Source organism: Sorex fumeus, unplaced genomic scaffold (genome assembly GCF_029834395.1).
Source record: "Sorex fumeus unplaced genomic scaffold, SorFum_2.1 ptg000047l, whole genome shotgun sequence".
Lineage (NCBI taxonomy): Eukaryota > Metazoa > Chordata > Mammalia > Eulipotyphla > Soricidae > Sorex > Sorex fumeus.
Window position 1 is genome coordinate 11561025 of NW_026606104.1, and position 72089 is coordinate 11633113.

Below are 72089 nucleotides of genomic sequence, written 5' to 3' on the forward strand. Positions count from 1 at the left end.
AAACTTTTGGAGGCTCATTCAGCCTTTAAGACAGTAGAGAACTCTTCTGAATTTTCTTGATAAAGAGCTTATTCCAACGTAACTAATATTTAAAAAGTAATTTGTGCAAGGGTAATAGCATGTACTTTAGAATATATAGAACTCTACTATTTTATTAAAAATGGATAAAAATTTAAATGCAAAAATAAATAATAAAATATAAAAGTGCAAAAATGTGAAGAGAAAGAATATATTGTATTACTAGTTTTGTGCATCTGCTCAAGGTATTGCATAAATACTCAAGTTTATACATATACTCACACACTTTCAAACATTTAATTAGTGAATATACTTAATGAGAATCTGATACTACTCCAAAGCTCTAAATATTTTTAATGATTAGGGTAAGCTTAACTTATGAGCATTGACTGTTTCTCCAGGGACCCTCTTATAATTCTTTTTTTCTATTGGTTGTCTTAATGATGCTCTTTGGCATTTGCTGATAAATGCCTTAGGAAGGTGGGTAATCTGGGAGAGGTGGGACAGTGGGTAAGAAGAGAAATCAAAAACAGGAAGGTGAAACTGATTAGTTGTCCCTACTGGTGTCAAATGAGACTCTCAAATTTTTAAATTACTATAGTTAAATTCAACAACCACTCTGCCAGAAGTTTGTTGCTTTCTCCCATTTTATAGATAAACAGAAGTCGTAGAAGAATTAAGTAGCTTGCCTAAAGTAACCATAAAATCAAGGAGGCAGAGTTCAAACTCATGTCTGACTAGTATCAAAATCCCAGCCCAATAGAAGACAAAGCAGCTTTTGATGAGGTAGAGACTCAATGGCCAATTGTTTTAGCTGCTCTAAGGAGTTTGAATTGAAATCAGAAAGAACAAATACGACATCAAAAGCAACACCCAGGAGGCAGATACCTCTCTGGGTACATGGACTGCTGTCTAGGTCACAGGTTCACAGAGGTCACATCTAAGACAAATCTAGGTAATGATTTGGATGCAGAAAACAGATGCTTTGAAACTCACTGTGGTCCACCACCAGAAACCCCCTTTTTTGTGGATAAGTGGATATTGGTTCTCACTTGGAGCACATAAGTAGGATTTTTAAAAAACTAAAACTTCTGAATAAAAAGATGAGATATGTTCTTCATTTCTGGTGTTGCAATTGTCTTACTCAATTTGGGCTATTATAAAAATTATCATTGGAATGGGACCTTATTAAAAATAGACGTTTTGGGGTGGTGAGGAATGGTTGTTTGGATCACACCTGGATATACTCAGGCTAACTTCTGACTCTGTGTCCAGGAATCACTCCTGATGATGCTCAGGAGACCATATGTAGTGTCTGAAACTGCATGAAGGGCAAGCATCTTTACCCCTGTAGTAGTGTTGACTGCATGAAGGGAAAGCATCTTTACCCCTGTCCTATCAGTCCTCCTTCCTTTAAGTTTTAGAGTCTAAAAGTTTAAGAGAAATTAAGGTGTTAGTTCATTTTTTGATGAGACCCCCTCTTCCTGGCTTCTTGGCACAAGACAAAGCAAAAGTACAAACTATTATTCCTCCTTGTATAAGGACACCAATCCCTTCAGTGGGAATCCATGGCATATCCTCACTTAAACCTAATTATTTTCCCAGATCCCAAATATTATCAATTAGGGAGAAGGAGTAAGGTTTCAATGTATGACTTTTGAGAAGACACCAACTTTATTTAGTCTCTACCATGAAATAAGAAAATCATGCATGCATAGCGTTTAGCAGTTGGCAAAGGAAGTTCGCATCAGTCACCTCATTTGTGCTTCAGAGTTTTTCTGGGTGAGTTAGCTATTTTTATTTCCCCTGCTTTACAGATGACAAAGCCTTGTCGAGAAGGCACCAGTGATTTCCCCAAGGTCACACAACTAGTGTGAGGCAGGGGTGGAGAACAGTGTCAGAATTTCTCATTCCCAAGCCTGTGCTCTTTCAGCTGTAGCACCAGGCCATTTTGCTGCAGGTGTTAACAGCAGCAAAACCAAAGCAGAAGCTACACTGATGCTGAAGTAATGTTCTACTTTGTGTCAGTCTTGTTGAAAACATTCTGCTTATTTTACAGCCCTGAGAAAATGAAAAACTATTGGGGCCCACTCACATCCTAGGATCAGAGAGTGAGTACTTAGTGCTTGACAGATTGAGTATTTAAACTAGGAATGACAGAGCTAGAGAATACGCTCTTATTAAACCTTCAGCTCCAGTGGCTTTTGAAATGGTTGTCATGTAAGATGAAAATACTGTAAGATATGATTGTTGAGACTTCAGTCAGAAATGGGTTTCTTGCCCTTTAAAAGCATTAGTACCCTACAATGTACCCTATTGAAAGCTCTAATTTTTAGGCACTGCAGATGGAGGACAGATGTTTCTTTATTCTCTGAAAGGTCCACTCTATGTTGCTGACCATAATAAGATTGTATCTTATTCTGAACATTTCAGTAAAATGACATCGGACAGATCATCTCAAATGAAAGCCAAATCAAAGGGGTTATTGCATAGATCTGATGAAAACAAGAACAGGATGTTACTCAGTGGTTTGGTGGGAACTTTTCATTTCAGAGTGCTTTCTGAAGCACACAGACAGTTCCAGAAGACTTCTACCCTGAAATTCAACATAAAGTCAGAAAATTGCATGTACATCTGATCAAGGCCTATGTGATAGGGTAGGGTTGTGGGGTGGGGTGCGGGGGAGTTAAGTTTGAATAACAATACTTAACTCAAATATGACATTCAGATAAATAGACACTTTCTGTGAGGTCAATAATTATTTTAAAACTTGAGAGAACATTAAATGCCCATTGGGGAAGGTGGTCAAATTGTTTAGGTATATTTGTTGTATTTGGGAGTTATAATTATCACCTGTGAAAAAGAGTTTTAGAGTCATACACAAGTGCTCTTATGTTTCAACCAAGCTGAATTTCTGGGTAGGAAGCCCATGTGTATTCCATAGAGACTCATAGCATCTCAGAGTATAAATCAACTATACTGTCACCCAAATCAATGTTCCCAGCTTTTCTGAAAAGTAAATGAGGCCCATAAAGGGTTAACAACTGAACAACTTCAAGGACATTCCCTTAAGACTTAAATGACTCCCTGTCAATTGTTGTTTATAGATCTGGCTGAGTTTTGGCATCATATTTAAGAATGCAAACTCTGAGTTCAGATCTAGATTCTGAACCAGATTACTTGCCTTACCAGTTGAATTTGGGGAAAACGTTGAATTTATTATTTTTCTGAAGAACACACATAAGATTTTTTTTCTTCAGGGACTTGGAAGATGACTCTTAAAGTGATTGCCACATTAGCACACGACCAGGAGTTCTAACCTTAGCTGATGCTGCCACAGAACAACCCCGCTGTTGATGATTTCTGGAGAGGATCTGACAGAAGATTCATAGATTACAACACCTTAGGCAACTGTGACGCATTGATCTAGGACCCCAGAACAGGGGTAAAATTAAAGAGATTTTCTTCCTTTAACATCTTCATTCCCGTTATCCCCTTGAATAATAGACTTGAAATTCTGCCTCCTCTTGCTCTTTCGTTGTCTCAGTGACTGAACAGTTCATCTACAAAGGCATCCATTAGTAGTTTCTGGCATGTACACTTGCCCTTAAGCATTTTGGCTGATCCATTGGTCCCAGGACAAAGACTGACATTCTACTATTCCTTCATTCTGTACTTCAAATGTCCTAGGAACTGTATTCACTGAAGAGAATAAAATGATAATCAATGCTAGGTGTGGTCCTAGTGACCCTGCACAGCTAGGGCCACCTACAGATGACAAAGCTTCATGGTTTCAACAAGTCTTAGCACTGAGCCATATGGCTTGATTGGTGAAGTATCTCTGGGAGTCACCCCTCGGTCCTAATTAGCATTGGAGAGGGTTGTTGTAGCTTCCGCCCCACAAGAAAAATAAAGATGAACAGAATTTGATCAATAATTTTGTGAGAAGGAAATCTGTAAAGAACCTCATCCATTTCTAAACGGATTAGGAATATAAGCACCTAAACCCAAACTGGTGGGGAGGAAGGTGACGAGAATAGGTTTTAGAGAAGAGACAGAACAACTCAGTCTCGAAGAGTGAAGTTATAGCAGACATAGCTAACAGCTAATAAGGAGACTACTAAGAAATAAAAACATGGGCAAGGGAGTGGCACTTTGCATAGGTCTGGTGTGGAGGACAGCATGCAGTTCCGAATGGTGGGCCTGCTGGAATGTCCACAGGAAGGCCAACACTGCCCAGAGGACTTGGATTCCAGCCAAGAGAAAACCTTAGGGGTCGTGTCACTTTGCTGCTTTATTAAATTACACCAAGCACAAAAGGGCAAGTACATTCACCTGCCTAGTGAGTCATGGATAAATAACTGTGTGCCCATATTTCCTTCTTCAATGCTGAGGGGAGCATCTTGCATAAAGGGGGCAGTGTGAAAGGTCAGCATGGTTACGCTCATGATGCTGGCATGTTGTCTGGATTTGGATTTCCTTTTTTTCCAGTTTCGGTGATCTCAGTCACACAACATAGCTCAACCGCACGACATGGCTGTGGGATAGCAGGTAAGAGGTGACAGTGATGAGGTACAGGTCACTTTTTAGCCTGGGTCTTGGACAGGGTCAGGAGTTGTCATGCTTTTTTACAGTGGGGAACCTGAAATGCATTTGTTGCACACAACATGGCCACCTGATTGATTTCTGGAAACCAGGAATGCTTCAAGGGATTGCCCATCCTCTAGTTGCGCAGCCTTTTTGTGTTAGGAGAAGGTATGAGGGAAGGAGAAGATGCGTGCTCCTGCTGGGCTACCTATTTTCCATGTAGTGTACATTTTTCATTGGGAGAAGAACATCCCTGTGAATGTACGAGCAGGTGGATAGATAGTCACTTACAAAACAGTTCAAAATCAGGCACTTAGACCTCAAGTCAACCTCAGGACTCTCCTTGCTAGGTTGTGAGTCTATAAGACTTCAGGGACCCTAAATATGTACCTCTTCTGACTTGGCCATCTTGTTCCCAGAGCAGATGAAGAGCTAGTGCTACAAAGAGGAAAATAGCAAGCATCTTCTTTTAGCACAGAGAAACAAGAGTGCAGACACTAATCTGAAAGGGTATGTTTCTCAAGCAAGATATTCCACTCTCTGGGTAAGAAATACTTAGTAGAGACAATAAGATTTAAGCACCCACCAGCACTGGATAAGGGGAAGCATTTTTGTTTGTCTGGAGGCACATGTAGCAGTGCTCAAAGTTTACTCTTGACTCTGCATTCAGGGATCTATGGGGAACCATATAGAGTGCTAAAGGTCTAGCATGAGCAGCAGTGTGCAAAGCAAGTGCACTACCCACTGTACTATTGCTTAAGTTCCAAGGGGCAGAATTTTGCAACATCATAGAATCTTCCTACACCCTATGATTTTTGCTTCTATGATGGTGGGGCCCTGTTTCTCTCATCCCCTTTAATCCCACTGTATCCTAAAACTTAAAAATTTTAAAATCATTTAAACATATTCTTATTTGAATCACTATGATTTCTAATACCATTCATGGTATAACCCCCATTCTAGTCCCCACATCCTCCACCTGAATGTCTACTTCTCAGCCCAACCCCCAGTAAGTTTTAGCCACTGTGTCATCATCCAAGGCTCTAAGTATCCTCAATATCTTAAGAGAGCCTCTGGAGATTTGCAGTAGCATTATATTTGTATTACCAAATTGACACAGAGGGACATAGGCTCCGAGATAAGATTATTCAAGCAGACTTATTGGTGGTGGGGCTCCAATCCAGGCTGGCACCGAGCACTTTCCCAGGGGCCAAGGACAGCCTGGCTCCAACTAAAACAATGGCATTGCTTTGTCTTATTCAGGCACAGCTGAGCCCAAGCTTTGGCCTTGAGCTACACTGGGCTCAGCAGGACAGTTGGAAGCACCCAGCAGGCAGAAGATGCCCACCATGAGTCAGGAGAGCTGCTGGGCACTAGCTTAAAACAGGCATCTATTTGGAACTGCACGCTTCGTGCAGAAAGGAGCCTGGAGGCCTCTCTCCAAGTAGGGCCCAGCTGGCTGACTGGATATTTAGGACCCAGAAAACAGAAAACTGAGAACTTAAAACAAAGTCATTTATTGGCTCTTCACTCTGAAATGGACATCAATGGTAAGGAATCTGCCTCAGATTTCACACTCTGGTATCACAGCCCAGAAAGAGCCCTGTACCTCACAGATCACTGTTTCACCTGTGTATTCTCAGGCAGTTCCTCCTTACTGGGAACTGAAACCTGAGCAGCAGAAGAGCACTCCAGGGAACATTCCCCTACACGGTATCCTAGCTGGCTGCTCCTCAGGGTCCGCCTACTCTCCTGATAGGAAGGCACCACAGAACCACCTTTGAAAATAATTTAATCCCTCTTTCACTTGTTATGAAGGCTTGGGTTCCTTAGTGAATAAAAGTCCTGATCATGTGTTATAAAAGTGAATCATTTCCAAAGTTAAAATGATAAATGCGTGACATACTCAAGTTCTTAAGAAAATCACTCAGTAGTCAATCTCATCAACATTTCCCACTCACTGAGCATTTCATGGCTTCCAAACAGTAGAATTGGAAAGCGCAATAGGGCCCAGGAAGGCAGCTCGCTGTTGGGTGAGGACCATGAGTTTATTGACTCCACAGACTTTACAGAAAACAGAAGCCTCACGAGGATACCAGTCAGAATCCCAGAAGGCGCAAGCACTCCCCCTCATTCTCTCCTCTGTGAGATGACCTCCAGCATCCACAACTGTAGAATAACACTGTTTTGTCCTTCTTCAGGTAGTTTAGGTTTATCATGTCACACTAATCCTGGTGCTCCCATTCTTTTGTTTATTTGTAACTACTTCTCTATGCTCTCTTCCCCAAACAGTTAATCAGCTTATTCCACTAATCAGATTATGTTAATTTAAGGTCAGGTCTTTCTAGGATACTGAACTTGTATTATAAGTTAATATTGCCTTTCTCCTCTCCTTAGTCTTTTGAACAGTTTACCTTAAAGCAATGTCCTTTCTGTATGGACACAGGAAGACAGTTAATATTATGCTTTGTAACTTGGGAGTTGATTGACTCTGAATAATATTTACTCCTGGGCATCTGCTTTCTTGACTCAGTTGCCTTTAGTTCCTAATGAGGGACTGAATGGACCCAGGGCAAGCTGTGAACTTCCCTGGCATCGAGATAGGCCAGGCCAAAGCGCCACAATACTCAACTATAAGTTGAGGGCATGGTCATAGAGAAATGCTGTCATGATCCAAAGGTAACTATGAGACTAGGACCCTGCTGGGGCTAGTAAGACTAATCTGGCCTGAGGACTGCAGAATATATAGTGAGATGTTCTCAGGAAGAACCACACTGTTTTAAGTTTATATCTCTTACTGTGCTCATACAGAATGACATTGCTAGAAATATTAGAAGTAGATTTACTACAACTATTTAAGTAGATTACTAGCTGAGGAAAGAACATACCCTTGTTGGGATTCCACCCTTGAGCAGGTCTCCTATTAATCTGGATTAATCTCTTTAGATGAGATTTTATCCTTGAGTTAATCTCCTGGAGGAGTGGTCTTACCTCTCTTTGTTGATTTGTCTTTGTGTCACCACCCTGTGTGATTGCTATATTAACTAAGACTGTAAGATTGGAAGGAGCTCAGGCTCCAGAGATCCAGAGTCAGAGTGAGAGGGGCTCAGGCTTGAGAGAGAGAAGCAGAAGGGGAGTGAAGATTGGAATAAACTACAATTGATATCGACCAGCCTGGCCCTCGTTTCTTCCTTTGTTTGCCCTTGGCCAACAGTTGTCCTGATCAAGGTCACACACAGTGGCTCAAGAGCACCAAACATGGCGGTGAGATAGAACCATCCAGAAAGCCCGTAAACACACAACCTTCAGCGTGCTAAGATTTTACACACAACCTTGCCCAGATCCCTGAACCTCAGTTCACTGGAGCGACATGTTAATTTCCTACAGAGCTTTTCAGAAATGGGTTCAGTCAGAGCTGTTGCTGATTATCTGAGGTAGGAACCCTTTTCTCTGGTTCATTAACAGTTTTGTAGGGGAAAAAAAAAATCTCAGTGTCTACTCTAAGATGGCAGAATCAGACTTAGCACCAGAAAGAAAAAAGAGAAAATGGCCCATTTCTTTCATCTTCTAGTTTCTAGAATTTAAAAAACAAGGTATCTGGGACAGATTCACTTGACTCATCATTATCTTCCTTGTTTTCAGAGCTCACAGCTCAGTGAGGTGGTGGGAGTGGGGAGTGGGAGGTCATCTGAGAGCTGTGGTCCCCCATGAAAATGGGGCTTAGAAATTGCACTGGGGCCACTCACAGTGGGTCTGACATGCAACTTTCCTTATATGGCAGGTGATCTGAAGAACCTGAGGGCCGATATCAAAGTAACCATGCTACAAGTAGAGGGGTCTTGAAATCTTGGGTTGAGACTTTCTCTGTTCAACAATACACTTGGTCAGAAAGAAATGCCAGGAAGGATTGGTCCTAGTTGGGGATGAGGAACACATCTTATCTGGAGCACTGAGTGAATTCAAAAAGGACAGCACAACCCGTCCCTCCTCCTCCCTCTCCCTAAACATCTAAATCAGCAGGCCAGATTTAGCCTAAATTGTGATTGGTAGTCATTTTGCAAGTCTGAACCATAAGCCAGCATTTCCCTGTAATAAAACTAGGGGAGTTAGACTGAAGCTGCAATTCCGTTAGTATAAGCTGCAAATGACTACCAGCCTCATCTATGCTTAGAAATCAAGCCCCTCCACCCTTTCTTTTTAACAGGGCTAGGGTCTTTATCCAGCAGCTTTCTTAGGGGCAGTGAATTGCTGAATTCATTCTTCTAAGGAGAACAAAATTCCATCATTCTTAGTGATCATGCTGTCATGATCCAAAGGTAACGACGAGACTAGGACCCTGCTGGGGCTAGGAAGACTAACCTGGCCTGAGGACTGTTTGAAGTTTGAACATTAAAAATAGATAGTAAGGGATAGAGACATAATTCTGGGGTTAAGGACATGCCTTGCATGCAGCCAGCCCTGATTTGATCCCTGGCACCACAAATGGTGTCTGGTATAGCCCTGGTGAACCCTGAGTTCTGCTAGAGTGGTCCAAGTGAAACATGGCTTTGGTTTACTATTTGGGAGTACAATGGAGATGAGAAAGAAGGAAAATCTCTTTATTTAAATTCCCTCTCAGGGGATCCAGCTCAAAGCCTCATGCTCACCAAGATGCCTTAAGCCACTGAGTCATCTTTCAGACCCTCTCAGGGCCTGGATGTGTCTCAAGTGGCAGACCACATATCTTGCATGTGTGATCCCTGGGGTTTGTTCCCTGGCACCACATGACCCTGGAATAGCACAGGTTGTATCCCTGGTGGGAACACCACCCCCACTCTGTATTTTAAAAATCAACTACAGCATTTCAAAATACATGAGTCCGGGGCCTGAAGAGAGCAGAGAGACTAATGCAGGCTGTAGCCCTGACAATGGTTCGAAACCTAGCACTGCATATGATTCCCTGAACACTACTAGGCACTCACCAAATGTGCCCCTCCGCCCCCACCAAATACATTAGTCATTTTAGTGATTATACTAATGGCATTTAGAGTCATATATCTGTGGTGGACCAAAGGTAGTTCAGAATATTTAATATGCCTGTTATAAAGTACAGAAGACTCCATTAGATGTAGACATCCTTGGTGGTGTCATGACCCATCACTTGTCACACGATCTTGGCAGTGTGCACCTTATAAGCAGCAAAGATTTGGTGGTAAAGTCTCTCCTGTTCAGAACCTAACTGTACTAATAGCTTTATAATTTAGTCTATAATCTAGCACATCATTTAACTTGCCTGAACTTTCCCCATAAAATGAACATAATACCAACCTTAAAAAGCTTTCAGTACTTTTATCAAGTCTAGCAGATGATTTAGTAGTTCACAGTAATGTCACTTGTTGAAGATATCTCTCTTAGAGCCTCATTTAAGAGTTAATGAGATAAAGATCTAAAATGATTTTGGTCCAGTTACACTGCACAGAAAGGTGTTATTACCAGGATGCAGCTAAAACAAATATTATTGCAGAGAATATTTAGAGAATGCACAGGACTAGGAATTATGGAGGCTGTTGGCTCTCCCAGTAGACTTCGGTTTAAAAGAGATTCAGCCCAGTCGAGAGATAAGAGTACTCAATGGGATCTAGCAAAACCAAGTCTGCTTTCTTTCCCTCAGTGGATTTATGATCTTGTACAAACCATTTGTTCTTCTTCAGAAAGTTCTCCATGGTTCCTTTCCAAGTGGAAAATTGTACAGTTCTAGAATTACATTAGCTGAAGGAATGAAAGTAAAATACATAGGAAGTGATTAATTGGTCCAGGACAACTAGGATTAAATGGGGCAGGGCAAGGGTTGGCTTATAGCCAATAGGAAGAGACTAATGAACTCTGAAACGTCAGGGAATCTTCAAACTTCAGGGCTGGTGAGAGAGGAAGTGTTTTGACTTTCTTACCTAAACCTCTGTAGAGACAGGTCATGCACAACTGTGGGTTGAATCTCATCGTTCTGAGGGACAGTCAGAAGACCTTGGAAAGTTATTGTCAACTTTCTCATCTGTAACATGGGACTATCACCCCAAATAAGATGGTTGGGTTGATTGGAGATGGAGCACATACATGACCTCATACAGTGCCTGGCAGATAATAGAGATATTAAGTCCATTCTCTGCAGCAGTGGGCTCCAAGCCAAAAGTAGCACACACCAAATGCCAGCATTCATATCTTTTCTCAATATGAATCCACTAATGAGGTTTGTGATGTTCTGACCAGATGATGTAAGTCCAGCAAATTGTCCTCATGTACACCGATATATTCTCATTGACTGGACATATGCAGGCCTTCCTGTTCCTCAGAGAACTTCCTGAGACTGACAATTCTAAACAGTGTGACAGAGAACTGCTCTTTTTCCCCCTTACCAATGTAAGTAGTTTCTTTGTTGCATAGTGAAGACAGTGTGTGAATCCATACTAGAGAAGATACTCTTCCACACAAGTGACATTTGGTGTACCCCACCCCTCAACACACATTCAAACATTAGCCTGAGGGACTAATTTCAAAGAAACAGTAGATCCACTGACATAATTGGAAATAAGGGGCCAGTTTCACACTAGTGGAAACTGTGTAGAACTCCAGTTTCCACACATACTTCCGTGGATAAGCTAAGGAAACTGCCATACTCCCCTTTACTCATTGACTTTGGCTCCTGTTTGAAACTGTAACTAGAAAACACCTTCTAAAAAGGGAAACTCTTGACATGTGAAAGACATTTATATTGGTGATTATAAATTTGAACATCCTCCTTAGCATATGGGTATTTAGTATTCTAAGAGATGTAGTGAAGTGATGGGGAGGGTATGTAGGACAATGAGGCAAATGCCTACAGACCTAGGAAGGCAGAGGGTATGAGCAGGAGTCCGGAAAGGAGGTTAAAAGAAGACTGTGTATTGGGGGTGTTGGAAGTGCTGTGAGAACCCTACAATCCCACATCCATTTGTCTCTCCACTCAACCATTGTTATCCTCATTCTTGTTGAGAGTTTTGTGTTTGTGTTTGAGCATCGCCTCAAAGTGTTGAATTAATTATTCAAAGCAATTTTTAAGTGGTGTCAAATTCTTGTAAGGTGGTAAATTCTTGCATAGAGGCTACCTTGCATGCAGCCTACTGAGGTTTGATCCATGGTAAGGTATATGGCCCCTGGAGCAACACCAGTGTTCATTCCTAAGCACAGAACCAGAAAAAGCCTCTGTGCACTGAGGTAATTACCACACCCTCCCTCTCAATAAAAATGAAATAAAATAAAATGCTTAATTCTTACCTGTCCAGGGCACCCACCTATTGGGTCTGATCCCCGCGCCAGGTACTGCCTGGGGCTCTTTCTATATGCATCTCCCAGAAGGTGAGTTGCTGAGATGGGGAAATCTTCCCCTCCCCCCCTTTTTTTGCTTTTTTGGGTCTCACCTGGTGATGCACAGGGGTTGCTCCTGGCTCTGCACTCAGGAATTACTCCTGGCGGTGCTCAGGGGACCATATGGGATGCCGGGAATCGAATCTAGCTCGGCCGCAAGGCAAACAAACACCCTACCCGCTGTGCTATTGCTTCAGCCCCGAATCTTTATATTCTTAAGAGGATCTTACTTGGTGATCTGCATTTGATGAAAGCAAGAACAAAAGGGGAAGCAAATAGGGACTCAGATTGTCTTGCAAACTTATGGTCACAAGTTTAATCCCCATGTACCGAGTGCCATCCTGTCAGCTCTGATGTCTCGAACTGTGGCCAAAATTGGCTTCCAGTCACATTACTCCTACAGATGTGTAAGTACCAAAAGGGAACGTGATCCTCCTTTGAGTCCTGCAACTAAAGGACTCACTCGGGCACTCTCCGGTGCACAGCACCACCCCTCCCCCCCAGCATGTGTGCCAGCAGTGACAGAGCAACTGAAAGGTGTACAAGCCTGCGAGTACAATGACTGAATACCACTGGTAAATAAGCAACCAGCCAAGCCAGACGTGTGAGTGACCAATGGTCGTCATGAACAAAATTAAAGGTAAAAGAGAGGGTGGGACTGAAAAAAATCAAATGAAATCTATGTAAGATGATTTATTTAAAAAAGAAAAAAAAAGGCAGGGCAAGGTGGAGGAAGGTGGGGAGGTGTGTGGAAAAGCTGGGCAATCCTCTATCTGATTTATTTCCAACTCAGCAGCAGAGGGAGACAAAGAGTGAAAAATGACGAGCCCTAAGGTCTAACAAACAATGGGAATGTGTAAAATGCAGTACAAAATTTAACGCACATGTAAGAAACCATTTGAAAAGATGCCCAATAGCACCACAGGCAGCTCTTCAGAATTATTGGCTTTTAGGGGGCAGGGCTTGTAAGAGCTCTCCGAAGATGAGGAAACAACACAGAGGAAGAGAGACTTGCATTTTTAAAAAGGACCTTATGTGTAGAAAAACGACATATTCCTCATCCTTCCCTTGTGTGTGGATATATAGTCTTTTCTAAATAACACCTTTGGGTCTGGCTTCGTGCCGCCTGAATCAACTGCTTTTCTCTAGCTCTCAGAGATGAGACAGGTAAAGAACGCGTGTGAACAGACCCCAGAGCAGGGGCAGTTACAGTCACAGCCCTGGAGAATGACCCTGTACCTTCCAAGGCACCAGTGCAGCTTCCCGTCTTGTTCATTGCTGGGGTTTGGAAAAGTTCTTTGTGACATGGACTGAGCACGCTGATGGTCCTGCTGGAAGGCTCCCCAAGGTTCTTGCCAGCAGCTGGGATATCTCAGCCTTGGCCCCTGCCACCTTGTCTTTTTACTGTGGTCGCCTGGATCCTTCTGGGTTGGTCCCTAGACTCATGTCAGGGCCACTGGTTGAGAAAAGCTACAAAAAACTATTATCAAAGGACCCAGCATGCCAAAGAAACTGGTAGTCCAGAAACGCTGAAATCAACCCTGGCTTCATTTCCTTAATGTACTTCCTTTTTCTGAGGTACTGAGAGATGGTGCAAGCCTTTCACAAAGAGTTGCATTTCCAGAGAACAATATGACTGTTTTAATCAGTTACTTCCCTTCATAATCAAAGTATATATAAATGTATACTATTCAGTATATGTGTGTATATACATATATACATATATATACATACACATATATGTACATACATACAGGTTCTCTTGTGCAGTTTTCTAATGAAACAGACCTTTCCAAAAAGTCGAACAACTATGTGCTTATTTTACCCAACAATTCCATTTTTAATTTTTCTACTAAACCTCCTTAGAATTTCCTGTCTTGTAGTCTTTGCTTCTTATTTTTTTAACCTACTCGTTTTTTTTTCAACCTACTCTTCAGCATTAGGGCTAAGTTATTCATTTGCTCGAGCAGGCCCAGTAACGTCTCCATTGGAGACTTTGTTGTTACTGTGTTTCGCATACCGAATATGTCACGGGGAGCTTGCCAGGCTCTGCCGTGCGGGCGAGATACTCTTGGTAGCTTGCCGGGCTCTCCGAGAGGGGCGGAGGAATCGAACTTGGGTCGGCCATGTTGGCTGCGTGCAAGGCAAATGCTCTACCGCTGTGCTATTGCTCCAGAGATACAACATCCATCCCCAGAGAAGACCCTTGGGTCTATATTGGGAAGATGATGCTATTAGGAGAAAGTAGGATTCTTGCATCAGTTCCAATCTTTTAAAGGAATTTACTATTTGTGGACTACTGCAGCATATTTTGAAAACTCACTACTATGGCACTCATGTATAAATCTAAAATGTCTCATTTGTTGATTGATACAACAGTACCACTTGCTGTGCAGGAAAGTATAGGGGGAAAAGAGGAGAATATATTTTAAAAAAACTGGAACCAAGAAGTGAATATAGGTAAAAATTAGTAGTCAACTTCTTTCAAAACTTAATTCATTTTTATTTGCCACTGATTATAAAAAAGGAACCCATTTTACACAAATGTACTTTAAAAACAGTAAAGTTTAGCCAGACTTACTAATCTCAAGGCAAGAAATTACTATCAAAAATTCAGATTTACCACTAAATCTAAGGGCCCAGAATATTCAACTCATAAAATTTTACATTTAAAAAAATATTTCATTACCAGAAGCAAAAATAGACTATACATTTCAAAATATGGGGGAAGATAAAAATGAATGCAAGATTTCATTGTGAAAAGAAAATGTCTGTACTCAAGACTGGCCCATTATTTCACTGAGACTAAAACAAAACCTCTGAAGATTTTTAAAAATAGATAAATATTTAGGCTCATATCCAACACACAAATGCACAAGCACATTTAGTCTTGCTCCTTCATATTTTAAAATGGAGCGATAGCACATCAGTAGGGCGTTTGCCTTGAGCGCAGCCAGTCCCACCGAGCTGGGTTTGATTTCTCCGCCCCTCTCGGAGAGCCCGGCAAGCTACGGAGAGTATCTCGCCCAAGTGGCAAAGCGTGGTAAGCTACCCGTGATGTATTCAATATGCCAAACACAGTAACAACAAGTCTCAGTAACGACAAGTCTCAAAATGGAGATGTTACTGGGCCCGCTCGAGCAAATTGATGAACAACAGGAGGACAGTGTTTGTTTGACAGTTTGTTTGACATTTCTGTTAGAGATAATATATAACATGCAAAAGGCATTCATAATTGTTTTTTTCTCAGCAGTAGTGTATTATACAAGTCAAATGAAAAATTTAAGTATGTATCAACTTCAAGTAAAAGTCACCTGAACTCAGTACTTTGGCTCAAATATTTTATGTTCATGCCTTAATGTTGGTGAAATAGTTCATATTTTTTAAAACATTGAATAGAATTTAGTCCATTACCAAAGGTACTTAGTAGATAGTTCCCAGTGGGGACAGAAGCAATGAATCAGAACAGGAAAAACCAATTAAGTAGGACTGCAGTGTTTTCCCTGCTTCAGCTCTCATATCCAGCTGAAGAAATTATTTTATCTGGGATATTTTGCAACAGCTATTAGTTTGTGACATTTTTGTGTATAAAATGTCTTCATAATACAAAGCAGGATGTAGAATCACTCCTCCTCTCTCCTCTCTCCAGCCTTACTCGTTTCCAGAAAGAAATAATCACAGATTCTGATGCAATATTGTTACCAAAAATAAGATAATCATACTGCTATATTCTCATACCTTTGGTAAGGATGAGAAATCAACAAATTAGCTCAAAATTCTAGAGTGATCAGTAAAGTAGAACTATTTAATTAGATAAAAATGCAAAGACTCTCTCCCAACCTACTGTCGCCTCCCACATACACTGTATATGGTCAAGCATCACTGAAAAATTACTACAAGTTCTGTAGCACAAACATATTCTGCTACTCTACAAATGCTGAGCAATTTAAGGATGCAGAAATAAATAGGGAAAACAAAATGCTTAGTGTGGATAGGAAGATGCTGAGAATCTAAAGACGGGGGAATATTTTTTATTAAAAATAAAAGGAAATAAGACTATAAATCCACAGAATATTTGTTTGATTGTTTTAATGGCTTTGAACCCACCAATATTATGCAATGTTTTAATTAAACATACAAAATTTGAACTGTGAAACACCTGAATAACAGAAACCAACATTTTCACTACCAAACAATAATGTTAATGCAAATCACTGCAGCTTCACCACAGCACACATATCAAGCTATGCGACGGCGGTGAGGTCTGAGGATCTTTATTTACCCTGTTTAACACAAATACTTGTTAAGTGACAGCAAAATATGGTAACATTGGGTTGGGGGATAATGAAGAAACCAAATATGTGCATGTCCCTGAGGACAGAGGAAAAATACTACCCCATCAACAGGAATGCTCAAAACAACTCGGGCTTTCAGGCTGAGGCTGAGCATTCAGTTTTCTTTAATTATTATAACTAAGAAAACGTAATACTCTGTGAGTACAAGTATGAATAAAAATAATATTAGCAATAATCTACAACCTCTTGCAACTTTGGAAAAATAGGAAGCTATTAAAAGCTAGTCAGTTATATTTTTTCACACTTAGGAGTTATGATCTCTGTGTAGACGTGTGTGTGTACGAACCGGTAAATAAAATAAAAAATACCATGCTAGCATAACCCATCAACTTTGTTTTGAAAACAGCTATATTTTTAGATAATGTACTACACATTCTTAGAAATCAGATTCCAACTAAAGTCTTGTAGATATAATTGAACAGGTTTCCCACATTCATCGGTTTAGATACACAATGAAGATCTTTTCCAACAATGCCATAAAGGTAGGGTTAACTAACAAACACATTTTCCATGTGAAGCCAAGCTGTCAGTACTGGTTCACTGCACTAGTATTCATAGCACTTCATACACTACCTACATACTAGTATATGTATATTGGTAGAGTAAAGAAATCTAAAACTATGACACTGAGAACAACTGTTTGCACCAGTAAGATTACCCTAGTGTTTGGAAAGCAGCTTAAAATATTAATTGTTGATCCTGATAGTAAATTGCTTTCAGAAATTCAGACTTAATAAAGATATTAAACCAATAACTGTTATAGGGTAAAGGGAAAAAGTGATTCTTAGCTAAGGAGTCACTGTCAGGGAACCGATAGCAAATCTGAAAATTATCTGGAAAATTTTCCTTTATAGAAGAAGGTAGGATTTTTTTTTGGTACAAATTATGGCTAATTATGATCCAAAACATTTAAACACCACTCGATATATTGCATTTATTCTTTTGGAAATAGCACACATGGAAGTTCTATTGTGAAACATTAAAATGACCATTATACTCACATTTAAAAATGAAAAAAACATAAAATAAAATAAAACCTAGATATAATCAGAATCTGTTTTCTGAAGTCCTAGAAGAACATTTCCTCAGATATACCTGGGTCCCTGAGAACTTGAGTGTTACTGACTAAAGGCAGGTTTTGGTAAGAGTTAACATTTTCATACTCTTCCTTTTCATTCAGAACCAACAGTAATGTGTCAGGAGGTTTTTGGTGTTTTGTTTTGTTTACATATTACTCAAATTTCACTTGACTTGAGCACTTTCTTTTCTCTGAGCTTGAATCCAAGGGTGTGACAGAAGTAACATTTGCAATCATTTAAAGATTCATTTTTACCATTCTGGAGCAAGCAAAGCAAGGGAAAAATACTCTATACACCATCGTTTAATGTTTACAGCACTCTTGTCATATTTTTCAGTTTGCTTAGGAACAGTTACTTGACGACGCCATCATATCCCAAATGAGATGGCATCACAATGCCTAGACTCATTAGAGGAAAAACACATTAAAAATGCACATTTCCCCCAAATGAGTCCATTTTTCTCATTTTATAATATGCATAATAAAAGGCCAAACACAAAGTTCTTAATAAAATGAAGGAAAATGTGTTCCAGAAAAGCTAGACAAAGCCATGAGATGAATTTCAGTTAAGTGGAGCAATGTCTTTTGTGAGTTTGGAGGACTCATCTTAAGCGTTGAATAGAGGCTGAGTGTTTAGCATTACAATCATATCTAGAGATCATGCAGATGGAAAAAAAAAATTTTGCTTTAACTCTCACTAAATTTCTACAAACCATTTGACAACAAGTGCTATAAATTCAAATCTATCTCTTTCCCTGCTATCACAGTTTTTGAAGTGATTTGTATTGTATCTGCACAATAGGACAGCAATCAGAAAAGAAGCAAGGGCAATACTGCTACTACCTTCTCACAAGGAAAAGCCCCAAATAGTGTAGAGCAGGAAATGTAAGATTTTTGTCATCCTACAGTAAATAGTTGCAGGGTATAAAAACATTTCGGAACAGAATGTGCACAAAAATGAAAATTATAAGTAAATCAAGAACAAGAATTGTAAATTCTTAAATAAGTTTGCTGTAGCTAATAAAAAAATATTCTCATAGATTTTAGGTCTAATTATGCAATATAAAATACTTGTTATGTTTTTCATTTATTATAAAACTTATTAGCAAATAAAAGACTTTGATGACACACAAGGTGATGTATTAGAGATCTCATTAATTTTCAGGATACCTCCGGGGTGACATGCCTTATTTATTTATTTATTTATTTATATTTTTTTGCTTTTTGGGTCACACCCGGTGATGTACAGGGGTTACTCCTGGCTCTGCACTCAGGAATTACTCCTGGTGGTGCTCAGGGGACCATATGGGATGCTGTGAATCGAACCTGGGTTGGCAGCATGCAAGGCAAATGCCCTACCCGCTGTACTCTCCCTTCAGCCCCAGTGACATGCCTTTAGTAGCCTGTTTCTGTTCTCTGCAAAGGCCAAAGGCAGGCACTTTCTCATGGTTCACCATGTTAAAAGAAACTTGATCAAGGAAGACTTAAGGAAATGGGGGAAGGAAGCAAATATTAAACCAAGAAGGAATTCTGCTAAGCACAGTGACCCTGCCTAAAAATATTTATGAACATAAATCAAATACAGTGCTGCAGATACACAAAGGAAATTACATTGATGAATTTATGGTCATGGTGATAAATATCAAAACAGGAAGTCTTTAAAACAGGCATACAATTAAGGGGGTCTGAGAAAGAAAATATATTCTTTAAAGTAAAAGCCTAAAGAATAGATTTAATAATTTCATGACCCCCCCTTTATCCTTAAAGTGGACTTCTTACATCTCAATAAGTTAAAGAACAATAATTCACAAAACTTCAGTTCAGTGTTAACACTTTTTACCTGCTTAATTTCGGGCTAGACACTGATGCTTTAATAAGACATTCGCTGTAGTTAGTCATGATTATTATCTATTTTTCATCTTCTTCACTTGAGAAATTCTAATTCTCATTTAAAGCCCTGGGGCATACTTATAAGATCATTTTTTTACGTCAGCATTTGTCTAAGCAGGTCTGCAGACGTTCTGTTACAGGGAGGGGAAGAGTAGCGAGCAAACTTTCCTCGACAATCAGACAGTTCCTCTTTAGGGACTGACATCCTTCCAGTTCAGGAGGAAGTGTTTCCAGATAATTACCAATGAGCTCCAGATGAGTAAGATTGGACAGTTCACCCACATGAGGAGACAAACTCATGAGGCTATTTTTCCCCAAAAGTAAACACTGCAGCTTTTTGCACTGAAACAGCCCATCTGGAAGTATCTCAATCTGAAATGGAAAAAAAAATATCAGTAAAACTGATTTGTGATGACCTGTGATGTAATACATTTACTTATTTGCATTTATCTCTTTTTCCAAAGGCATTTCTGGTGGTTTACTAGGATACACAAGCAATGACAAATTCGAAGTAATGGAAAAGACAGAAAAAATAAGAACATCTTGACAGGATTGAGGTTATCAGGAACTTAACCCCTTGCTGTATGTAAATGGCAACAAATTTGGTCTTCAATACTATAACAAGCATTTCTCAAAGCCTAATCAGTTGCATATCTATTAATCCTGAGATAGAGATTAAAACCATTAACTTGGGTTGAAGATAGTCTGGGGAGTTTTGCCTTGCATGTGGATGACTCTGGTTCAACCTCCAGTACCACACAAGGTACTCTGAGAACCACCAGGAATGACCATTGAACAAAAAGTAGTCAGGTAGGGCCCAATTTGACACTCCCTCCCCCACAATCTCTCCCCTGCACAGTAACTCAGGAGAATCATAATTATTTTTGAATGACATGATGTCACCAATAAGCTGCTCTCGAGTCCTCATGAAGAATTCACTGTGTGGTAGTATGCTTGACATTCAAAGCCATCATGAGAACAGATGTGCAGCTTTGTCCAAGTGTTATCACAAAGCAGACTGAAAACAGTTCAGTTAAAAAATACAATAAAATATTTTTAGCAATTGGACTGCAGTTCCCAGAACATCTAAGGAAGGATGGTTATCTTCCCATGCCTATTGTTGACTTTAACTAAATTCTCCATTGCTCCCCAAACTCTGGACTCTTACTTCAGGATTCTTCCTAATGACAGATCCTCTAATTTTCTGGTCAATAATACCATGCTATCTTAGGACATGCTAACTATATCCATAGAACTCAATCAACTCCCAGAAACAAAGCTGAATATTTCCATTTCAAAGTAATGAAGCCACAAACAAAAAACAAGCAGTGCTATATGAGTGATTTCCAAAGTCATTTCCATATTATCTATCTCTTGCTAGAACTCTGAATCAATAAAAGAAATGCATCAAATACACAAATCTAAGATGATGAAGGACCTAGGTATAAATTGAAATGACTTTTACGGTTTGAATGAAGCAATTAAATCCTCTCCTTTTTGTATTCTTATCAGAACATCTTTTTATGATTTCTCATTATCTCATTCCTACTCTGGACAAATTGCAGGCTATCGAATATAGCCTGCCCACAGGGCAGAGTCTGGCAAACTCCCCATGGCGCACCAAATATGCCAAATACCAGAAACAATGATGGGTCTCATTCTCCTAAAGAGCCTTGAATATAATCTCAGGGCTAGGATGAAAGAGACGTTACTGGGGCCTGCTCGAGGCAATCGACGACTTTTACGGTTTGAATGAAGCAATTAAATCCTCTCCTTTTTGTATTCCCCATCACCTTCAAGGCCACCAAAATGCAATTTCAATTTGGCATGAGGTGAGTTACTATGGATGATGCGTCTTTCTCTCCCATTTCGCACATCCAAACACACTCCCCTGCTTCCTGTGTGGCATCGTTTGAACTGATATATCTACATAGGAGCAATGAAGTAAGACTCATCACTTGGGCTCTTCCCAGCCCCATTACCAGAAAGTGCCAGAACTCAGACTTATCACAGAGTTTCAGTTTCATTGTGAGCAAAACAAGGTGGTGAACCAGATCAGAGGTTGAAAAAGCTTTTTTCTAAAGCATCAGACAGGAAATACTTTAGGCTTTGTGGGTCAAGAGACAAAACAGAAAATATTAAGCTGGTTCTAACAAAATCTGTCACAGTTTTAAGTAATGAAATTCAAAATATAATAATTATATAATCAACAGTTACATTTTGTAATACTAATGAGAACAATAAAATTTATCCACGAACACTGAGACATGAATTTTATATAATTTGCATGTGTCATGATATATGGTTCTTTTGATTCTACCCTATTAAAATCATTTTAAAACACTCAACTTAGGGCTGTATAAAAAATTAAAAATAAGTTTGAGCTCAGGATGTGGGCAGATTTGACGCTCATGCTGCAGTTTGCTGATCTTTGGATTAAATGGCTCTTAGAGAATTCCTTTCAAATACATCAGTCTTTGTCTCTTGTTTTATATGAATAAGTCTTTGTGTTGGACCATTCATCAGATTTATTAACTCTTTAAAATAAGAGTTCAATGGGATAAAATTGATTAAAACTTCTTATGTCATTTAATGTTTTGATTGTCCTCTTCAAACTCATAAATGCTACAATCAGAACATCTTGTGAAGGCACTAGTTAAGGTTAACTAGCTCTTATAGTTCAATTCTCACTGCAGTTGCTGTCCTGTAAATAAAATATGACCTTGCCTGGTAGGCTTCAAGAAACTCCCCTGGGCATTCTGACCCACCTTGCTAAATGTGATCATCTCTTATTACAAAAGGACTCATCTGTGCATGAAATTTATCTTTTTACTTTTGTCTAATATAGTGTTCTCAGGGTATTTTCAAAGCTTTTTACAAGAGTTATGCAAAACATATCTTGTTCAAGTACATTTGACAAATGTTGCATATTATATCTCCCTCTTAAAGAAGGACAATACATGCTCACACATTAAAAGATCTGAGAAATCCTGCATTGAAAACATAATAAAAATAAGTCTAAGGTTTTCTGTTCTGTTTTGGTGATGATAACTTTCACCAATGGAGGAAAGAATCCCTGTAGTAATGCTCTTTCTTGTCAACTGGGGGACTAGCCAGCATCTTTAATATATAAATATATATTATATATTAAATTATATGTTATATATTAAATTATATATTATATATATTTATATAATATATAAAGAATGTCCTCTTCTAGCTCAGTGAGACTTCTGGTGGGAATCCAGCTCTACCTAAGCCCACTTCCCAACAGAAGTACTGACAATCCCACACTCATAGTCCTACTTGTAGTTAGATTGTGGGCATTCGTAAACTGTGCTGATCAGATTTGGACTTTGAATTGGGGTCAGTGTTATAAAGGCACAGAAACAATGAAGAACATTTAGGGGGGAGGAATAAAAAGGTCATAGCAGGAGTGGTGGCAACTTTTTAGGGGTAGTGTTGGTCTTCAGTGATTATATGATATCCTCATCATTTGTCTTTTGTGCTCTGATTAAGGCTTTGGTCCATATCATTTATTTGTGCTCAATTGCTTTGTAAGTCTGAGTCTGTCATCTTCGCTATCATTAAACACACAGGCATTTTGCAATAAACATCTTTTCTGCTTAACTCCAAAGTTAGTATTTACTACCTCCATATATTGATTTGATACACTGCCCAAGTCTTTTAAGTATCTTTAAAATTCTGCTGGGACCTTTGTCAACTTCCACTTTATATACACAAAATCAATTCATATTTTCAGTATATGCATGTATATACCTAAATATATTTAAATATTTATGCATCCAAATTGATGCTTCATTTTCTATAAATATTTTTGCTTACCTTAGAGAATAGCTAAAGTTCTGATATTAAAAGGAATCTGAATCTAGTTAAATTCCCACATGAAACATGAATTTGTGTTCCCTTTAGCTAGAGTCTCACTAAGTACATGATAATCTATCAGTTGTATTAGTGAGTAAAATCAAATCTTTTTCTTAAAATGTTCTTTTGACTTTCGTACAGATTTTGGGAAAGATTAGAAATATTCTCTTGCTTGTCCTTAAAACCATGGCTATCCACAAAAAACTTTTAAAATATATAATATTTCAAAATATTTGGAGACCAATATTATAGACTCTTCTCTATCCTTCTAAAACTGCCTCATTAATAGACTAAACTGGTACATCAGAGAGAAACTTTCAATCTCTCTGATCAGTCTTTTGGGTGAGTTTTGCTTGTCTCTCTAAATCCCATTTGATAAACCTCTTCACAGTTATGGGAAGCATTCTCTCCCTCACCCATTCAGAGCTATTAAGTCATCAGTATGGTTCTGAGGAAACTCAGCCGCTGCAGGTTATCACACCTGAGACAACCCAGGCCAAAAAAACATTCTCCTTTTACCATAAAGGACCTTTTGCACAGGACCTCATGTGCCACCACCAAGTTTCCTCTCTTGTTCAACATAAGATGTTTATGATACACCTAGTCTCTCAGACATGATCAAGAAGTCAGTAAACTTGAGGTCTTAAGTACCAGTGATTAGATCTACACAATGGGATATTATGCAGCTATTAGAAAAGATGCAGTCATGAAATCTGCTTATAAGTGGATGGACATGAAAGCATCATGCTAAGTGCAATGAGTCAGAAAGAGAGGGGCAGACATAGAATGACTGAAGTCATTTGTTGAATATAAAATTTCATAATATGAGACTAACACCCAAAGACAGTAGAGACACGGGCCAGGAGGATCACTCCATGGTTTGGAAGCCTGACTCATGTGCTGGAAGAGAAGGCAGTTGGGATAGAGAAGGGACCAGTAAGTTAATGATGGTGGAAGGGATCACTCAGGATAGGAAATGTGTGATGAAAGTAGACAAAGAACCAAACATGATGGCCTCTCAGTATCTGTATTGAAAACCATAATGCTCAAAAGTAGTGAGAGAGAGAGAAGAAAAGTGCCTGCTATCAAAGAGACTGGGGGTGTGGGGGTGGCGGGAGGGATACTGGGGACATTGGTGGTGGAAAATGTACACTGGTGGAGGGATGGGTGTTAGATCATTGTATGACTGAAACTCCATCATGAAAGCTTTGTAACTGTATCTCATGGTGATTCAATAAAAATAAAATAAAATAAAGAACCAATAGACTTATGGGTTTCTGTAAATTACAAAAAAGCTAAGAAGATCTACTATATTAAATTATAGAACCAGACCTTTCAGTCTGAATTGTCTTTCTAAGCATACATGTACATTTCAAGTCTTCCTTTCTGCATCATACACACACACACACACACACACACACACACACACACAATTTATGAGTAACTCCTGACTCCACCATTTTAAATAGTAAGTTCTCTGACAACTTTGGAAAGTTGAAAAGTTTTACAAAACTTACAAAGTATGTAATGTCTTTCCAAAATGAAGAGTTCTTGACTAATTAGCTTAAAATACTTTAGCTGTGAAGTTTATGTTTTAAAAATGGGAAATGGAATAAAGAGAACATTTGTTGAGCAACTACCTACCTACCAGGAACTGTTTCAAATACCTAGATTTTTTCCCCATAAAATCCCCATGACAACTTGTAAATTAAATCAAACACTACAGATCATGTTTTTGATAGTTTTTCCAGAATCACATGTCTAGTTAGTGGGGTAGTCATGTCAGTCTTAGTATGACTTATGGTTCATTTTCTTTACCTACATTTCATACTTGAAATAGCAGATGCTTTTTCAAAAGACTAGCTCAATAAAGAATAGATTTACTTACATTGTTGTTGGTCACAGCAAAGTACTGCAAGTTACTCAGATACTGGATTTCTTCTGGAATGAAGGTCAGGTGGTTATAGCTCAGATCCAAATAATGTAGTTTGGTGCATAGGAAAAGCTGCAGGGGCAGGTTCTCAATATTGTTATGGTCCAAGGAGAGCTGCTCTAGATTAGCTAATGCCCCAATCTGGGCAGGAATATAAGCAATGTTATTGTGCCACAACTTCAAGCAAGAAAGATTCTGGAGATGCTGAAAGCTAATGATCTCTTCCACAGTTTTAAGGTTATTTTCTTTGAGGTCTAACTCATGCAAGTTGTTCAGGCTAAAAATGGAGTGTGGAATGCGTTCCAGGTCACAGCTGATTAGCTCTAGGCTTTTCAGATTAACCATCTTCTTCAAGTTGTTCAACACGACCAGTTTGCTTCCCTCATTATCTAGGGACAGCTTCTGCAGTGAAGGTAGGAGGTCAGTAACGACCTGTGGGATCCGGGATAGGCTGCTCTTCAGGTAGAGGGTCCTCAGATTTTTTAAGTCCTGAAAACCCTCCAACTGCATGGTACCAATCTGCTCAGGTAGCACACAGCCCGAAAGATAGAGTTCCTTGAGATTCCTAAGGTGAAACACCCAGCGTGGGATTTTTCCCATTTCAGTAAATTTCAGACGAAGGATTCTTAAATTCTCCTCCAGAAAGGCCAGCGCAGGATGGTCGATCACCAGAGAGGAATGGGACAGGTGGAGCTCCTTGAGGTTGACCAACTGCGAGACTGAGGAGGGCAGCTTCACCTCGGGGATCAGCTCCAGGCTGAGCACTTCAATTTCTGTTAGCTCGAAGATATTGTCTGGAAGACCATTTAGCATAAAAAGATGCAATTCTACCTTGTCCTGGCCATTCTTCACAAGCTTACTCTTCAGTTTCTCCACTGTCCACTCGTTATTGAGGTTGATCTGCTTCAGTTTGTTTTCACTGACCTCTGACAGGAATATGGAGAAGCGTTTGGAATAAAGAGGATCATATTGATCAGCCAGATGGAGGATGAAGGCAAAGTCATTCTTGACATCTGGGATGTCACTGTAGTTGCTTTTTTCTCTCAGCGCCTCGAAGGAATATTGCTTCAGAGAACTCCTCAACATCCACCACAAGCTGTAGGATGAGGTGAGACCATAAAGTATAACCAAAATAACGTAAAATGAAGCCAGGACCTTAAATATTTCAGCCAAGGAGTAGACACACTGATAGCGCTTATATCCTGTAAAAGCCTGCACGTCCACGGAACAGTCTATTTCAAGAGTGATGTAGGTTAAAAAATATGGAACGTAAGTTATGATGAGGATGAATAAAATGACTTTGACTATGATCTGCTTCAAATATACTCTGTAAATGATGTCCTTCTGCTCCACATGCAGGCGGAACCTTTTCACCTTTTCAAAGATGGCTTTGGCCTGCTCCCCCTCCTTCTTGTCCAGGACACTGGAATTTGAGTTTTCTATGCCACCTGACTCCAAGCCAGGCTGTGGATAGGGTAGCGACTGCTTGCTGGAATCGACTTCCGCAGAACACCCGGAAGCTGAAAGCAACACCTTGGATTTGGAGAGCGTCAAGCACCTTACTGACTGCTCAGCCACTGTTTCCGACAGAGCGCGGGTGGTCCACGGAGAATCGAAGCACTTGTGAAGGATGGTCACAAAATGCTCCAGCCTGGAACTCGTGCTGGGGTAGTGAAGCCAAAAGTTGCTGCAGGCTGCAAAGATGAGCGTGTGCAGGAGCACCAGGTAGGGGAAAAACTTGGCGAACCAGTGGAGCTGTTTCTCATAGCAGACCGCATCAATGTAGGAGTACTGCTGTCGGTGGAGGTCGTTCTGGATTCTGAGAGGCAGTGGAAGCGGCGTCTCAGGCTCAGCGGAGGTGTTCATGCTGGCTTTCAGGATGTCCCAAGGCACGGCACAGTGATTGTCGAATTCCACCTTGCAGGGGAGACAGCAGAGGACCCTGCTCTGGGTGAGCTGGAGCGCGCCTGCCAGCACGGCTACCAGCAGCATGATGAGTGTGATGTAATACCAGAAGACATCCCACCATGGCTTGAGAATGTGATAAGATAACTGGGCATCTGCTAAACATTTTAGCTCTGTTAGTGTAATCATGACTTTCCCTTGGGAGATACAGAAACTGGAAGAGGAAATGAAAAAGAAAAACCATTGAAGCAAGTATCCAATTAAGCATTGAATTCTAGTTCCCAAGTAGAGACCCAACCAGTGTCAAAGGCACACAAAACAAGCACCGCTGTATGAGTTCTCTTGGCCCAGAAAACTTTTCTCTTATGCTGACAGTCACCTTTTGTATCTTCTAAACTCTTTAAATAGTCTCTTTTCCACATTCCGTTGCCCTATCTGAAGCATCTTTTATGGCCTTAGAGTTCTGTTTGTTTATGTTATTTTATTTAATTTTTTTGGTGGTTCTGGGAATTGAACCCACAGCTGCACACATGTAAGGCATTCCTCTGCTCGCTGGGCCACATCCCCAACCCTTGTTATTTGAATCGCTGTAAGAAATCCTATTAGAGTAAGTGTTACTTTGTACAAAATTAATTCCTAGTTAGGATTAGAAGAATCTACCAATTCTATACTGAAAACAAACTGATTTAATGCACTATCTGCATTCCCTCCAAATTCTTGCTTTGTAAATTAATTTCATGTCCAACTTAAGAGAATTTAAAAGTTGACAACAGGAAAAATTTAAAAATGGGAAGAAGGAAAAACCCAGAATATTAAATTATGATGACTTTTGTTTTTAGTATTTTGATGGCAAAGGAGTAGTAGACTAGACTATAATAGCAATAATAAAACAAGTGATTAATGATATGTCCTATTACTAAATTATTTCTGCCTTCAGAAAAACAAGGTAGATTTGGTATTTTCATATTTAAAAGTATTCAGACAACGCTTTTTACCTAATTTTTTATGTAATGCTTAGTCTTTTATAAATCAATTGTCTACAAAATGCTAATTAGTAAAATCCAGACCAGCCACAAAAATGATACAAAATAAGTCAAGGATTAAAAGGAAGTGATAAAGGGAAATATTTAAAGCCAACAGCATATTTGGTGAGTTTTGTTTTTTTTTTTAGAAAAAGAATAACATTTACAGTAGCATGGTCATTTTTTGCCCAGACTTCAATACAGTCTGTGTCTCTTCCACTTTCTTAGGTCGGATGGTTGATCATTAAGGTCTGAATTTCTTTAGTTACTCTAAAAGTGGTAACACACCCGTGAAAGCCTCTTTTGCTCTTACTAGTCCTTCTTGTAACTAATACTTTGCTTTGAACCTGAAAATTCCATTACAGGGGCTATGATATAGTATTACTATCTTTCTTTTTCTCTTCTGCATCAACATATTCCTAATCATCTTACTCAAACCTTACCCTCTGCATGCTCTCCCACATGGAAGGGCACCCCATAATCTTTAATTTTGATGGCAGGACTGGAGCACCACTTTATCTGCATCTTCTCTGGGCCTCATGCCATATTATGTGGATTCAGCTTCCTCTTCGGACCCATGGCTGGTTATATAACTCCACGGTTCCCTCCTTTACTCTGGTTCAGTGGGTCTATTTCTAACTCTGTTCCTCCCATCTGTCTCAACCCACTGCAGTTAACTATAATTGTGTCTCAAAGCAAGATAAAAATAAAAAAAAAACAAGAGGATTATAGGAGATAAACAGAAAGTCTTGGATTTAAATCCTAAATATGATAAACAGAGTGGAGATGGCAGAAAAAAAACAGTGAATGAATGTGACAATACCAGGGTATTAGCTAATCATGTAACAGATATCTATTATGCTATATACAACCATTTGTTATCTTTATGCCAAAAATACATTATGCTAAATATAGCTATGACTCTAATCTGTGACCATATTAATAGGAGAACACAGGTAGCAACAGTCCTTTTATGACTACCTGTCGGTTGAGATCACACCTGGAACTGATGCTCAGTTGTGGGTAAAACACTAAGTGAACAACAAATATAATCAGGAACTTCTTAGCTATAAATTTTTTCTACTGAGAACACAGATAATTGATGATTATCAACTGAGATCAAAGATCACTGGAGAAACTGTTAATTGATCTTTACACAGGTGTGACTGACTACTCAGGGAAAAAGGTTTTGCTCCAAAAGTATAGCAAAGCAGGCAGAGGATCTCCACTTCTGGTCCCGTTGATCCCTGAGTCCAAGGTCACAAAGTTTCTCATTATCTGGGTTCTGTAGGACTTCACTCATGCATGAGGCTTGGCCCGAGTGCATGGGGAGCTGCCTTGAGCATGGTGGTGGTTGGGTTGTGAGTTTTTTGGCTGCCATAGCTGGGTCCCTTGGGGTGGGGCAGGCTCTCACCCACCCCGCTCTGGGGCGCTCTTGTGAAGACAGCCTGGCGCAGGGTCAGGACATTCTGTGGCGCTCTCTTTCAGGAGTTTTAGTTTATAGTCCCTGGCTCTTGGCCGTTGATGAGATTACATGGTGCCAGGGGCAGTTTGTGGATGTGACTGACAAGATACTGGAAAACTGGGGACGTTGGGGGAGGAGGCCCAGTCCCGTTCCAAGCAGGCCTGGAGCTCTCAGTCACGGGTTCCTGCCTACCTCTGCACTATAGGCCCTAACTGCATCTTTTGATCTCTTTTGAGATTTTTGGGTCTCTGAAATAAGGCCAATAGTTAATAATAATAATAAATAAGCTTATATAGCTCAGCCAGAGGTGGTTTGTGGGTTTGTCTCCCACATACTAACTTTTGGCCCTTTAATTTCTTGGTAAACTTGGCCCCAAGTTGTTGGAATCTGGCCAAAGGCATAGCAGCAATTTTGGGGTATCTGAAAGTCTGAAGGCACCATCAGGCTGCTGGTGCACTTGCCCCACAGGTACAGGTTGACAAGAGGGGGGCGGGTGAGAGCCCTCCCCGCCCCAAGGGAGCCAGCTCCGGCAGCCAGAAACTTCTACAACCCAACCACTGCCACGCTCAAGGCTGCTGCTCCCCATGCGCTCGGGCCGAGCCTCATGCATGAGTGAAGTCCTATGGAACCCAGGTAATGCGGGACTTTGTGATCTTGGACTCTGGGTTCAATGGGACCAGGAGTGGAGATCATCTGCCTGCTTTCCCCAGTCTCCATCGACCCATGGGTCATGCCCATAGGCCACCTCTTGCCGGCGCCAGATAATCTTGCCATCAGCCACTGTATAGATTACATGGCTGCTTCTCCTGAAGGGGAGCATAATATGAGGCCCCTATAACTATGGCACCGGACTTTGCACCAGGCTGCTTCACACAGGGTGCCCCAGAGGGGAATGGGTGAAGGCCCTCCCCACCCCAAGGGACCCAGCTCTGGCAGCTCTCCACAACCCAACCACCACCATGCTCAAGGCCACTCCCCAAGCTCAGGCCGAGCCTCACATATGAGTAAACATATTCCTGGACACATCATAAAACACTCCCTATCCATTCTCCATAATTACCACACTACATTTGATGGGGTTCAGTAGTAGGCAACAAATCATAGAGGGATAAATATATATTATAGAATGTCTTAATGGCTCCTGCCAAAATAGAACAATCTTCACACTGTTTTGTATATGAACACTTTTTTGTAAGCATGTTTAGCAGTTCTTCATAACAGACAGTACAAAATATATTATTTCGGTTGTGTTTTGGGACAGGGATTGGGGTTGGGGATGGAAACATCCTGAATTTGGTGGTAGGAAGGTGTAATCGGGTGGGAATGGTGTTTGAATATTGAATAAAATCAAACATTGTTAACTAAATTATAAAATTAAAAAATTAAAAAAAAGTAATGTGGAGTTCATAACCAAATTCAATCATGAATAAATAATAAATGGCTGAATAAATAGCAGTGCTCCTACACTATAAAAAAGTATAGCAAAGTTTGTTTGTTTGTTTTTGGGCTATTCCTGGCTCTGTGCTCAGGGATGACTTCTGGCCATGCTCAGGGGACCATATGGAGTACTAGGGATTGAACCCAGGTAGGCTGCGTGCAAAGCAAATACCTTGCCTGCTGTACTATTGCTCTAGTCCCTAAAAGTAGAACAAAGTGCATAGACATTTTAGAAAGTTATATTTTGATTTAATTTATAGTGGATCATCCATAGAACTTCCAATTCTGTGAAAAAGTTCAGTTCCTTTCCCATGTCTAGGTTTACAAGTAAGATGTCCATCCATTAGGATGTTGCAAAATACTTTTTTGTAAAAGACTAAAAGAGTAAATTAGATCATTTGTAATGGTTTTGCCAGCTAACAGTTAGGGTTTTATTCATACTCATATTCATGATATGACAAAAATGGAACATGTAATGAACAGATAAAAATAATGCACTTTAATATTTATACTTACTATAATAATAAAAGAAAAGAATCAAGTGACTTTGCTGCACTTCAATCAGGAGGCCTACACCTTTTGAAATTTCGCAGACACACCATCTCTGTGTTTGTCTTCATTCTATGAGAAAGCAGAAAGTTCTTGAAATAGCTGCCATGATTCAAACAAACAAAACTAAAGATACCATCTCTAGAGGTTCTCTCCATAATAGACTCGATATAGAAAATAGATTTCCAAAGATCAGTTTACTTTTCACACTAGGAGACATTCTGGCAAAACCACCCACATATCCATATATCTGATCAATGAAAGCCTCCCAAGACTTCTTAAATTATAAGAAAGCATTTAAAGAAATTCAGAAATTCATTTAATGCTCTGTGTAGAATAGCTAGATGAACATGAGCTTTATCCAAGCAGTCTATACATTTTTTCCCATTTAGCCCTCATACAGAGTTTTCCTTATTTGTATTCATGAGATGAATTGTCAAACCCTATGTTTTCACCCTAATTTAAAGTGACATATCTCTCAAAATAAAAAGACTTGGTGCACTTTTTTTTTCTGCATGCTGTGGCATCACTTCCAAGATATGCTTAGGAGGCCCTGAGAGATTCCTTCTGGGGATTCTTAGTCAACCTGGCTGGTGGTTGGTGGTTCAATGCTCAGCCTGAGGATGTGGTACTCTCAGGCCCTGTGGTACGTGTGTGTGTTTGTGTGTTTGTGTGTGTGTGTGTGTGTGTGTGTGTGTGTGTGTGTGGAGGAGGGTAGTGGGGAGGAGAAGGTGTCACTGAAGTCACACTGGTGGCAGGGCTGGGGGGCTTCCTGGTCACACCCTGTAGTGCTCAAGGAGACCATTTGGTACTAGGGATCAGACCAGGGCCAGTAACATTCAAGGTATATGTCCTAGCCACTGTACTCTCTTCTCCAGTCCCAATATTCATGCTCTTAAATTTTAGCCTATTGACTTTGTCTAGAAATAGTGATTAGTTATTAACTTTTTGAGACATCTAATACTAGAGGCCTTTGTACTAGACTGTTTAAAAAATCTCTTAGGTTAATAATAGCATGCTTATGAATGTCAGTTATTTGCAACAGTTTAAATTACAGATAGATAAGTATGAAATGTGTGAATATTCTCAAACAAAAAATTTTGTGGATGTAAAATTACATGTTAGGCTCTTTGTATTATCTGAAACATTGCTAAAAGGTTTATATGTTTTGTACAAAGATAAAACTTTATTGTTGTTTATTAGGTCATTGAAATCCAACACAAAGTACTGACTAAATATTATAATATATATTATATATGTATGGGCTGGAGCGATAGCATAATTATATATGTATATGCATGCATATGTATTATATATGTTAATCTTGTAACTGTCATTTTCAAAGATCAAAGTAAATTAACTCCCAAGTTGGACATGTCTGAAATCTGCTTTGAATTTACTGATCCAAGTATAAAGCCTAATTTATAATTACTCTGCAATATCAAATTATTTTGCAGATAGAATTAGTGGATATAACAATCTAGCTGTGTAACAAATGTTGAGACAGCACCACTGCAGTATGAATTTATCATCCACAATTTATTTCTAAGAAACTTATAATGTGGGATACATAACTGCATTTATATGCAGCAAGTATACAAAGACATTTGATGTGTAAAACATTTTATATATTCTTCTATGGGTTAAAAAACTGTGGGTGTACGATGAGTATGTTTGGTGGCCAAGAACTGCCTCCCCAGGTCAGCCAAAGGTGACAGGAGAAAAAAAGAATGAAGAAATGGGGTAATGGAGGAACAGGAGCCACAGGCTGATTGGTAGTCAGGGACCATTTTATTTTCTTTTATTCTCTTTCCTCTTACACAGCAGTTATATAGAAATTCTGGTGGGTCAGGGTACACATAGGTGGGGTTGAACATGATAATAACAATAAACAGATGTAAAGCCCTTCCTTCAGGGGAAGTTCTTCTAGGAGATTAACTCAAGGACAAAATCTCATCTTACTCTATATTACTAGGAGATCCATTCAAGGGTGGGGGCGTATTGCTTTCTCCTTTCCTTAGTTAGGTAAAGGCAAAGGTAAAGGCCCTCCCGTTGATCGTCGATTTGCTCGAGCGGGCCCAGTAACGTCTCCTTTGGAGACTTTGTTGTTACTGTGTCTGGCATATCGAATAGTAATTCATTTAAACAATTATATTAAATTTACTTACTTATATTTCTAGTCATTTTGTATGAACAAAGTAAAAGGTATACTTAGCTTAAAGGGTGGCTCTTCCTAGGGAGATCTTGCTATATATCCTAGATCACAGTCCTCAGGCCCAGTTAGTCTTTCCTAACCCCAGCAGTTACTTCTTTTGGGGTCATGACAGAGTTAGTTCCAGGAGCAAGCTCTTAACATTATTCTTAACTTGTCCCTTTTCAAAACCAGGGTTGCTTACAGCTTGCCCTAGGTCCATCATTGTCCCTTGCCAGAACCCTCTTTTTGGGGGTGTTAGGAAGTAAGGGCAACTGAGGCTTAAGTCAAGTAAATATGATGGATGCCCAGGAGTAAATATTATTCAGAGTCAATTAACTCCCATGTTACAAAAGCATAGAATCAACTGTTTTTCTGTGTCTATACAAAAATGACACTGCTAAACCATGCAGAGGACATAGAGAAAAGAGAAAAACAATATAGGATTATTAGTGCCTGATGGAACAGGGTGTGCCTTGAGAGTACTGTTGCAGGGAGTAACTGAATAAGCCTAAGCTATATTCGGGGGAGCAAGGACAAATCAATGTTATCCAACATTCTTCCACTATAGTGTATCTATAATGTACCATTATATAACTGTATAGCATTCTATAATTCTAGAATTTGACCCAGTTCTCAGGATACTTCTTGTACAACAGTTTCCTTTAAATATTGAAAATGAATTTATAACTAAAAGGAATATCTTCGATAGCCATGTCCACCTGCTGACATACCAAATTCCACAGGATGGACATGTTGTTCCCAACATTCTCCCTTCCAAAATCCCGCATGCCATTTGATCAGTAAAGAAATGAACAGCACCTGGCCCAGACAAGGTCAGACCTGAACACCTGAAGAACATGCCATCAGTACTCATCAATACACTGGCGTGGCTCTTCATACGCTACCTGTCTGAATGCAAGGTTCTGTCCCAATGGAAAACCAGCAGGACTGTAGTACTGTACAAGAAGGGAGACATCCACGACATTGGCAACTATCACCCAATCTGCCCATTGTCTGTCATCTACAAGCTGTTCACTTGAGTCATCCTGAATAGGATTGGCAGAACACTAGATGAAGGACAACCATGCAAGCAAGCAGGGTTCTGAAAAGGATTCAGCACCATCGACCATTTCCACACAATAACCAAGCTCAATGAGGTTTCTCGGGAGTTCAAGATGCCACTCTGTCTAACGTTCATTAATTTAAAGAAGGCCTTTGATTCTGTTAAGATGGAAGTGGTCATTGAAGCCCTAGCCAATAAGAGCATTCAAACTCAATACATCAGGATCCTCCATGAGCTGTATTACAGATTCACTACCAGGATCTCACCATTCTACAAAGAAGTGATCATCCATGTCAAGAGAGGGGTTCGGCAGGGTGATACCATTTCACCAAAACTCTTCAGTGCCACCCTTGAGAACATCATGTGATGACTGAAATGGGAAGGAATGGGATGAAGATAGATGGTCAGCAACTACATCACCTCCCCTTTGCTGATGATATCGTTCTAACAACACCAAACATTAGCCAAGCAGTACAAATGCTGGCCGACTTCAACCGTGAGTGTGGAAAGGTCTGACTACAGCTGAATCTCATGAAGACAATGCTTATGAGAATCAGCCTTGTTCCTGATGCTCCATTTTCTCTCAAAGGAACGACCATCTCCGAATGCAACAGTTATGTGTACCTAGGTTGAGAAGTCAACATGACAAATGACCTGGCACCTGAGTTGCACAGGAGAAAGAGAGTGGCTTGGAACGCCTTCAAGAGCGCCGAAGAAATAGCTAAGAGGATGAAGAACCTCCGGCTCCAGGCACATCTCTTCAATTCCACTGTACTTCCTGCATTAACATACACCTCAGAGACCTGGGCCCTAAGAAAACAGGATGAGAACACTGCTTGGGTCTTCCAAAGAGGAATCTAAAGAGCTATGCTTGGAGTATCATGTTTCACTCAAATGAGAGGAAAGGATCCGGAATTCCGACCTCCATCGACAGTCAAGAATCAGGGACACTGTCTCGTTTGCCAAGGTGTCAAAAATCAGATGGGCTGGACACGTAATGAGATTTGAAGACAACCGCTGGACTAGAGCCATTACTGACTGGATTCCACGGGACATCAAAAGACTGCATGGCTGCCCACCTACCAGATGGTCAGACTTCTTCGTCAAGACCCTGAACGATCGGTTTGAGGCTCTTAGTGTTTCTAGAACAAACAGACGCCATTGGGCTATACTAGCACGTGACAGGGACAAATGGAGACGTTACTGGTGCCTGCTCAAGAAAATCATTGATTAACGGGAAGTCAAGTGGTCAAGGAAGAACATCATTATCATCCAACTACAATTGTATGTTAAAACAACCACTATGAAAAATTGGAAACTAGTATAATCTGCAAATGAACCACTACTGAATAATATTCATCATATTTATTCTAGTTGAAAATTATTTTTAAGCAACTTTTCCTGTTTACCTTTTAATTGTTTTCTTCTTTTATTCTCCTCTTAAAAAAAGGATTTTAAACTTTTATTTTTGTTTACTAATTTAGATTTCCTTTGATGACTTCCTTCTCAATGAGAGCAAATAAAAATATCTACTATTAACAATCTAATATCACAGAGCTGGAGTGATAATACTGTGGGTAAGGAATTTGCTTTGCATGCAGCTGACTCAGTTTCAATCCCCAGCATTCCATATGGTTCTCCGGCACCTCTAGGAGTAATTCCTGAGTGCCGAGTCAGGAATAACCCCTGAACGTTGCCAGGTGTGCTCCAAAATAACAAAAAAAGATTTAATATCTGACTACCTATTTTCAGAACTTATATTTACATTAATTTGCTTAACATTTACAACACACCATTGAAATAATTTTCTTTTATATTTTACAAGTATAGAAAACAAGGCAAACTCAAAGGAGTTTCCTTGTCTGAGGTAACAATACCAGCAAGAAATGCTTAAAATTGTAGCCTAGGTGTGCAGACTCAAATCTCAGGCTTTGTCAACAACAAAACACACTCTCTCTTTCAATTAATTAACTACATAAGTACCTCAAAATGTAATGCTCAGTATTTAACTTTCTTTCCCAAGTCAACAGGCTGAATGTTTTTGTCCCCTAAAAATATATGCTGAGACTAACTCTCCTCCCCTCTCTACACACACTATCTAATATTTTGGAAGTGAAATCTTTGGAAGGTAATTAGGTAATGAAGATAAAGCTCTCATGATTGGTATTTAGTTCATTAAATAAAGGGACCCTGGAGAACTCTCTTGTTATTTTCCCATGTTAGGACATAGACAACTGTCAATGAACTAGAAATGAAGATAGTATCAGACACTGTATGTGCCTTAATCCTGAATTTCCCAGTCTCCACTGTCACTGTCACTGTCCTCCCATTGTTCATCAATTTGCTCGAGTGGGCCCAGTAACTTCTTGATTGTGAGACTTGGTTGTTACTGTGTTTGGCATATCAAATACGTCACGGGTAGCTTGCCAGGCTTTGCCAGGCTGGCAAGATACTCTTGGTAGCTTGCCAGGCTCTCCGAGAGGGGCAGAGGAATCGAACTCAGGTCAGCCATGTTGGCTGCATGCAAGGCAAACGCCCTACCCGCTGTGCTATTGCTCCAGCCCAGTCTCCAAAACTGTGAAAAAGAAATGATTATTAAGTCATCTCCTCTACTCTATTTGTTATTGCAATCTGAATGGACTACGCAATAACTCACTCACAATGACACAGTAACTAGGTTCTATAATTTTTTGAAAAACAAAGATAAAAATACATACTTTTCTGAAGTATCTCCAGTTATATGTTGTGTCTTTTACTTTCTCATTTAAACATTTTTGGAGTAGACACTTTCCAATGAACTATATAACATCTGGATTTAATAAATGATGTATGAAAGTCTCAAGTGTTCTTATATGCTACTTGATGTTAATTTTTCTAATGGAGGCATTTAACTAAAATTAGTGCATAGCAGTTCTTTGTCATTGCACAATTTAATGTTACTTTGTGTGTCTAGGAAATTTTTCCCAAACTTCTCTCTCTTTTTGACAAACAATAAAAAGTCAATCCAAATTAGATTTCTACTTCAAATAGACAAATGAACTAAATCTGTTCAAAGAGAAAATGTTAAGAATAAAGGATTTTACAGTCCTAATCTCACTCCTTTATAGCTTTTAAACTTCATTAAAAATCATAAAAACTTTTCAAAGCACATGAATTCATTCAACAATTTCACCCCAAAGGTCCCACTAGATTGAAACAACATTCAAGTTAGGTATCTTTTCTTCCTAACTTTACTTTGAAAGTATTTCCAAAATAAGCAAAGAAAAAAATAAACAAATGATGATCAGATGGTATTTAGATCATTATATGCTGAGAACTGGATGCTACTTCAAAGGTTTCTGTCTCTGACCCTAGGCAGGGATACAGCAAAACAATTCAGAAAAGGGTTTCCTGCACTACTCTCACTGAAACTGTGATTAAAAATTACTTTATATTACTTCAAAATGTCTAGTATTACTTCACATCAAGTAGTTTCATTGGGAAAACAGATATCTAAACTTTAAATCCCCCACTCAGAGTTTGCTTTCTGGGAAACAACGCACCCTCAGCTCCTGCTGATTTGCTCTTTATCATTTTTTTCTCTCCCTTTCCCTTCCCTTTTCTTATTGAGATATCCAGGAGTTGTACACATAGTTATTGTGATTCCTACCACTTGTTCTGGTGCTTGCATACCTTCTCTGAGGTTAAATGTTTTAATATCATGATTTTCTAAGATAATGAGACAGGCTTTTTATCCAACATAGTTTGGGCTGTAATACGGACGGTTGGAAGGTTCAAAATGCTTCAATCATAGAACTGGTAGCTGGGCTGGCTGCTGGCCTGAAACTCAGCTTAAACTAATAATCTGGGACCCTGCCATTCTTCTATATGGCTGTTTAAGCTTCCTCACAGCCAGGTGGCTTAGCAACAAGGAGGAGCTTTGTAAGCACACAAAAGCAGAACCTACAAATTTCTCTAAGCACAGGCCCTAAAAATTCAAGTGGGTCTAGATCCAAAGAGAGGGAAAACAGGATAAGGACTCCTCTCTTGAAGGGATGAATTAGCAGCCATCATTAATCCCCATGGGAAATCATCAACATGTAATAGAGTCGGAGAAATGAATAATTCTGAGAAATAACTGAGTGGAGAACAGAAACTCTTCTTTGGATAGTAAGTATCCCAAATGAAAAAGAACTATCAGATAGAGAGAGTAAAGATGGAGAGAAAAGCAGAATTGATGACGAAAAACAGAAGTGAAGTGTTTCTATACCATAGAAATCAGAATTTCAAGGAAGAACTCTAATGCCATAAAAATTAGTGAAAGTACAGAAGAACAGAAAGGTGTGACTCCCATTCTACAAAACTTCAGTGTAGTAGTGGGTCTATGAAACAATCATAAATAGACTTCTATATATTAGGAAAATTACCTAATCATCTTTAAGCCCTAAGAAAAAGTCATCAAATACGAGCATAATGAAAATCAAGAGAACAGCTCTAAAAATTCTAATTAAACTTGAGTTGTTCTTAATATAAAAGAACATTTCTTCATTTATCCTTGGTTTTAATAGTTATGGGATGTATTATGTATTTTAATTTGGAGGGTAACTATCTTCTTAGGAAAACACTTCAATTCTTTGGTGCTTTTAGTAAGCTACCAAATTATTTGGAACACATTTAAGATGAATCAGTTGAAGCCATAAAACCACATGCGGCATCTGATTCTTAGAATATGAAAACAGAAAGCAATATCAAATTGGAAAAAAATGACTAAAAAGCATAGATTCCAGAAATAATAAATAAAATATTTCTTTATTTTTTAAAAAGGCCACCTCAAAGCCTTCTTCACCATCTACATTGTTTATAGTAAATGCTTTCCTGACCCCAACCCCCATCCTACTTTTTAGTGTCACAGTTTAGTAAAACATGAAGCAAAATGCCAAATTTCATGATTTGAGAAGAACTGTGAGGTTGAGAGCATTGATTTTGGACACCTAATGTATTAATAATAAGCTTTTTGGGCCAGAGAGAATACAAAGGGTAGTGAATTAATCTTTCATACAGTTACCTTGAGTTTAAATTCCAAATATTATCCCCCAAACCCTGCCAGGTGTGATCCCTGAGCATGGAGCCAGGAGTGAGCCCTGAGCACTGCTGGGTGTAGGCCCCAAGTAAACAAATCAAAAAAGAACTTTAAGTTAAAATAGGGCTTTGGACCATAAAGTCTGAAACAAAGACCAGAAAATTTATCTCATAAACTATAAATTTATTTTTAATAGTGGGACCACCAGTATACTCTAATTTAAAAAAATATGATTATGCTACTCACCTTAACCCTTCTTCTGAAGTTAACATTTATGTGCAATCATTAAGGGGACTAGCTTCACCAAGGCACATGGACTAAAGACTGCCTTAACTTCTGTTTTGATGAAATCTACAACTCTAAAAACCTGCATATTGGGAAGTTAGCACCACGATATCTTCCTATCACTTCAATACCAAAAGAGTGAATAGACATTTTATTTGTTCGTCTACGATTCCCATATTGAAACAGAATGGGTAAAGTAGAACAGTGCACTTTTCAAAGATTGGTCAAGATTTTAAGCAGTTTATGCAACAAATATTTAGAATGCCTACTATGTTGTCAAACAAATTCAAAGTAGTAGGGAAAGTCAGATATGCAAGATAGACAAGATACCTGCTTTTAGGCACCTTACTGAGTTGCAATGGAAGAGAGACTGCCAAGTACAAACACAGTCAAATCAGAAATGCTATGCACACTACAAAGCTACTTTTGTAAAATCATACAAGGTCCATTTAGAGGACTTAGCTGTCTCCAGAATGGAGATCTAATGGGAGAAGATCATACAAGGCAGAATGAACAAGAGGCAAAAAAATATGTAAGGATCAAAAAGGACACAAGAATTGCTTTAGCTATTCGTGGGGGCTTACTGTTCTATATGAATTTCAGGAGTGTTTGCTCCATTTCTTTGAAGAAAGTCATGGGTATCGTTATAGGGATTGCATTGAATTTGTACAATGCTTTGGGAAGTATTGCCATTTTAACAATGTTAATTCTTCCGATCCATGAGAATTAGGGGATATCTTTCCATTTTCTCGTGTCCTCTTTTATTTCCTGAAGTAGCGTCTTGTAGTTTTCTTTGTACAGGTCTTTTACTTCCTTAGTTAAGTTGATTCCTAGGTACTTGATTTTCTGGGGCCCTGCCACAGAAGCGGGGTGGGATGGGGGGATGGGTGGGTGGGAGGGATACTGGGATCATTGGTGGTGGAAAATGGGCACTGGTGGAGGGATAGGTACTCGGTCATTGTATAACTGAAACCCAAGCACAAAAATCTGTAAGTCTACAACTGTACCTCATGGTATTTCACTAATAAAAATTAAAACAAAAAAAGGACACAAAGTAAGTCACAACAGCCACCCTCAATGTGTCAGGCTGGTCCTCAGGACTGAGGACCTCAGGACTGCCTCAGGCCACAGAAAACCTAATCTCCTGGAAACTCCAGGTACACAGGTTTTTATATCTGTCTTTTGATGGAATCTAGAATTCACTTTGTGGCTGAAAACTTCAGGCTTTTCGGAGTTAAGGTGGGTGACACCCTCGAATCTCCCTGTACTTCTAGAAGACCCAGCAGCCATATACACATAAGTATTTAACTGCACAGTAAAATATTCTGAATATTCTAGTGGAGTGTGCAGCTGCATTCACGGCCATGCAACATGTCCAAATTCTACAACACTGTCATCCCAGTAGTAGCACACCAGATTGGATGAGATGTAACACAGAAACCAAGAAATGTTGATTTAAGAAAACTAACACAAAAGGCTTATCTTGCAACAAAAACTCAGTAAAACCTCTGACAAGGACTGAATGTCCCAATGGTGAGATAAAACAAATTTCACAAATTTTCTTCTATAATAATGTTTTGATCAGTCCATTAGCCATTAAAAGGTAACAAGCAATGTAAAATAAATTATTGTTAGCTTGCTATGTGGGCAAGCTGGAGGGGTGGTTATGAAATGGAAACAATGGTGGAGAGAAGGTAACAGTAGATGGAGGACTGGTGTTAGAATACTGAATGCCTCCAACAAATGATCAAGAACAATGTTGTAAACCACAGTGTTTAAGTGGAGGGTAAAAAGCATATATAACTGGAAGTTCAGTGGCCTGGGGAAAGTTGGAGAGTGAGAGAGGGCCTGTAGCTAAGAGAATTTGTAGAGTAAGTTGTTTGGGGTAGTGAAAAAGTTACTGGAAAGTAGTATGTGAAGGAATAGTTAATTTTCTGTTAGCTTTTTAAAAATTCATATTTAGAGCTGGAGAGATAGTAAATGGGTTTAAATGCTTTGTATGCAGCTGAACCTGGTTCTATCCTTGCACTACATGTGGTTGCCTAGCATTGCCAGGAGAGATCTCTGACCACAGAGATAGGGGTAAGCCCTGAACACTGCTAGATGTAGCACCCACGCTAATAAATGAGTAAATAAACAAAATTAAAATTCATAATCAGCTCAATGAATCAACAGGAAATTATGATGTAAGTTTGAGAATCTTTATTCTCAAATAGCCAGAATATGGTAGGGGATAGACTCACTGTTCTCACCACTGCTTTCTGGTGACTGTATGTTCAGAACTGGTTGATACACTTTAAGACATATGCCACAGTCACAACACTAGAGTTTTGATGTCAAATTAAGCATCAAAATTAATCATCTGTGATGTCAAAGCCGAAAGTTCTGTCTCAGAGTCAATTTAAAATTAATATGCCACAATTATAAATGATGAGCAATGACTGCAGGAAGGAAGAGAGTAAATAGTTTTATTTCTGACTTACCTATTCTATGGGAGCATGTCCATCTTTTACTTATGGAAACATGGCAAACTGACTCTACGCATTAAAAATTCCACCTTAAAAAAATCAGAAAAACAGATCATGGAGCCCAAATTTCATAGATTTTTAGCATATTCCTTCTTGAATGTTAAAAATGACAATTAGCAAACACCTGCAGAGATTTCCTACACACAAAACCAACAAAGAACAGAAAGATGACATTTTATCAAAATGTAAAGAGATTTCCTCTTCTGTTTATTCACAGGTATAAAAATGTAGAAAGAATTCTCAGAAAACTTCTGAAAGAACAGTAATCTCTTTTCACATGCTGAATATTTGGTACTTATTTGCCCCAAGCTATCAACATGACAGCAATTATCTTTACCATATGTTCACAATTCAGAATGTTAATCTTACCCTGTGATGCTGTTTAACTGAAGCTGCAATCCGTTTCTATTTGACAAATTCCTAAAGAGAAATCATAAACATATTGTTAAATTTCATACATCACAGAACTGCCAAAATTTACCCACTAATGTGGTTATAAAATGTCCAACATACAAAAGATAAAATGTTTTATCAAAGAGATGACCTTCTGAATGGTACATAAAAGGTGTCATCTAGTATCCAGGGAGAGAAACAGATCACTGTCATAAGGCACATGGTTAATATCATCATTACAAGTGATTTACAAGGCATAAATTTTGAGGCATGAACAATGCTATCTTTAGGGGATGGGGAGGAATGGTGGTGCAGATGTAGGATATTCTCAGCAATGCTTGGCATCCGGAGGTCCACATCTGAAAAACTTAGCCGAGTTCTGTATGTCTGGTGACTCAGAGCTTCAGGCAGGTACCATCACTAAGGCCACACACAGTGGTGCTAAGGAAGGGCATTATATTCAGAGATCAAACTTGCGTGCATATGGCATACACTACAATCTTTTGAGCTCTCCCCAAGCCAACCATCAATCTGTTTTCTTTTTAGTCACACTCAGCAGTGCTCAAGTGTTTCCCTGCGCTTTTAGGGGAATGTTTCTGGACCCCAAATGTTAAGTTCCTAATGAAAAATGAAACAAGCACTACATCTGAGGAATCACCCATTTTATACATTCAGAAGATAGAAAAAATTCACTGAAAATATGTTTCTAAAAGAAAATAAACATGGGGAAAAGAATTTCTTTGGGATAGTTTCCTCCTTCCATATGTTTCTTTCACTCTTATTTTCTTTGATCTGCTAGCTATTCTTGGCAGGGGAATTGTGGCCACACTGGTGGTGCTCAGGGCTGACTCTTGGGGATGCTTCCTGCTATGCTACCTCTTTAGCCCTGACCTGTTCTGTTTGAAATAATTACACTACTGTAAAAGTAAATGACACTGTGATTGCTTTATTTGGCCTCAATATTTTCATAGGCTATAATAATGTTTCTTTAAATATTTTGATGAAAATATAATAACTCACACATAAATGTTACATTATATAAAATAATTTCCCTATTGAATCTTAGATTTCCTGTTTTTGTTTTGTTTGAGAGCTACTCTGGTGGCAGTTCAGGACTTACTTCTGGCTTTGTGTTTACAGATCACTCCTGATGGTACTTGGGGGACCATATGTGATGCCAGAGATGGAACCTCATGCAAGTGAAACAAGCACCTTACCCCTGTAGTATCTTTCTGACCCAAATTCTAGATTTTCTGTTTTAATTGTAATGCTATATGTACCTCTATACTCTATTTGATATCTTTCCTTCTACAGACTTCCCAAAGTGTGAGTAATGGGTCAAAAACAGCATGTTTTAAACTCTTGCATATGTAGCATCAAATTTTTTTCTAAGAAGGGTAGGCTTTCTTTCCTATAAAAAATATATTAGCAGCCCAGGAGAGCACTGCAGAATGTCCTGACCCCATGTCAGTCTTTTCTCACTGGGACACCTTGGTGTGGGGAGGGTTGAGTTATCCTCTCTACCCGAAGCAGAACCCCACAGCCAAAAACCTTCAGAACCCAACTGCTGCCATGCCCAAGGTTACCCTCCACAGACTCGGATGAGACTCACCCAAAGACGGGATGAACCTCACCAGAGAGCGGACCAACAGGAAAACCCAGGTATGCGGGAACCCGTAACAGATCTCCAAGCCTGCTTGGATCAGGACTGGGCCTTCTCCTCCCAGGTCCCCAGTTTTCCAGTAGTGTGGCAGTCACACCCACAAACTGCCCCCCCGGCACCATGTAATCTCATCAACAGCCAAGACCCAGAGACTATAAACTAAAGCTTCCAGAAGAGAATGACACAGAATTTCCTGGACATTATATTCTATCCATAACAAGCAATACAAAACAAATCATCTAGTATTGCCTTTTTGGCAGGTTTGAGTGGTGGTGGGACTGGTGTTAAAATATCGAATGTAACCAAAGTAGAGATTTCAACTCTGTACTCTCTAGTCTCTAGTCTCCGGTGACCCAGGAGTCACACCCATAAACCACTCCCTGCTGGCACCGGATAATCTCCTCATTGGCCACCCTCCAGAACTGATGGCTACTTCTCCCAGAAGGGAGCATAAAATGAGGCTCCCATAACCATGCCACTGGACTCCATGCCAGGCTGTTTTCATTCAGGGCACCCCAGAGGGGGCCAGTGAGAGCCCTCCCCACCCCAAGGGACCCAGCCCTGGCAGCCGACCTCCACTACCCAACCGCCGCCACACTCCAGGCCGCTTTCTGCACGCTTGGGCTGAGTCTCACATATGGTTAACATATTCCTGGATACATCATAAGACACTTTCTACCCATTTTCTGTAAATACCACACCATGTTTGATGGGGTTCAGACAGTAGGCAACAAATCATAGAGGGAAATATATACATGCCTCTCAGAGAGCCCAGCAAGCTACCGGTAGTATCCTGCCCACACGGGCAGAGACTGCAAGCTTTCTGTGGCGTATTTGATATGCCAAAACCAGTAACTATAACAGGTCACATTCCCCTGACCCTGAAAGAGTCTCCAATCATTGGGCTAAGGAGAGGCTGCTAAAATCTCAGGGCTGGGACAAATGGAGATGTTACTGGCACCTGCTTGAGCAAATTGACGAACAACGAGATGATAGTGATACAGTGAACCAAAGTAGAGAGAGTATGGGGGAAATTGTCTGTCACACAAGGCAGGGGAAGGGTTGGAACAGGGGTGCATGGTGGGGGAGCAGATACTGGGTATTTTGGTGGTGGAAAATGTGCATTGGTGAAGGGATGGGTGTTTGATGATTGTGTGACTGAAGCTCAAACATGAAAGCTTTGTAACTATCTCACAGTGGATCAAAAAAACGGGGAAAATAATAATAAAATAATAAAATAAAATTAACATTCAGAATAGAATTTTAAAAAAAGTAATGTGGAGTTCATGCCCAATTCAATCAGCTTAATCAATGACTGAATAAATAGCAGTACTACTACATCATAAAAAAAATTAGCAGCACCCTCCCCTCCAATGCAAAAGTCATCACTAAAATCTTTTATTGGGGGCTGGAAAGAGAGCGCATGCTTTGCATGTAGAAGGCCTGGTTTGAGCCTGGCACTGCTATGAACAGTGCCTGAACACAGAGCAGGGAGAAAACTCTCAGCACCAACCAGCCTGTCTCCACTAAAAAATGTAAGTTCCATGTATTAAAATTTATTTTATTGTTGCTTTATTCTGCATTTATTTGAGTTGGGCTACGTATTTTTCAATGTACGTAATTCACCCATTTCTATTTTACATTTAGCAAAACCAAAGGAATATTTTGCTGAGAAAATATAAATTCAGTACTTAACTAAAGCTGTTTCATTATGATAACTTTTCATGTCAGAGTGAAGCCATTATTGTCACGTGAAGTTATAACCACAAAATCTAGTTTATCTAAGCTGAAACCGAATCCTTCAAACTAATTTGAGAAATAACAAGTTTTTTATTGTTTTATTTGAGAAATAACAAGTTTTAGGGACTGGAGCGATAGCACAGTGGTAGGGCGGTTGCCTTGCACGCAGCCAACATGGCCGACCCGAGTTCGATTCCTCCGCCCCTCTTGGAGAGCCCGGCAAGCTACCGAGAGTATCTCGCCCGCACGGCAGAGCCTGGCAAGCTCCTCGTGACGTATTCGATATGCCATACACAGTAACAACAAAGTCTCCAATGGAGACGTTACGGGGCCCGCTCGAGCAAATCGATGAACAACGGGAGGGCCTTTACTTTAGGGCCTTTAACAAGTTTTTACATTTCTCCCCTTCTCCGTCCCTACTTCAGCAGCAACAACTAATGTATGAATTGCAAGGATAACATTTAAAAACACCAAAATGACCAGGCTTCTTGCATAGAATAAATAATCCCTATTAGGCAGGATAAAATCAGGACTTAGACTGTCATCATAATTCTGACAGAACCAGCAAGTGAGCCAAGAGGCTGTGTCCATAGGATCCAGAATTGCTATGCTAATGAGTGTTATAAAACTGGCATTACCTATTCCCTCAAAAAACATCCTCTGTCTTTAGTGTTTGGGCACAAGATGTGCATTTTTCCTTAAAAAAATTGTTTTGAGATAACTATGTATTTAGAAGATTTGGAGATTGAAAATAACAATCCTGAACATGTCCATTTCTCAAAGAGCTGCTTTTAGAAGGATCCCAATGAAGTAGTAAGAGGGAATATTAAATAACCATGAATTAAAAACAAAATAGGGAACAATCAACTTTCTGACAGAGAAATACTAAATTTTCAAGGTTGTTACTTTGACCTGCTGAGAAGTTTAGAGGCTCTTTCTTCTGGTTTCTAGAGATGGTAGAGTTCAACAAAAACAAGTTCCAAGGAATCATCATTTAAAAACCTGGGATATGATAATCATTTTCTATTTGGGTGAACTTGTCTTTTAGTAATAAAAATCTTAGTTTTTAAGATTAAAAAGTCAAGTTCCTTTCCAGAGTCACTTAGTTTCATTTTGTAGGTTAGATATAACAAAAATCACCATAATAGCTTACTTACTCCTTCCTACCTTGTGCAATTCCTATTTTATAACCACATAGTGTTGCAGCTATGAAAAATTAAAGTCTATTTCACCAACTTTTTAAGTTCAAAGAAGGAATTCTAGGTGTACATAAAAGAGACATTTCCTCTCCACCAGCTTTTTACACCCTGGAATCAGTTCCATAAATGACCTTCATGAGCCATCCTGACCTCACAGGCTAGATTGACAGCTCTTCCATCTGTGTTCCTTGAATGCTTTACTAACCATTTTCTCATTCTGTGCCAGAGTATATATTCCTCGAGGCTGGAGCAGTACTTTACTTACCTCACCCCCCCCCCCCCGAATCTATCTTATTGTATCTTTTCAGGGCAAGATTAAGAGTAAGGGCATTCTGATAACTCCCAAGTACTCCAAGTACTTATTCACCAAGGGGGTTTAAGCAAAATCTTTGGAAACTAAACAAAATTAAGTAAAAATAGAATTTATCAGATTTTTTCTGAGAGAGTATAGAATATGGTTGGAAGACAAGACAAGCAGGCAGCTCTTTTTCTTCTGGTCATTAGACATTCTGGGAATTGGCAGACAGGGAAACTTCTAGGGATTTTTGGCTACTCTTCCTTCTCGAGCATTCAGAACTTGGCTTCTCTTTTTTAAAATGTCATAAACAAATATTAGAACAATATCCATGTGAACTGGTACCAAATCATTAGTCTAGCCAGAAGAGCAAACCATTAGCCTACCTCAAGTATTCCTATGTCTCAGTCTTGCCTGCTTCCCTACCACAAAGATATAGTGAAAATTAGTTGAGGAATAATTGCAGATCATACTTTGCCACCCAGATAGCAATCACAGATATTGGGGAAAAAAGGTACTCTGAAAACTATGTGAATACTGATGTGTATACACACACACACACACACACACACACACACAAACACACAGAGTCAGGTGGAAGAATGGCATGGCAAAGTCATGCAGACAGAGCTTCAGGCATTTCTATCAGTCCATGACAGGTACAGATATTCAGAAGCAGAGGTTAAGACTTCACCCTTCAGGAAGAAAGAGGAAAAATTCCTCCTTGCCAACCTATCCACCAAGTATGTCATCTTACAAATTTGAATGGCAACTTGCTGTCAAATTCAGCAAGACTGCCTGCATCATAATGACAGTGAGTCACTTTGAATCAAGAATGGATCACTGGATAAATGCCACAGCATTCCTAAATGACCAATATCTTATCCAATTATGATTTCATAATAACTGTATAATGTGAGGATGAAGCTGCAAGCAGGAAAGTGTCACATTATCACCATAGAAGAATAATGTGTAATGGTTATGCTCTGTGATGACTTGTTGTTTCACATTTCCAATGTCCACAGGCTCTGAAAAATTCAAGCAGTCTCTGTCTCCCCAGTCCTGCCATTTATTTAGCACTCCAAAGGGATTGAAACATGTAGTCCTATGAATTATGATGAAGCTGACAATACAGATTATTAGGAAATGATTTCGCTTTATAAAACCTATGCTTTTGATAATGATCACTATAAACAATGCCATCATATAGCATCTGCTCTACCATCTTAACTTGATGACAAATATTAAATTGTCACTTGATTACTTGACTTCCCGTTAATCATGGATTTGCTTGATTGGGCACCAGTAACGTCTCCATTTGTCCCTGTCATGTGCTTGTGTAGCCGAATGGCATCTGTTCGCTCTAGAAACACAAAGAGCCCCAAACCGATAGTTCAGGGTCTTGACGAAGAAGTCTGACCATCTAGTAGGTGGGCGGCCATGCAGTCTTTTGACTTCCCATGGAATCCAGTCAGTAATGGCTCTAGTCCAGCGGTCATCTCCAAATCTTATTACGTGTCCAGCCCATCTGATTTTTGACACCTTGGCAAACGAGACAGCGTCCCTGATTCTTGACTGTCAAAGGAGGTCTGAACTCCTGATTCTTTCTCTCATTTTAGTGAAACATGATACTCCAAGCATAGCTCTTTCAATTACTCTGTGGGAGAACTAAATAGCATTCTCATTCTGTTTTCATAGTGCCCAGGTCTCTGAGGCATATGTTAATGCAGGAAGAACAGTGGAATCAAAGAGATGTGCCCAGAGCCAGATGTTCTTTGTCCTTTTAGATATTTCTTCGATGCTCTTGAAGGTGTTCCAAGCTGCTCTCTTCCTCCTGTGCAACTCAGGTGCTAGGTCATTCATCATGTTGACTTCTCAACCTAGGTACACATAACTGGTGCATTCGGAGATGTTTGTCCCGTTGAGAGTGAATGGAACGTCAGGAACGAGACTTTCTCATAAACATTGTCTTCGTGAGATTCAGCTGTAGTCCAACATTTCCACATTCACAGTCAAAGTCGGCCAGCATTTGTGCCGCATGGCTAATATTTGGTGTTATTAGAATGATGTCATCAGCAAAGCGGAGGTGGTGTAGTTGCCAATCGTCTATCTTCACTCCCATTACTTCCCATTCCAGTCATCACATGACGTTAACGAGGGTGGCACTGAAGAGTTTCGGTGAAATGGTATCACCCTTCTACACCCCTCTATTGACATGGATGATCACTTCTTTGTAGAATGGTGAGATCCTGGTAGTGAATCCGTAATACAACTCATGGAGGATCCTGATGTATTGAGTCTGAATGCCCTGACTGGCTAAGGCTTCAATGGCATCTTCTGTCTCAACAGAATCAAAGGCCTTCTTTAAATCAATGAATGTTAGACAGAGTGGCATCTTGAACTCATGAGAAACCTCAGTGAGCTTGGTTATCGTGTGGAAATGGTCGATGGTACTGAATCGTTTTCGAAAACTGGCTTTCTCACATGGTTTTCCTTCATCTAGTATTCTGCCAATCCTATTCAAGATGACTCAAGTGAACAGCTTTTAGATGACAGACAATAGGCAGATTGGGAGATAGTTGCCAATGTCATGGATGTCTCCCTTCTTGTACAGTAGTATAGTCCTGCTGGTTTTCCATTGGGACAGAACCTTGCATTCAGACAGGTAGCGTGTGAAAAGCCAAGCCAGTGTATTAATGAGTACTTATGGCAGGTTCTTCAGGTATTCAGGACTGACCTTGTCTGGGCCAGGTGCTGTTCATTTCTTTATCGATGAAATTGCGTGCGGGATTTTGGAAGGGAGAATGTTGGAAACGACATATCCATCCTGCGGAATTTGGTATGTGGGAAGATGAACACGGCTATTAAAGAGATCTGAGTAGAGGTCATGGATAATCTTCTGCATTGCACTTCTGGAAGATGTGATAGATCCATCAGGATGTCAGAGGGCAGTCATCTTGGTCTTGTAGTTGGCAAAGGACAGGCAGGCGTTACGAATTCTTTTCCCAGCTTCTGTTGCATCTACCAGCACTTCTGCTCTTCTCTCTTTGAGGTCTTCCTTGATCGCATCTCTGCACTGCTTTGCGAGCTCAGATATTTGCTTGTGGTTCCCTAAGGCATTCTCCAAACCACGTTGCCGAATAAGCTCAAGAGTTTTCGAACACAGGCTTTTTTTTTTTTGTGGCTATCTCTCTCTTGGCGTTCATTGCACAATCATGGAGGTGCTGAACCAGTCGATTATATTCCTTGTCAATGTTGTCAACAATGGCATCTTCCCATGTTGCAGCAATAGTGCCAAAGAGCTCCCAGTTGGTGGTCATTCTGGAAGTTCTCTTCTTAATCTTTGCAGCCCTTTCTCTCTGCTTGGTGAAGTAGAATTTTGCACAAAGGAGACGGTGGTCCAATCCTGTTTGGAATTTTGGGACAACAGCAACATCATTCAGGCAAGACCGTTGATTGAATATGATGTGGTCAATTTCATTGTGGAACTGTCCACCGGGAGACTCCCATGTCCAACGCTTAGATTCGGCCTTCTGAAACTGTGAGCTACCATGGATGGTCTTGGTCGACATGATGAATTCAGACAGTCTCTCACCCTGTTCGTTCCATTCTAGGCCATGGGCCCTTATGTGGAGTTCTTTGGCTGATCTTCTCTGTCCTATCTTGGCATTACAATCACCAACAATGATCTTGTAGAAGGTGTGGTCTTCTTCATAGAACTTCTCCAGCTCCATGTAGAACTTCTCAATTTCTCCTTCATCATAATTGGATACTGTTGCGTAGACAACAAAGATAGAAACTGTCAGCAGTGAGCCACATCTATTCAAGTGTAATTCTCTGATTCAGGTTGTTAGGCATTCGAATCAATCAATGCTCATGGCCATGCTCGTGTTGACAAGGACACCGACGCCTCTGACACCTCTTTTATTGCATGTTCCCAGAAACAGTTCTTCTCCAGTGTCGAAAACAGTGTGATGTGACTGAAGCCTTCTTGTCTCAGTCAGACCAATGATGTCATACTTGATCTTTTGCGCTTGTACCATCAGGTCCTCGATGGATACATCTGATGCTCTCCACTACCTCCACTACCCAGCTGCCGCCATTCTCCAGTACGCTTTCCAGACGCTCGTGCCAAGACTCACGCACGAGTGAAGCCCCACAGAATAAGATAAGAGGAACTCTGTGACCTTGGACTCCAGGCTCAACGGACCCTGGGACAGAGATCCTCTGCTTACTCCCACCAACCACAGGTGATGAAGGGATTAAAACCAGGACCCCCACCCTACCCTGACCTGTTGGCTTCCACCAACCGGGGAGACCCAGGGATTGGATTACGCACAGAAGACCCACCTTATCCCTACAGGTACCAGATAAATACCTCACCTGCAGACCTCCACTACCTCCACTTCCTCCACTACCCAGCTCCCGCCACGCTCCAGGATGCTTTCCGGACTTGCGGTCGCTTTTCGGTTGAGCGACACATTATAACACACTCAATATCCATCTTCTAGGATTGCCGCACCATATTTGATAAGGTTCAAATATGGTTTGAACCATGGGAACACCTACAAGGGTGATTAAAGGCCGCCCCCAAAGCCTCTATCTCTCTTGGAGAACCTAGCAAGCTACCGAGAGTATTTCGCCCGCACGGCAGAGCCTGGCAAGCTATCCGTTGTGTATTCGATATGCCAAAACCAGTAATTACAATGGGTCTCATTCACCTGACCCTGAAGGAGTCACCAATATAGCAGCTTTGAGAAGGATGAGGAAGGAGAGGCTGATAAAATCTCAAGGCCGAACTAGGCTGCCAAAACAAAGAAAGACAAAAATGGTTGTCTATACTTTCAATGCATGTACTCTGGCATCGGATGCATCAAATTGTCTTCTTATACAAATTTTTGTTGGGTTTAGATAGAATTGATTACTGACCATAAAATAGACAGGCTTAATGTTCAAGTATTAAATAACCATAAAACACAAAAGATATTTAATGTTGCTTCTCTGAACCTCTCTCCAAGTAAGAAATGGCCTTGTATCTCTTGCTTCCTCAGCATTCAAGGATCACTGACAATTCTATTGTACTTTCATTACACAGCATCAAAAATAGTTGGTCAGATGCCTTCCTGCCTCTCATTTTTAGCTCTTAGTGGTGAGCAGGAAAGAACCTAACATATAAGAAATTCCAGTCATTATCTTTGAATGAGAAAAGGAAGCACAAGATGGAAAAAGAGGAAAAATTCCTCTGCCATTTACTGTGTACTTACTCTAAAGGTAAGTACTCCAACCACATTCTATATTCTCCCTGAGAAAGCTAAAAGTTGGAGGAACTTGTTCAACATAACAAAATAAACCTCATGAAACCCAGATTTCACACCACTTCTAAGAGACATCTGCTGTACCGCCTCTCTGTTGAGCTATATAAAAAGGTTTTTTTAATAGAATATGACATATCGCTTTTTAAAAAAAATGCCCTCTGTCCTGTAAAAAACAAAAAAAGATGATCTGAAAATCAGCTCTACATACTTTTTCTAACTTATGACTCAGTATTTCAGCTAGTGAAAGAGAATCAACAAGTGACCCTTCCCTCCTGCCTACCTCTACTAAGTAATTAAGATCAATGAGGTAGATAGCCAAAGCAAGGGTGGATAATGCTGGCACAGCCTCTACAGAGAAATAATTCCTCACCAGGTTAATGGTAAGAAAAGAAGGCCCTCCCGTTGATCGTCGATTTGCTCGAGGGGGTCCAGTAACGTCTCCATTGGAGACTTTGTTGTTACTGTGTCTGGCATATCGAATACTCTCGGTAGCTTGCCGGGCTCTCCGAGAGGGGCAGAGGAATCGAACTCGGGTCGGCCATGTTGGCTGCGTGCAAGGCAGACACCCTACCCGCTGTGCTATCGCTCCAGCCCAAGAGAAACTAAAGTTTAATCTGTATTTAAATGATATTTTATCTAGTTTTCCTTTCTGGTCTTCCTATTAAAATATTGCTAATATAAGTAAATGCCTTGTCACTCAAATATAACTTTCATATTGAATGTTTTAATAAAGGAATGTTATATTTCTATGTGTTCACTGTATCACTGTCATCCCATTGGTCGTCAAATTACTTGAGCGGGCACCAGTAATGTCCCTATTCCTCCCAGCCCTGAGATTTTAGCAGTCTCTTCTTACGCGTCTTTTCCCAACAACTGGAGGCTCATTCAGGGTCATGTGTTAAATATTTTTAATATGTTAGGCTTTTTTTTTCCCAAAAAGTAAAGGCCATTCTCAGTGGTGCTGGGGGTAGAGGAGTAGATACGTTGTCCTAGGGATTGAATTCAGGACCTCAAACATACTTGTCATGTGTCTACCTCTTGTATTATCCCCCAGCCCCAGTAAGATTATTCAACTTTTGGGGGTGGGGCATATCCAATGATGTTCAGGGGTTATACTTGGCTCTGCACTCTAGAATTATTGCTGGCACTGCTAGGGGAACCAAGTGAGATGCCAGGGATTGAACCCAAGTTGACTGTGTGCAAGGCAAGTACCCTACTGGCTATACTATCTCTCCAGCCCCAGTAAGATTATTTTTATCCTAAAACTCTTGGAAATGTCTGAGACTTGAGAGAGCAAAGAACAACGGCTCAGATTAAATTAAGTTCTGACAGTTAATTTACTACCTGCTTGATCTTAGATGAATGACCAAAGTATTAATTTTTTCCTCTGTAAAATAGTTTACAGATTATGTTAATTAATATTTAAATGAGTTAACTATAAATTAAATGCTCACTTCAACAGCAAATACAAAGTCAGAATTTAAAATGGCAATTTAACTTAGTATTTTTACCTCAAATTAATCCGTTGACAGTTGACTTTAAAGGACTATCCTGTGAAAAAAAACCTGGTTGGATGTTAGGAAGTTTGTCACTAAGTGATTCTGATGCCAGCTTTTGTGTCATATAACTCCAGTTATTAGAGAGTCTCATGAAATAGTAATGTGATCACCTCAGTTGATATGCAACCATTGGAAAAATAAATTATTATAAATCCAAATAGACTCCCATGCTGTGTATAATTTTGTGAACCTTTTAATAAGAAGCTTGCCTTGCATGTGGCCAACCCCAGCTCAAGTCCCCAGCACCAATTATGGTTCCTCAAGCATAGACAGGGGTTACTCTTGAACACAGAGCCAGGAATAAGCTCTGAGCACCACCAGGTATAAAGACCAAATAAATTAAAATAAAGTGGAGAATTAGGAAAAAAAGTGAACCTTTTAAAAGATTTTTTTTTTATTTAATGGTTGGTTTACCAATAAAATTCTATATTCTGGGCAAGTCAGATATGATGACACTGTGCCCAAGAAAAGACCATGCCAAAAAATATCTAAACACAGTTGCAAAACATTGCAAGTGAATTTAATGCTCCAGAACTATATGCTTGTAACATGATAAAACTGTTCTGGCTGCTTTAAAAAGAATGGAAATAGATTATGCAAATTAACATGAAGTAAGCTAAATGTATTGAAAAACACAGGAAACCATAAGAATATTTCACTGTTGTGTATGATATCCTTTCAGTAATATTATTGCAAGCCACAGTGCCTAAAAAGATAAAAAGGAAAATAGAAGAGGGAGTGAGAGAGAGAGAGAGAGAGAGAGAGAGAGAGAGAGAGAGAGAGAGAGAGAGAGAGAGATCTGCCATAGAGGCAAGCTGAGAAGGCGGGGGTGGGGAGCATGCTGAGAGGGAAACTGGGACACTGGTGGCTGGAAATTTGCACTGGTGAAGGGATTGATATTAGAGCATTGTATTATTGAAACTCGATCATTAACAATTCTTTAACTATCTCATAGTGGATTCACCCAAAAAAGGTGAAAAAATTCAGTTATCAGGTTGCTCTGCCCATAATTCACCATAATTCACAAATTACTTTAAATACTAGATATGATAAATTTTGCTTGTTACCTTGAAATTTGGGCTAGAGTAATAGCACAGTGGCTAGGGCATTTGCCTTGCACACGCTGACCCGGTTTGATTCCTCCAGCCCTCTCGGAGAGCCTGGCAAGCTCCCAAGAGTATCTTACCCACACTGCAAAGCCTGGCAAGCTACCCATGACGTATTTGATATGTAAAATACAGTAACAAAAAATCTCACAATGGAGATGTTACTGGGCCCACTCAAACAAATCAATGAACAATGGGAGGACAGTGCTACAGTGCTACTTTGAAATTTAAAGGACCAGAGTGGGAGAGATGATATGATCTCACTAATTAGACCAGGAAAGAGATAAACAGCCATCTAACACTTCCAAAAAAAATCTCTCATTAAAAGTAAAGTTAACATCTAAGTAATCATATGTCTTTACTCCTTTGAGGCACCCAAGTTTTCAAAAATTACTAATATACTTAGATTTAAAAAAAATACATGATCTTCTTGTTACTCTTTTATAGAAAGGCCAATCTAGCAGAAGGCATCAAAGATGACTATACAGGGACTGGAGTGATTGCACAGTATTAGGGCATATGCCTGGTATGTGGTGGAACCAGATTTGATCCCTGGATCCCCATATGGTCTCCTAAACTCCACCAGGAGTGATCCCTGATTGCAGACCCAGAAATAAGCCCTGAGTACCACTGAGTGTGGCCCCAAAACAAAAAGATGGCTATAGAGGCCATAAGAAAGTATACTGTAGAAAAGAGGCAGGATTTGTGGGTAGGGTAACAGGAAAAGCTGGAGATATTGGGCAGTGGTTAAGGGACAGCAATGATAACAGTTCACCTTAGTGAGAGTCAACATTTTTGTGGTGGGGAGGAACACTCATCTGAGACTTTCACAGTAATGTCCTTATATTAGGTTTGCCTCATTCCTTTCTTGGTCTCTGTCTATGTGGGGGCGAAGTGTTCATCCAAGTACAGTTGAATAAAGGTGATTGCTATTCTGCTTTCTAGACGACTGTACTGGAGGAGAGGCAGAACACAGCAATGGTATTGGATGTTTAAATGCAGGAACGTAATAAGGAATCAGGGTATGAGGTAGCACAACAAAAAAGAACTTCTAACTAGGTATCTTGAGATCCAATTTTTACTCCTGACTCTACCACTAATTGACAGTATGATGTTGGGCATATATCCTTACCTCACCTGACCTGCCTTTTCTCACTTGTAATGTTAGAGAGAAAACAAAAGATCAATAGATGCTCTTCTTCCAGTATTCCACTATCCTAAGAGTTGATTAATTGCAGTGGGAGCCAGAGAATAGCTAATCTGCAAAGACTCCACTGTAGTGGTAAGAACTGAACAGGTCTTTAAAAGAGAAAAGTGCTGGCATAAGGGAAAGCATTAAGTCAAAGATGAATGGTGTATGTTTTCTTAGAGAGCACACAAAATAATCTACACTTGGCACCTGATCAGTCCTGATCAAAAGAGTAAAAGTGGGTTGTAGTAAGAAATGAAGGGTGTTAGGTTAAGCATATAATGATAGCATTGATTTGAATTGAAGGTAAAAAAGGAACCATGGAAGGGCCCTAAGACAATGGGGTTGACCAGCTTGACCAGAATCCTTGGCCTGTGGCTTCTCTGCTCTGCATATGCTAATACTTATAACTATAATTCCTTAACCATGAGCTGCAGAATCATCACATTTTTCTGGCTATCTACTGAGAGTCATGAAAGTAACAAAAACTCAGCATGTCCCAAATTGAAGCCACTGTTCGTTTTTTTTCCTTGCCTACACTGAAGTTGCTTGCCAGGGCACTGCACAGTCACAGCACCATCAAAACTGACAGCTGGCTGACTGAAAGTTGATAGTATCAAAAAGTCAAGCACCTAATCTAGAGACCCCCAATTTGGTCTACCATCCTCCTCTCAAGAAAAAGTTTCTCGGTGTCCCCAATTGTACAAGGCTACAATTGCCCTCTTGGGTTTTACAGTTTCCCAAGTGGGTCAATATTAGCCCCATGCTGAGAAAAACTATCCTAAACTAAAAACTATTTCCCTCATTTATTTAAATCACAGTTTTTTTCCTTGTGGGGAAGGGGGAGGCTCTCAAGTGGTGACTCAGCCACCTATGATTCTCAGTTAACCAGAAAGTGGGTTCAGCACATGGGTCCAGGAGGCAGTTCTGCACCTGCTGATGCTCGGGAAATCATCATTCTTAAACAAGCTCCTACAGATACACCCTTACTACAGCCACATCTGCTTTGGGTGGAGTCCATTTTCACTTTTAGAAGGGCCACTGATGCATTCTCCTTTCTGGTTATCCTTAGTCTTCTCCCCATGTTGGAATTATAGAGCTCTAAGACCTCATGTTCTGATTTGTTGTTATTGCTATAAAGACAAAACAACACAGGAGAGGGAACATAACCTATTAGTGGGCTGAAGTGATAGCAGAGCACGAGTAGGGCGTTTGCCTTGCACGCAGTCAATATGGCCAATCAGAGTTCAATTCCTCCACCCCTCTCGGAGAGCCCGGCAAGCTACAGAGAGTACCTTGCCTGCACAGCAAAGCCTGGCAAGCTACCCGTGACATATTCCATATGCAAAACACAGTAACAATCTCACAATGTTACTGGGCCCGCTTGAGCAAATAGATGAACAATGGGAGGACAGTGACAGTGATATTTTTTAGAAATGCTAGGGTCTGACCCTGAAAGGCTGAATGAACTGAATGGCACGCTGAGTGACCGTGCTTATTTGAGAAAGGTGGGAAGAGGAAGACAGATGTTCACCATGTGGATTCACAGAGGGCATTCACCCAGTCTTACAAGTTAAACTGGGACCACCACTCATTCTAGTTCATGCTACTGACAGCAAGGGTTCTCACACAGTTTGAACTGCTACTATGAGGGGAAGATAATTTTAAAGCCTTTCAACCTTTTTGTAAAGGTTTTTTTTTTAAATTGAATCACTGTGAGAAAGACCCTTACAAAGCTGTTCATGATTAGATTTCTACTGTACAGTGTTCCAACACCATCCCACCACCAGTGTACATTTCCCAGCACCAGTGTCCCCAGTTTCCCTTCCATCACCCCCAATCCCACTATGGCAGGCACTTTTCTTTTCTTTTTCTTCTCTTTTCTTCTTCTTCTTTTCTTCTTCTTCTTCTTCTTCTTCTTCTTCTTCTTCTTCTTCTTCTTCTTCTTCTTCTTCTTCTCCTCCTCCTCCCTCCTCCTCCTCCTCCTCCCTTCTTCTTCTTCTTCTTCTTCTTCTTCTTCTTCTTCTTCTTCTTCTTCTTCTTCTTCTTCTTCTTCCTCTCTCACTCTCTCTCTCTCCTCCCTCCTTTCCTCCCCCTCCCCCTTTCTTACTTCCACCCTTTTGGGCATTGTGGTTTGCAGTACTGAAAGGTTATCAGGTATACTCCTTTACTTACTTTTAACACTCAGTTCTTTTGATCTCTTTCTAGTTAAATATTATTGGTACCTATGCTCACAGCCATAGGGCATTTTAAAAAAATTTTATTAGTGAAACACCATGAGGTACAGTTGTAGACTTACAAATTTTTGTGCTTAGGTTTCAATTATACAATGATCACGTACCCATCTCTCCACCAGTGCCCATTTTCCACCACCATGAATCCCTGTATCCCTCCCACCCCACCCCCCATCCCACCCTGCCTTTGTGGCAGGGCATTGGACATAGGGCATTTTTATAGTGATTTGTTCTACATTCTGGTCAACTTTAGTCTCTGCTAAGTCATTTGTGAGCATAAAAAGAGGTTGTTCCACATGCCAGCTCATAAGTTTTCTGGACCTACTTTAATAAATCTAAACTTCCCAGTTTTTATTTATTTTATATCTTTTATTCCGTCAACCCTAGGGACCTTGTTATCCATTGAATAAAGCCTTGTTTTCTCACCCCCATTTCAGACCTTCCCCCATTACAGTCTGCCTGGACCTAAGCAAGCATTGCACCCCCAATCCAGGGCTCCATGTCCTCAGTTTTATGGCATCTCATTGATCTCACTGGCTCTAAGGGTTGATATTAGTGGTAAACTGTGTGTGTTTGTGTATACTTTAAAATAAATAAAATAGTGTAAATATAAAGGGGGATAAAGAATGCCAGTTCTTTTGCTGGTAATTTTTTAAAAGAATACTTTGTCCATAAAGTATTACCTTAAATTGAAACAAAACCCATGAAGTGAGCTTTATTTATACCTCTTGGATTCCATGGGGAGGGGGGGACAGCAAGTGAATGTTTTGTTGCTAATATCTCCAAATATTCATGTCCATCCACCAAAGCTAAAATGAGCCAGGAGTCCTGAGAGAGATATGATACCCAAAGACAGAACTGCAGTTGTCTGAGATCCAGTCAGAGCTGCACTTAGACAATGAACTGAGAACAAAATTCCTCTCCAAATCTACCCTGAAAAAAGGACTGACAATGGTCCACTTAAATTCTGCCAATAGGGATGCAAAAAGCAACAAGCCTCCAACCTGTAGCTCACAGGGCCAGTGAAATAGGTACCAGTGAAGCAGAGCTGGGCCTATCTGCCCAGCCACAGGAGACTATCTTTTCCGGCTCTTGCTTTCTCTGGAAGAAGGTGTGGGAAGCATTTGGAAAGAACATTAAGAAACAGTTCCATTTTAAAAGGACAGGCTATTTTGCAATCTTTGATTCCAGTAAAATGACCACGTTTCCCTTGGTGTTAATGAATAAGCTCCCAGTGTAACTTGGTAAATGGTTTCTGGAAGCCACTGAGTACCATTTGTTCTTTGGCTGGACATGTTTTTACATTATGATAAGCATAGTGAGTTGTCTTTTTCTCTGATTCACCTGAGTGGTCTATAGCAATCCTATTCTGATTTTAACTACCTGGAATAAACATGAGCATCTATAAGATTGAAATTCATCTCATTTGACTGTCCTTACTTCAGACGTCAGTTGCAAGTTCTAGACTAACCACACCTGTTTACCCTGTTTACAAATTCAGGGGCATCCACATTTTCTTCCATAAGTTTGCTAACTCACTAGAATGATTCACAGAAATTTGGAAAACAGGTGCATTGGAACAGTCAAATGAAAGAGAGAGACACAGGACAGGGTACTTGATGTTGGTCAAGAAAGGAAAGGGGTGAGGATGAGTATGAGCTTTTGTGTCCCCTACCAGCACCAACTTAGAAAACCCCTGGAACCCTCCTTTTCCTTAAAATGTTTTTGGAAGTTTCATTACTTCAGAATGGTCAGTGAAATCACTGCCTCTTCTCTCTCCCTGAAGTCGATATATTAAAAAAGAAAAGCTTAACCTCTCTAATCACTTTTTTTTTTCTGGTGCACAGCCATGATCCTGAAACTCGCCACATTCACCTAGAGTCACCTCATTTACACAGACTCAGGTATGACTAAAAAGGGATTTGTTCTTTTGAGTAAGGAAAAGTGATCCTATCAGGAAACTCCAAAACTATTAGGAACTCTGTGCCAGAAATTGGGAACAAAACCAGTATAATCTATATTTATTTCACTTATTTCTTACACCACTTAAAGAATGGCACTAAATCAAAAATCAATCCACGCAAGGGCTATTTCTTATCCAGAACAGCTGAAAATCAAAGCTTTTGCCAAGCAGTCCTTTTAGGTTTAGCTTAGCAGCAAGGTTCAAACAGGGAAATCATTTAAGGCTCTGACATTCTGAGTCGATGACTTACAGATGTTACTTCTTAAGTGAAGCCCTTTTCCAGCCATTTTCTCCAGACCTTTTCCAACACTCTCTTGAGTTTTCTTAAAAGCTCTTGCTTTCCCCACACCTCAAACACCTTCAGCAATTGCTTAGTTAAAACTTACTTTCTCAGACTATGGAATGAACATGTTTGCCACTCAATGCCTCTTTTGCAGACCACAACACCCAAAAGGAGAGAGAGAACACAGGGGATTGCCCTGCCACAGAGACAGGGGGGATGGGGGGATGGGGGTGGGAGGGATATTATCCATGGTGGTGGAAAATGGGCACTGGTGGAGGGATGGGTATCTGATCATTGTATAATTGAAACCAAAGCACAAAAAATTGTAAATCTACAACTTTAAAAAAAATAAAATAAAATAAAGGGAAAAAAAAAAACTTACTTTCTCTCCCACCAACCTCTAAGCTTGATAAGAAAATCTACGTCTATCAAGCTCATCATTACATCCCCAGGGTTTAGTAGGCAGAAGTGGTTATAAAATATTAAACAGATCAAAGAATTAAAATTAGACCGCCTCTTGTGGAGCAAAGACCACAATAACTTTCTGTAATCACCACATCATTTTTTTCCTTCTATTTACTAAATTCCACATGGCAAACAAAGGTCCTCTGACTCCTCTAGTAGATAAAGCCTCTCATTTGAGCTCTCTTGTCATAGAGAAGAAACATACATGGTGTAGCCATGGCATTAAGAATAATCCAAGGGAGCTTGGAGTGAACTGATATGACAAGAGTGAAGTCAGGCTTTTAAAAAGACAGAAATATCTACCAGGAATCAGGTAGACTGCCCGAATTCCAATAAGGTGACTGGTTGGAAGGCCACCATATACTGGTTTGTCTTTGTGCCTTAGAGCTAAGCAGACTCTCCAGCCTCTTCTGGAGTTAAGGGGGTGCTCGCTTTAGGAATTTTAGAATTCTGTTGGCTTTCACATTGCCCATCTGGACATTTAACACAAGACTTTGAAGTCAGTGTGGGATTTTGGTTGACACAGAGATAAACTGAGCTGCACAACGAACATGATTTCTGCTTAGGAATCTTTGTTTCTCCTTTTTCTACAGCAAATGAATAGACGGTTCTTTCTGAGCAACCAAACTTGAAAGGTAAAAAGACCGCACTAAGAAAGCCAAGTACAGAAAAAGAAAAGTCCTTTTCTTTTTCTTTTACCATATTCACAAAACATTTTATATTTACATTTGACAACACTGTTTTTACTTTGGAAAGTCTCACCCATTCAAGGAAGGCAACAACTTAATTGCCATTATTTGACCAGATGTGGAAATGAAGAGGGCCTTATGTACTAAATTGTGTTAACTTTCAGGGATGTCCAAAGCAATGGAATGTACTATCTTTTATCTGCTCTGACACTAGATATATTTAACAGTCACAAATTAGCTTATGCCAGGTGCAAAGCATCCTGCCAGATGCTGAATGGGATAGAAAGGCATCAGATTCAGCCTAAAAAAAGACCTAAAAAGAGCTTATACTTTAGTGAGATAAAGAGTACACAAAAGCTCAAAGAAATTAGTTACATAGTTGCATCTTAAAGTGCTATGTTCCCCCAAAATAATAGTTTCTGTGAAACCAAAAAAGACATAATCAGACACATAATATTGTATGCAAAGTAATGATAAAATAAAGAATGTAGGAGGAAGCCAAGGAAAATTTAAAGACATAGTAAAGAGACATATCATGAATGCAGTGATATTTTTAGGTAGAAATTATATAGATAAAAATAGAAAGTATATTTTGGTCAAGTATTAAAGAAAGTCTCAAATGTAAAGGTAAGAAATTTTAAAGACAAAAAAAGAGAAATTTTAAAGACACAATTCAGCACTTAGCAAAAATTAGGCACCTAAAAAATGATTGCTTTGGGGATAAAAATATCACTTGGGTAAAGTTAATACCAGGTATTTTATGATAGCATAAAGGAATGTAGATTTAGTTATATAAGCAGTAGGGACTCGATGGTACTTGATCAGGGCAACGATGGAAAAGTATGTTTAAGTGCATATATTTAAGATTATACTAGAAAAATTAATCTGAAAGTATCAGGGAGAATTAATTGAAAGAGTTTGAAAATGAAAGCAAGAACTTTAATTCTATGTGATGTTAGGATAAATATCAGATAATTTTGTAAAGTAAAACAAATTAACTGCAAAACAAAATTTCAAAAAAAATTAGTTCTGCTTAAAAAATTAAAAATTTAGATTAGGCAGTAAAAATGATGCAACAGGATAAAACAATTAGATTTTGAGGGAACAGTTTTTTCCTGAAAATCTTAATTTATGTTTTCAAAGAAAAATGGCTTTAATGAGATATTTTTTTTCTCTAAATGGTACCGGAATACTTTGGTGAAATTAGATGCTTGGGGGTAAAAGAATGACTTTAGAATAGCCAAACATTTCATGCAATCACACAACACACAAAACAGTCATTTAAACAAGCATTCATACATACAAAATAGTGCTAGTTATAACAGTGGTGGTTGAGCTAGTGATTGAATATCAGTAAGAAATCAGCTTAAAATAGGTCCTTATTTTGGAAAAAAAATAGTCGGTAGTATGTCACTCATCTTTGTCTAAAATCAAGTTACAATTACTCTAATTATGGACCAGTACTTCATTTGTCTCACAACTGGTACCTAATCAAACAGTTCTGTAGATGATTAAATCATAAGGTACAACCAAAGATGTTTTTCCTTTAAGCAACTGGTTTACTAGTTTTAAGAAAGAGAAATATAATTTTATAAAAACTACTATATGAACTAAATCAAATGAAAATGCTTTCATTCATAAGATAATATTCTCTCATAAATACATAGTTATTTCTCAGCCACAGGCTTGTGTAGACAAACCAGGAAGTGAAACCAAACACAAGCACACTGACAGCTAGGAGAAAAGAATACACTGGGAATCAGCTAAGAAGTTATTAAAATTTCATTTTAAAACCCATTCCCTTGGAAACATCAATTTAATTAAGGCAGTAATAAAAGGAATTTCAAAAGCACACATTTTCGTTTTGTTGTTTGGCAATATCTTCGATCTTCTATTAAATGTCTTTTCCTGTAGCCAGGCTGCTCATTAGAAAAGCAAGCACTCTCCGAGCCAGGCTGGTGAATGCAGAACAGGGCTAGGCTATTATTTTCATGCTACCAAATCAATTCTGAAACAATAATCACAAGCTTTAGTGACTTGCTTTGGACAAAAGTACCTTTGGTGTCTAAGGTACAAAAGAAAACCTGTTTTTTCTCATTGTTTTTGCTGAGGTTGCTGTCATTTCCTATATCCTTCTATAAATTATAATACTCACTGAAAATAGAAACTTTATTGTTAAAATCTTTTTTCTTAACTAAGAAAACGCAGGTGCAAATTAAGAGCTCTAAGGAATTATGATTATTTTTTAAACAAATATATTAAATAAGGCTTGTTACAGTTTGCATTTTTCTTCTAAGACAGATACTAAGCAGAATTACAAATTATAGAAAGTTCACTGTCCTGTCCTTTATACCTGAAGATTGTGGGGGAAGAGATTCAAGATAGGTGCAAAAACTAAAACGAATTTTCATCTATTTATGATTTTTATCCCTTTTCTTTTATTTTCAGCAAAATTTATGCCAATATTATGTAATATCTTATGGATCCTTTTTAGCAAACTAAGGAAGACAGTAAGATGTTTCCTGAGCTTTATGTGATTTTAGCAACTAATCAGAAATTCCTAGACAGAAACTGCACAAACACAAACAGAAGGGAAATATCAGTGTTAGTTACAGACCATGGCTGCTACGTGAGAATAAAATTTTAAAATATCTGTGAATAAATGCTATGGCTGGAGCGAGAGCACAGCAGGTAAGGGCCTTGCACGCGGCCAACCCGGCCAACCCAAGTTCGATTCCTCTGCCCCTCTTGGAGAACCCGGCAAGCTACCGAGAGTATTTCGCCCACACGGCAAAGCCTGGCAAGCTACCTGTGATGTATTCGATAGGCCAAACACAGTAACAATAAGTCCCACAATGTTTTTGGGCCTGCTCGAGCAAATCCATGAACAATTGGAGAACAGTGCAGTGCAGTGCTATTAATGCCTTGGTAGACAAATCCATATATGCATAAAGTGTGTGCTTGTGTGCAAAATAGTATGGAAGTTGCGATACAAAATTCAAGAATTATTTGAAAACCTATTTTGTGCAAGAATTGTTTTCTCTTAAGAGGTAACTGTGGTCATTGTTTAAAAGTTGGAAAGGTTGCCTAGCCAGGTAATCCTGAGTTTGTCTATCTGTGACCCCATTAATACATCACCATTGAAGTAAGACAGTTCATTAATCTCTGATCCTTTTGTTCTCCTGCTCTTATACTCGCCTCCTGTGTCAGATAATAAACTTTCACTAAGGCACCTGATAGTTGCTTTCATGGGTTGTCTGGAAAAAAAATTGAACATTTTCTATAATGTGGACTGAATAGGGTAAGAAAGGATAATCCTTATATAAAAATTCATTAAAATTTTTGCTATTTCATCCTATATCTACCATCAGGCAAAAAATAGGAAGATGGAAAATGTTCAAAAAAATTATTTGGGAACAGAAAATAGTTATGAAATATTAAACCAAGTATTAAAAATAATAGTTAAAACAATAAAATATATCATATAATGCTTTAAGGTTTATGAAACATTTTTCACTTTAATTCATGAAATCCTGCCCTTGACTTTATGTTAAGGATACTTACCCAGAGATAAAAAAAAATATAAATAAACTCTGTCTTAGTCACATGTCTAGTGAACAAGAACGTGACCCTATAACTCACACCAAACATCGTGTTCCTCCCACCATCTGAAGCTGCCTCTCATAAAGGTCAGCAGTAGTTCAGAGACTAGGGAAAGCAGCCTGAGTGATATGAGCCTTTAGGGACAGTCAGAAGCTGGATCAGAAAGAACTTCCAGTGAGTAGAGATGCAAGGGAGGTCCTGAAAGAGAAACGAAGCAGCAGGTCCAACGGAGGAGACAATCTTCACAGTCAGGGGGAAATGATTTCACAAATAAGAGAGCAAGGGAGAACAGTAAGAGTTCAAGATTCCTAAATGAAGGTATGTCCTGACATGAGTCACAGCACAGAACCATGAAAGATTCTAAAACAGAATGCAAGCGATGCTGCAAGCAAATGAACATGGTGGCCATACGGGATTTATATTAGTTTTGGAGGGAGAGGAAACAGAATGAGGATAAGGAGACCACATAAACTTACCGCAGAAATTCACTATCAAAGCGAGCATTTTCTTACCCTTTGTCATCCAATCAACACAGTAGAGATGGAACAGAAGGCCAGTGGACATAACTAAGAAAAAACCTTACGAAATACAAAGAAGTGGGGACAGAGACAGAATGAGGATAGAATAGGATTACAAAGAAGTGAGGACATAGGGATTAAGGTGCACTCCTTGTTTGAGGTTCATTCTGGTTTCTGTCTGAGCATAACTGAGCAGCCCCAGAGGCCCCTGTGCACCACAAAGTGTCACCCTAGAGACCCTAACATTGAATCACTGACTGGGTTGTCTTGGGGGAGCCCCCACACTTCCTGAACACCACTTTTACAAGTGCTGACTCATAGAAGATGGGAAAAAGAATGAATGATAATTTTGTGCTAGTGAAAGTTTCTATTATAAGATGATAATTAATACTCATTGCTAGATCAACAAGTAAACTGGTAGATTCTGCTCTTTCATCTTGAATAAAGAATTCAGTAAAGTCACTTGAGTTTTACACATTTATTAGGGGCTTGGCAGCAAACTATTGACCAAGTATTACTCTTGAGAGAGAACCAAGTAGTTTGGCTGAACAATGTGAGATCAAATGACATTTCAGTTGAGATCACAGAGAGACATGGGTACCATGCTGTGGAATTAACAAAGAAAAGCATGGGGTAATGTGCAAGGAATAACATGATCCAGTCAAAGTATCTTTTAAATTGAAAATCTGCCTCTTTGGTAGCATAGAGTATAGAGAGGGAAAATAACAATAAACAGAGGAGACCCGTTCAATAGACCAAGTGATAAAAAGTAAGGGCCTAAAGTAGAAGGGGACTGGGTATGAGGACAAAAGAGAATAAAGACAAATAACTCAAGTACTTTCAAGCAGGTTCTCTGCTAAAGAACTTGTGGGTGTGGGTTCTCAGGCTACTCAGGTATCAGAAAGACTTGATGGCAAGCTAGATGTTAAAGGAGAGCTGGGACATGAGGATAAGGGATCATCCTGGATTTGGTCTCAAGTCAATAATGAAAATTGATAGGTGGGGGAAGGAGAGATGAGAGTGGTTTTTAAAACTCTGAGTTTGCATTACTTATGGGATATCTCAGCAATAAGGTCTAAGTAGGCAGTTAAAAGTACAATTCCCTGGCACATTGGGGAATGGAGAACATATGAATGAGTTTGCTTTAGCACTCATGTTTGCCACTTCCTGGTAAGTGTGGGGTATAAAGTCCCAACCTGATAATTAGGGGGTGGGGAGTTATTTAAAATAAAAAACTAAATGAATCCAGAGTCCATCTTCTAACAAAAAAAGCACAATATTTTTCTTTCTGATTACTTCTATTTAAAGATAAAAAACCCCACTTTTTTGAAGGTAGATGAATTAAGATGTAGAATTTGTATGGGATAAAAGACTCACAAGTAGCTTTTTGAAGCTTCTACTTTCTCCCTACCAGGAGGTAAACAGAACTGGAAATAATCAGATATTTTGTTTTTAAATAATTTCCAGCTTTCCTGTTTTAGGTGCCCAATGCCTTCCTGGGCATGAATTTCCAACTTTCTGATGAAGCAAATTCACATTTTTCATTGTATTTCAGTTCAAGAATGTTGTTATCTCACACAATGCTAATTCAATTTTAATCCGAATTCTATTTTAATCTGAATAGAAATAGTCAATATACTGCACTGGTAAGAGTGCAGTATATTGACCAGCAGAGTTGATGGAAACATAAAATAATTTCAGATGTGGTATGTTTTATCTTTTTCTAATATTTTCTCTGCTGGCTTAAGGAATCAAATCCTTAAAGGCTCTTCCTGCTTTTATTTTTCTTAATTTATTGTATTATATAATTATTTGTCGATTGTCTTTATGCCTCTACCAACTAGATAGTACATTTCAAGAGCAAAGGACTCTTTTACCTTCTGATGTATTTCCAGAATTTAACCCAGTACTTTTGCTTCAAGAATATAGCTGTTGTTCTTTAGCAATATTGTCTCAATCTCTATACTCCAATTTAATCTTGGTCCATGATTTCAATTTATATAATCCGAAGAAATTCTTTTGGAATCTGTACTGTGGTGGGACTCTTCTAGGGCTTGATGATTATTCACATAAAGGAACTGATGTGGGAAAAAACTGTGGGTAAATCTTGTATCCCTCCCCTCCCCAATCCTTGGGTTCTCCTAACCATCTTATTCTAATTTCTGTGTTTCTGATTTCAATTCCTATTTCTAGCATCTGTTTTAATATAGGTTTCTCTTCTTTCTGTTGGTAAATGGATGAGGGTAGGACCACTTTCAGTGTTGATGAGGTCCGATTACTGACCCTGGAATCATGGATCACTCTTGGAGAGGTTCTGGAGAATCATATGTTTTTCTAGGAATGGAACCCTGGTCAGCTGCATGCAAGGCAAGTGCCCTGACTGCAGTACTAACTCTCTGGCCAGATCTAGGTTACTTTTTAATATTCTGACCCCAGGTTACCTGAGTTTGATATGTTATTTATTGCTTGACACTTTGATCTTTGTGGTAAAAACCTACACAGACCAGCGTCACACAACATTATTAGAGACGTTACAGTCTACTATCTGCTCAATTTTCTTACTGTCTTCCTTGTCCCCATTACAAAACTTAATCATTTCCTCATCAACTGATGAGATAATCACTGTGATCACTTGCATTCTTTAACACATAATTTTTTTTTTAGTCAACTGGATTTAGTTGGTATTTTATATACTCAAAGAAAAAAAAATAATGGTCACTATACTCCAAATTCACAGTAAAATAAAATTAAGGGTGGGTTGGCACCATAGGGCCGTAGAGAACCATTGGATATAGGGATATAGTCTTGGACACATGTACACACACAAACACACACACAAACACAAAAACACACAACCACCTCTGCCAGCACTGCTGGGGTGGCCTGGGCGATCCAGCCTCTTAAACTCCACCTTTGCAGGCCATATAAATAACCTCTGTTGGCCCAGAATTGCTAGGAGGGGGCATCAGTCTCCCTAAACACCACTTAAGAGGGCCTTAAAGAATAACAATAAGAAGGACTTTAAACTTTTAAAAGATGATGCATTTATACTATAATTTTTACAGTTGATATCTAGTTATATGTTAGGAAAAATTACTGTGCTCATACATTTTTGTGAAGGCCATGACTTTTTAAATCATGGATTGGGTGTAATTTAATTCATAGACCAACAATTCCAAACACATCAATTGTAACAGCAAGACAATGTTTAGAAAGCCTTCTGTCATGGGCACAGAAGACAATTTACTTGACAGCACGCCTTTCTTGGGCAATGACTCAAATCAGCTAGACTGAAAATAAATCTGAAGGGTACACAGCTGTCATGCAGCCTGAGGTAGCCCTCTGAGCAATAACTTGATTCATTTTTCCCTATTTGTACAATCACTTCTGCAAATAGGACTGCAATCCAACAAATGCTTTCCACCCACTGCCAAGAGAGATTTTCAGTATCCTAGGGAGGGCCTGATTGGATTCCTTTGCCCTCACTGGAATGGAAAACTATTCATAATGATTTCTCGATTTTACTTAGCAAGAAACAGACATTTAATGTCAATGATCGGTGTGAGGCAACTATACATAAGGGTCCTAAAATTAGAGAATAACAGTATCTTATCAAAGTAATATTAGCATCAAAATTTGAAGGACAGGCTAGAAATAACTAGATTGAAATTTCTATTTATTTTTATTGTAATTTTCCTTATTGATTTGAAATGTTGGTTACGGAAAACTTAAAACAGACACAAAAGTAGATGAAGTATTTTCACCAACCACATGGACCCATTATTCTGAGTTAACAATTCACTCAGTGAATTATTTGAAATAAACTAAAAATGTTGTTTCTTTGCTTTGGGGCCACATCCTAAATCTTTGACCAGGTATCATTCCTTTCAGGGTTTAGGGGACTGTATATAGCATGGGAGAGATAAAACCAGGTTGTCCACATGCAAGGCAAGTGTCTTAACCTTAGTATTATCTCTCTGGTCACTGAAATAGAATTTAAGTATCATCTAGATAGGAACATGTAACTCTAAACCATAAATAAGTTTTCAAAGGCATATTGGCAGCATCATAATCATAGCCAGTGGTGTGCTGATAGATACTTAACATCTAATTTGGGAGCAGGAAAAAAGGCTCTGCTCTGTAGTCTTTGTCAATTTCCATAGCATAAATGTTCTCACCATTTCAAGCAACTAACATGATGACATTAAGTAAAGAACTGAGAAGAAATGTGCAGAGCACCATTATATATACTTTTACTATGTAGATACCTTCGACATAAACTACAGGCATATATAAAAACAGAAAATTATAGTACAATAGTTAAGAAGTGATATATTGAATTACTTATTTTATAGCTAATAATTAACCTTTGTATTGTTACTATTTTTTGGGGGGAGTCACACCTAGTGATGCTTAGTGGCTACTCTTAGATCAGTGCTCTGGGTTTGCTCCCAGTGGTACTTGGGGGGGTGGGGCACAAAGTGTTAGGGCTTGACCCCAGGGCTCCTTCATGCAAAGAATGTGCTCAAGTTCTTTGAGCCACTTCCTGGTTCCCTGCATATTAATTTTTAATGTCTGTGTTTAACTGACTTGTGAAATTCCTGAGAATGTTACAACCAGTTTTTGTTGTAGCATACAATGAATCATGTCTAAATAATTAACAACTCATTATTATCATATCATTATTATTGTTATTTGCAGTGCTAGGGTCTGAACCCACGCCCTCCACATGCAATCTTAATCATTAATTATCCAGGTTTCTATGATATATTTCTCTCCTCTCTGCCTTACAAATTAGAGCAGCATTTTAAGCCAGAAGGAAAGGAATTTCTGCTTTAGAAAGCAACACCAAAGTGTTAAGCTTTCCAAATGGTTCTGTGCCAAAACACCCACCCCACCAGAAGTCTCGTGTTCTAATCATTTCCCTGCATCTAGAGTAGTTCTTGCCTTAGAGATATCTGTCACTGTCACTGTCCTCCCACTGATCATCAACTTGCTTGAGCTGGGCCAGTAACATTGTGAGATTTGTTGTTACTATGTTTGGCATATCGAATATGTCACAGGTAGCGTGCCCAGCTTTGCCATTGAGGCAAGATACTCTCAGCAGCTTGCCGGGCTCCTGAGGGGGGCCGAGGAATTGAAGTCAGAGGAATCAAACGCCCTACCCTCTGTGCTATCGCTCCAGCCATATTTATTTAAAAATATTTTTTTCTACTTCAGCTTTGAATTTCCTTATGTCTGTCAA

General features: G+C 39.4%; 1 protein-coding gene across 1 annotated transcript; it reads right to left on the reverse strand.

Moving 5' to 3' along the window:
* Window positions 1-16056: 16056 nt before the first annotated feature.
* Window positions 16057-27242, reverse strand: LRRC8B (leucine rich repeat containing 8 VRAC subunit B). Its single transcript, XM_056122719.1, has 2 exons — window positions 25079-27242; window positions 16057-19677 (listed from the first exon to the last, which is right to left on the reverse strand). Exons 1-2 carry the CDS (start codon window positions 27215-27217, stop codon window positions 19405-19407), a joined length of 2412 nt encoding a protein of 803 aa, XP_055978694.1. The 5' UTR covers window positions 27218-27242; the 3' UTR covers window positions 16057-19404.
* Between the last annotated feature and the right edge of the window lie 44847 nt (window positions 27243-72089).

Coding starts and splice junctions, on each gene's coding strand:
- LRRC8B (XM_056122719.1), bottom strand. CDS start 27,217: ATGATTACACTAACAGAGCTAAAATGTTTAGCAGATGCCCAGTTATCT. Junction 19,678..25,078: donor TTGCTGTGACCAACAACAAT/GTAAGTAAATCT, acceptor TTTCCATTTCAG/ATTGAGATACTTCCAGATGG.